Below are 71,514 nucleotides of genomic sequence, written 5' to 3' on the forward strand. Positions count from 1 at the left end.
TGATCAGCTAACTTAAGCCTTCCAGGTAGTGCTTCTCCTCTGCCTTGCAATCCCCACCTCCTTTTCTTCTGCAGCTTCTTAAGGGGTAAAGAATTCCTCCACATGGTCCAGGCATCCTCTTAAAGGCTTCAGCCACCAGCAGAGGAGCAAGTGAGTCCTCTAAGGTGAGGAGGACAGTGCCTGACACCAGTCTTAATCTTTTTATTACTTGCTCTAGCAAACTGCCCTTTCTCTTTAGGAAAAATGTGAGCAAGGTCGTGTTTCCAGGAGAGGCTTCCAGAGGTGTGAGAGTGGCTCTTGCTGCGTGAGAGTCGGAAGGCCCCAGTTCCCGCTTCTGCAGAGGCTCCAGTGCAAAGACAAGAGCTGGTGTCATTTGTTTCTCACACTTGCTTCCATGCTGGCACTGAGGTGACATACCCATTGGCTGCTCTGAGCTCCCTTCTGGTCTCGCCTTTGCTGTAGTCTTGGCACACTGCGCTCCAGGCAGCGTTTTATCGTTTTTCAGAAAGGAGCAGGGCACGATGAGGAAGGCCAGGCTCAGAGCTGGCATGATAAAGGTAGTAGCACTACACCACAGGGCTTTATTATTAAGTTTTGTTTGTAGCCAACTAATATTTATTATTTCCCGCATTGCTATTTCTTTCTCACGCTCATGAAGTTCTAGAAAGACACATGTTCAGCTCTTCCCCTTTTCTTTTGACACTCCACCCTAAGATCTACAAGGACAAAGTTGGTTCTGGGACAAGTATGACTCTGTGTATATCGGATATGTTTTTAGCCCCGAAACAGCTAAATATTTTCAGCAGATGAGAAAACTCATGTAAATAAAACACTGGTCAGAACAATGCACTAGGTTTTGAAGGACAGAGGGGTCATAATTTGCATCAACCAGGCTGGAAGAATGTGGAAATCCTCCTGTCAGCTTGTCCATTTATCGTGACCCATCTAGTAGCTTCAAAATGCCACTATAATGCATCCACAACTTTCATCTTCTTAAGTAATATTACACAATGATCAGCAAGTTGTGCTTGGTTAGGGTGAGTTTCAGAGCCTGGCTGTAACGTTATGTCAGTGCATCTGAAAATCTAGCCCATGCACAAGGCTCCAGTTGTGATTTATGTCCTCTGTGTAACTACGTTACTCACATAGATGGCAAAAGAAAGTTCCTGCTCTGAGGATGTTGCAATATAGTTTTAAAAAGTGTAATGTAAACAACAGGAGCTGAGAGAAGGGAGTGAAAATGAGAGACAATATTTGAGTGATGTGATGTCAGGGTTGATGGGAAAATGAAAGAGCTGAAAGTTATTAAACAGATTCTTCGGTCTGGTGCTTTCTCCAAGGTGAAACCCTAGCATTAGTGAATGCACATCAGCGCTGCTGGAGCCGGGATTTCCTCAGTAAGATTTCCCCAGTGGTTTCTCATTTGTCTTTTTGATATCATTGTCATTCCATGCCTTCAGTCTTTTACAGTAATTGCTTGAAAGCATGTAAAATTAATTTAAGGAAATCCAATCTGGAGGGAAGAAATAAGAAATGGCTCCAAATTAGGAAGTGCAAATGAGCAATTTCCAGTATCTGACATGCAGATGATCAACTAAGCTTGTTGACTATTCACAGTACTTTCTGTAAAACAGCTATTTTCACCTTTCTTTTTCACAGCAGTGCAATATCAAGGGAAGGAGCCTAGATTTGCACAGAAACTCCATACCACTTACTCAATAACCGACGATTACTAGAAAATTACAATTTGCCACGTAATAATGGTTATTTCCCAGCCTGCCTCAGAAAAAAATGGGTAACAATATGGCATATTCTTATGCTGTATTTCTGCTTAAGAATCTATTTAAAAGCGTTTTCTATAGCTTGTCATGGATGTAGAGTTAGTTTCTGAAAGCCTTTCTGAAAGCTTGGCTGTGCTGTTCTGTGGGACTTTCTGGCCGGGCAGCCAGCAGGTGCGGATTTGCGCTCTGAGCTCAGACAGCCAGCCTGCCCTGATGCCTCCAGGACCTGATGCAGAGGGAGTTACCACAGTAACCAAAGTTACCCATATGGAGAAATAAAAGAAAAATATGGAGCTGGTGGGCAATCGCATCCCTAGTCCCTTGGTTGGCCATGGTCTCCGGTGTTCCCTTTCTCCCTGAAATGCTCTCTCCTCTCCCTTGGCCAGAACCTGCTAAACTGCTGTTCCTTCTCTTACTGGCTTGCCTTATTGCCCTCTTCTATAATCTTCTTTGTCCACCACAAGCCTAGACTGCTCTCCCTCTCTTTTCCCCACTTCTCCAGTCCTTAATCATCCTGATCTGCTTTGCATTTCACGTGTAAAATATTTTTCCAGTAGCTCCCAGGTCTTCAAAGTAGTCTGTTTTACTCACCGCTTTGCCAAAACCCCTGGCACGCTGTGCCAGAGTTAGCAGCATACTTCCGTACTTCGTGGTTTACACCATGGCACTGTTAGAAGTTCACCTATTTTATTGATCCATTTTCATTGTCCTGTCCACAGGCTTAGCTCAAGATCAGCTTTTCTCTGAAGAGGCACTAGGTGCCATGTACTGCCTGGGGTACCTGTGGGGCCATGAAGGCTGTTTGGGTACAGCCAGACGCTGCACCTTGTTCCCTGTTGGCTCAGTTTACACATCTCCATGAAGCCGTGGCTTTTGTGGTTGAAAAAGAGGACTGTCACCCACAAATGCTTTCGTGTGAGGACTCAGTTTGTAACAGGAAGACTTCTGAAGCAAACCAAACTGCAGGTCAGTCTGAGGAAAAAAAATCTGGACTGCTTTTGGGAGCGCTTAGGAAAGGTCGACCTTTAAAATTAAAAGTCAGCTTTAATTCTTCTCAAGTGGCACAGCGATATCTGACCTTAGCCATGCCTAGCCTCAGTCACGACTAGATTCCCAACTTCCCTCTGGAGCAGGAAGAAGGAATACAAGATGTCCGAGTGGTATTTGTATGGACTAACCTTGCCTGAGAGGAAAAAGTAGCCTAGTTTTTTTTTCTGTAATCATCAAGGAAAGAGATGCTCTTCCAGAGCAGGATCCCAGGCAGTTGCCTTCTGAAAGAGATATTGTCTAGGGAGAGCCAGAGGGATTTGCCTTATGGAGCTAGAATTGGGGTTTCTGAACACATCATCCTTTGTCACTTAGTCCTTTTATCTAACTGTAACTGATTTACTGTGTCTTAGCCCATTAAATAACAAAACAATGGGAAAACCTGAAATCCCCAGGAATAGCTGCTTAGCAACATGTGAGTAAAAACTGTACACATTAATAGCTCAGCTGAGTTTCAGTCAGGTTAATATGAAATGAAGTGAAAAAATAGGTCAGAGGTGAGAAGTCAGAAGTGAAAAATGAGCTGGGCTTTCCCTTTTCGTAGTGGCGTGAACTGCTCTGTATTTGTGCTGCGTGTCCTGTGCCCGAAATTTTACATCAAGTTCCTTCTATGTGTGGAGGAAGAAACTCGTTTGTCTGTGGCAGGTTCCTTCAACTGCTGTGGATGACGCCTGGAGGTGAACATGCTCCACATTTACCGCAAGTCAGATCTCAATGAGCACTACATGCTGGAGCTCTAAAGTACAGTCACTGTCTTTTTAATCAGAAACCCTCTTCTGAGGTCAGAAGAGTAAAATTTAGCAAAGAAAACAGGAGTCACCTAAGAAATGCATTGCCTGGTTCAGCAAGGTGAATCTGTCTTCCAACAGTCACTGAACATACAGGTTCCTCCGCCCTCCTCACGGTGCGTTGAGCAGCCTTGCTGTGGTTTATCAGGTGCTGTATGCGTTAGCTACAGGCCTTACCCCTCTCCTGCTTGCTCTCATTACTCACATGATGCCTGCCTGCTTGCTTTGGGGGCTTCTGCCTCTCCCATCACTGTGGTATCTGCATACCATCATCCTCATTTAAGATCTGAGGGGATTACAAGGCAAATACAAGCAATTTGGCCTGGGCAGAGAAGTCAGTAATGAAGCATTAATCACAGTCCTCCATAAGGTCAAATAATTATTTAACATTACTTTTTAATTCTTTTATAGACAGAAGTACGAACAATGCTTTGCTACACTGCACAAGTGCATGTGCTGGATGCTTATATGACCGAAGGGAGAGCAGACAAGCAAGCAGGCATCAGTGTTAGAGGATGCCCTGCCTACAAGGTTAGCTGTGCATGAAATAAGACTTCTGGCACCAGATAAGCGAATCAGGATTTCACAGAATGTCTCTCTGCACTTTCAGGATGACCTTTATTAAATATATTCTGCATTGGAGCCTTCATTTCTGTTCTGTGTGGCATATAATCTCCTAACTTTATTCACCAAGTTATCTGCACGAGAATAACGCTAGCAATGGCATAGCCTAACAGCTCTGTCAGCTTGATGTCCTCAGACAACTGGAGCATGGTATGACTGAGGGCTGAACGTTTGCTAGGATCATACAGGTCTCTGGACTTTCTGGAGACTTTGGCAACCTATTGAGATGCAGAGCTGGGCAACTCATTTCTATTTTATGCTAGTCGTGGTGCAGCTGGAATCTCAATATATTTTTCATTTTGGAATTCAATATAGAAAGGCTTTTTGATGATGACGTAGAAAGTAGGTTAAAGATGGGCTCACATGAACTTAAAACAGCTGTTTCTTTAAAGACACCATGTTCCATATCAAAGAAAAGTTAAACAAACAAAGTGGTCAGGATGAATCCTTCCTTTCCCCATGTGTCTGCATGTGTTGAAAGAGGAAGCAGTATTCTGAGAACAGAGTCTTCCCCTCTCCTCTCATGTGACAGTACAACAATCGGTATTGCCAAAGACATGAAAGGAGATGCTTCCTCTTTTTAAATGGGGGAAGATAACCTCTCAAAATATTGGAGACAGTGTTCTTGCACACATTCTCCCTGCTTTAATCCCAAAAGACCGTATCTCCGAATAGCCGAGATTATTTTTGTTCTCTGCTGCCACTTGACTTACCAATGAACCTGTAATGAAGTGGCACAGCACATGGGACTGCCTTATCTGCGCCTTCATTATAACCTTTGAACCAGCTGATTGATTTCAGCCACATTCCATAGACAGTACCTTCCTGCTCTTCCATGAAAATCAGCCGCCAGATAGATGAAAGCAGCTCTACTAAAAGAGTGAGGAAAAGGCAAGGAAATCTCAACCCTCTTCTCTTCTGACAGCAGCCGGCCAGCCAGAACTAGCGTATGCGTTGGTCGCAAGAGCTACGCTATGAGGTTTTTGCCTTTCTGAAAGCCAAAAAGACCCCAAACCAACAACCCACCAAAAAACTCAAAAAAGAAGCTGCTACTGTGGAAGGAGGGATAGAGAATGCACAGGGAGCTGAATTTTTACAGTGGAGAGGTGTGCCAGGCACAGGTCATCGGCCTTCATTAGGATCAGTGCTCACAGAGCAGCTTTGGTGAGAGGTGAAGAAAAGCACCAATGAAACAAAATGCCTTAAAAAAAAAAACCAAAATGAAAATGCTTCCCCATTTTTTCCATACTCTACATTAAACCAGAATACTATGCAAATTAAAAAGTGCAGAAAAAACATGCGCGGATTACATGCAGCTGGGTGGTACAAAGAAATCAATGCCTGTTCTCCTTATGTTTTCTTCCTGCAACAGTTCCCAAGAAGTGAATATTTACGCATTAATTAACAAACTTCAAAATCATAGCCAAAATTTTTGCAGTTCCCACCTCAGGTTACGATTTACACACAACTTCACTCGTAGCAAGTTACTTTTACTAACAGAATTTAATTTTTCACTCTCATTTTGATGTAATACACACCAAAAAATGTGCATCACTCACACCATCAGCACACAGTGCGAAGGGCACACTTTATGCCCCAGTGTTGGTGTGGACACAACCTTCATGCGCATGAACAGGGCTGCGCAGGTGAGACTATGCGTTATGTAGCACGGGACTCGCATCAACCTGGATTTACTTTTTTTGAACTAAGAATACGTATCAGTAGATAAAATAAAATGAACCTACTTTTCACTCGCACTTTAGCTGCGAAGTTTTCCCACAGACTTCAGTGTCTCTGGATGACGTAGGCAAAATTTAATTAGCCACAGAAACCGCAGGGCAGAGGCTGAGGGGACTGAGCAATACCAGGACATTGCAGGCTATCTGGCAGCGCGCTGGTGTGTTCCCATGGTCCTTAGCGATGAAGTACGAGTCACACCTTGCAGTGCAAAACACACTGAATTTTTGTGTTTGGTTTATTCATACCAAGTCCATACCATTGTAATAACTTTACAATTTTTCATCCGTTAAAAAAATATTTGATAGAAAGATTATGCCGCTAGGGAAATCTTGATGAAATACACACAATTTCTGATTTAAAAAAAATAAGTCAGATAACATCTTTCTTTACAAAATACGATTTTCTTTTACAAACTTTATACAATATGCCGTTTTGTTTAGCTTTTGCAATAAATAGTTCATCAAAGTTAAATTAACTAGCATTTTATATATATATATATTTACTTTTTAAATTAATGTCGTAATACCATCCTAGGTATTGCTACAACTTAACAGTGAGCCACTACAAACAGTGGCAAAAATTACATATCATTTAATTCCTCATTTATAGTCAAGTTTCTTGTACTTTAAATAATATGAGTGTGTCAAAAGTCTGCGTACACATCTTCGTATATGAATTTTTACTGTCTTAAGAAGGCAGCAGTAAGATGATAAACTCTACAGCCCATTTGCTTTCCTTTTGGTCCAAGTGAAGTATGAGGAGTGCATTTAGGCCTTTTCTGAAGCTGGTACTATTCTTGAATCAGAATCTTCTTGGTCAGAGTCCTGAAGGTGCTCTGCTGTCTTGCTGGCCTCATCCCCAGTCTCATTGTCGTGATTTTCGGATTCTTCTGAAATGACAGTTATCTTGTCATAAAAAAGATGCTCTTCTTGTGGGAGTGAAGAAGAAAACTGCAAACCGCTGGGAGGCTTGCTCAAAAACTGTGGAGGAAAGAAGAAATGAGAATTAGGCTGCACCAGCCATACCATCCTGTTTGCTTACAAACATGTTTTATATTGTTTTCCACACAGCAATTGGCTTTCTCAGTCCGCAGATGTCCCAGAGTGGTGACAACACAATAACCTCTCTGCTCGCTTAACATCCTGTGCAAGGCTTGGAAGCAAGTCAGAGGTGCCTTTATTTGCAAGAAGACACCCCAGGGGTTAGTGACTTCTTCAGAATATAAACTTTGTTAAAAGAATAACATACCTTGGTTTTGTTTGGAAGCAAAAAGTAAAAATGGCGATTGACTGTAGGTGAAGGAGTTCACAGGGAGATTTGTCAAACAGCTCCGAGATGTGAATTGTTCCTGCCATCTCAGAGAGCTGTCTGCTCAGCCATCAAATAGCGATGCTTCAGATGTCAACGTAAACCATAACCATTTAGTCAAGCAAAGGGGAGGGAGGGAGATCTGCGGGGCTATGCAGTTCAGTGAGAAAGATGACTTAATTTTAGTACTGAAATATCACAACTTACTCCCACTCCCTGTTCCATTGATAAGATGGAACCAGGCTCAAGAATCAACACGGACTTTGCAGGGTGTCATGACTGTGTTTTGAATGTCAACACAAGAGCAGCACACCTCCTCAGCACGGTAGCAACGTGTCAACTGCTCATTTTGGCAGCTGAAGAGGCAGTTCATTTTATTGGTAGTGGCTGGAGGAGTACAACTGCATTTTGTTCTTGTGACCTGACCCCCTGTCTCTTTAGTGCATTTTATGTAAGAAACAAGCTGCTCTACCAGGAGTCCTGTTCGCCGTAATCACAAAAATAAATACTTAAATAATAAAAATTACTTTTAGACCTTTTTTTCTAGCAAACTGTGATTTGAAATGTTCTGTCAGTAACCTGCAATCTCAAACGTTCATGTAGTGAAACCACTGCCTTTGATAAATGGCATTTTAGGTAAGCACGACTGACCTTTGATTACTGTGATTAACCACTATAACCCACTAGCACAAAATGAAAATTCTCCCTTTCTTGTGAGAAACCTGTGAGCAAACCGAAATTTGACCACATCCTGTATTGATCAGAGCAATGCTGCCTTGCCAACAGCGGAGCTCCGGGTTCAGCAAACTACTGTCTGCTGAGCATCTGCTCAAAGCACAGGTCGGTCACTAAGTCAGCTGCAAAGCCTCTGTCTGCTGAACTCTGAGTGAGTCAAAATGACAGACCCAGAGAGACGGCAGCAAACTCAGAAGAGTTTAGGTTGCTAACTGCAGTGTACCTAACACTCTGATCAGCCTTGTTTCTTGGAGGAGGTTCTGATGCAGCCTTTTTATGTTGCCATATGGATAACAGGGTCAGGGGTATGCCCCAACAGCAACGGCTAACATTCATTGCTCTCATTTTATCTCAAATTTTCAGACTTCACTACATTCTTTACTTAAGTTAAAACTCGTTATTATGTTTGCGAAAGAACTTTTTTTCAGGAGAACAAATGGGCAATTTTAAGTCTAAAATGACAGAACAGAGACATATCTCAGTTGTTTGCTATCCAAAAAGAGGAACTGAAGGTTAACACCTGTTATTCTCTCATTTTAAAATGAAAGAAAACATCCCGTTTCTAAGCCATATAAAGCTTCATATTACAAATTATGCAGCTGCTTTAGGAATAAAAGTCTATGCTGAATTTTTAAATTGTTCAGCTTTGAAATATTTTGGACCATTCTGTGCAAATCAGTTCAAAATGACAGCATTGTAGAGTTTATTATACATCAGTGTACTTCGAAAGGAAGTCTAATTTCACTGCTTCTTACTTATGTCTATGCGGCGCCACAGAACTTGATGAAAAAAACGAGGTAACATTCATGCAAAACTTATGACCTTATAATGCCAGAAATTAAATATTAAATGAACTAACTTCCAGTACCTTTCTCACACTGAAAAGTACCTTCCTTCACCAGCTTTTTCCAAAGTCCACGACTTCATCATTTAGGCTTACTTGAATGGCTTTTTATGTTTGGCAGAAGAGTGAGTTCTACCATCCACCACGACTACATAACGACGGATAACCAGCACTGCTCCTTACAGTCTAAAACCCCCTCAGAATAGTCTGCACTTTACAGATGGCTAACAACCAGGTGCAACTCAAAGAAAGCAAAATAAAAGAAGCTTTAAAGGTTTTGAGCCTTTGAAAGCACGTGGTTCTGCTGAAAAGGCCAATTTTCATTGTGTTAGGCAGAAAACAAACCTCTTTCAAGTGTTGTGGGAAAATATATGAAGGGCAGAAAACATGTTTGGTGAGTCGATATAGATACAAAAAGCAAAAGAAACAAACAGGAACAGATATTACAACGGCCAGCATTGATCCTATAAGAACTGTCACGATTACCCACACAGGAGTTATGCCTGCAAAAGACAAGGAAAAAAAAAATTAAAGCTGTGATTATTAATTTCTGATTATATTCTTTTCAAATAATCACTTTCTCTATAGAATTTACAAAAAGTCCAAACTATGATAAAATTGTAACTGCAAACATAAGTCTTTGTTTCCAGATGCAAAATACCTCTTAGCTCTTAAATTTTTAGTCTGAATAGGCTGAGGAAGTTCTCTCAATAAAATAAGCTTACAAGCCATCATATTTTGACATTTATAGTTACACATATGGGCGATTCTACACGCAATACTAGGCAAACAATCAAAGGAAAAAAGACTAACAGAACCACCCACAAGGTGATACCATGTAAAAAGCTATTGTACACCCTTTGGTGTTTCAGGAGCGCAGGAGTTGACACGTAACACTACTAGGGCATAGGCTTCCACTTTTCTCTTAAAGAAATCTGTAAAGACAGCAGCAAAGTAAAGACAGCAGGGGACAAAAGACTGTGAAATTCTAAACTACTGAGCCTTTAAAAAAATTATGTCATGCACAGGGATTTCACAACAGGCAATGGGAATGAAGATGTATCCATACATCACTGTATACATTTTAATTTAAGCCACCCTACGCTTGCTAAGCACTCTTCTAGCCACGAACTAAGAAGCAACACCGCCACCAAAACCCACCTGCAATTCAACTGTGGTAGGAAAAGTACAGGAGGAAACATTTTAGGAGGAAAACCACACGAGAAATAGGTTAGCCCAGTAGCTCCCCCAGGCTTCCCCCAGATAGCTCCCTTGTTAACTTGTGTCCCTGCCTCTGATTTCCACCCGTTATCTGAGGGTGTTAAGTTAGCTGAAATACACATTATGCCTGTATCTAGGACCCCATCCTTTCTTTTAACTAGGGACAGAAGCCCCCTGCTAAGACGACAGGGTCAGACCACGTGGTGGTTACTGCTGGACTCCCCAGCCAGCAGCTAAGGTGGCACGGCTGGAAAGGAAAGCGCCTTTGGTACTCTACTGCCTTCAAAATGAGAAGGAAAGTATCTAAACAAAATATTTGTTCGTATTATTGACTACTAACTGCTGTGTTTCACAGGGAAAGAGAATCACGGCCTAGCCTCGTGACAGACACTGGCAGGATCACCACAGACAAAGCGGACTGCAACACAGGGTCCAATCTCAGGTACAAACAGACAGAACAGAGGCTTTCACAGGATAGTGAATACAGCTGATGGTAAAAGAAATTCAGGCACAGGGTGATGAGTGAAGAGCCTGTGCTCCTTTTAACTCTGATTTTCAGAGTGTGAGGAATGCAGAGGCCTCTGCAGTGAAGTAAAGCATCAGGCCATCGTTGCCATATTGCTTGTAGTTTTCACTTCGTTTCTAACTCCTCCACTCCAAAAGTACACACCTATCAACCACCAAACAATACTAAAGTAACAAACACATCCATTTGTGGAAGGTTTACACGTTACACCGATTTTCATTTTGAAGGCTCTGCACATTTCCCAGTTCCCTGCAGCACGTGTCCCCTTGTGATGCACCAGGTATTACCATTGTGGGTTGTCTGCTCACAAAGCTCTCCGCTCAGCTCCCCTGTTTTGTTCCACTCAGGGATAACTGCTTGCACTTGAATACAATATATCGTCCACGGCTCCAACTGAGATAATATTTCAGAGCTATGTTTAGTATCTATGCGAGTTACCTAATAACAGAGCAGAATACAAAAAAAAAAAAAAATTGAAAACCATGAGTCCAGTGAATGGACTAGCTAAGGAATTCAAATGACATTTCGTAGGACAAATCCTAGCAGTTACAGCCGCAATGTGAACAAGGCTTTTAAAGGCAGGATGAAACGCCCTGCCTGTGTCACATAACTGATAACTCTACATTGATTTCAGCTACGGTTAGAGCGTGAGACCATTCACACCACTGACTCTCTGGCTGCTTCTGGCAGCATTAATGAAGTCTTAGGTTAAAGAGGCCTACAGAGATGGGATAAATGAGATCTGCACGCAGAGAGAAACAATTGCATAACCAAACGAGATCCACTAAGAGTGCTGTCGCAGGCAAACAATTTAATCTGAGACAGAGCAATTAGGATGGATGACCTAGACAAAAAAAGTAAACACAGAGAAAGAAAAAGGCTTGTGGAAGCTATCAGGTGCCTGACAGCCAGGTGCAACTTGCTGTTTGGAGGCACAATAGGTTACATCCCTGTAACTACACAGTCCCTGCAGAGTATAGGAATCCCTACATCATGCCCCATTACACAGTAACAGAGTAACTTTCTCAGGGGTGAGAAGACTCTACAGCTGGGTTTCAACATTTTGGCCGAGCATCCACTTCAAAAAACAACCCATGAAGTCACATAGTCCATGCCTTTCGAGCCTCTGATCCCTGTGAAATTTCCCAGACTTCTGCTCTGAAGTGCCACAAGCACAGATTCTACCTGAGGTTCACGCTTTCTCTGGTAATCCACCTAAGTTTGCATCCCATATGCAGCAACATATGCAGCAACATCTTTTTCATGTTTGAAACATTCATTTCTTGCAGTCTGGGAATTGAAAACCAGCCTGTTTTTTGGGAAACGATGGTCCCTCTTTTTCTGGAATTGAGTGCCAAAGTATTTTGCAGGCTAACAAATACAAATCAGAATTATATGTAGTGAAGTCCTATTAGACGAAAATTGTACTGATGTACAAAGCACTAATTATACAGTGACTGGTATCTTCCGGTAAAGGGCTTCCTTTTTTCCTGTAATAGAACTCATGACCCTACAATTATTATAGTATTTGTGATTGTTCTCCATGCAATTTGTATAGAGCAGTCTTTTGAGCTGAGTAACACATCTGTCTGTGGAAGAGGCTGTCCATGAGAGGAAGAAAGGGAATAACAAATGATAGAAACTGAAGCGGTGAAGGTGACCACAGTTAATATAAGGCCTCGTCCATGGTGGTACTGAAAGCCCAAAGTCCCACGAAGAGCACAAATACTTGAATGACATGAGATTTGAATCCAAGTCAGCTTGTCGCCATGATCACAGATACTGCTGATGTCGCAGCTTCTAAGGTTACCCTTGCTTGTACGTGTGAAACACAGAGATGTGGTGGGGAAGACCGCATCGCAAATAAACACATCACTAAACTGAGAGAATAAACTCCCATAATGTGGCAGTTATTTTTAACTATGGAAAGGGCAAATGATATCCGTGCTACTGTTTAACTACACAGCTATCTGCCATCTGCTCTGAATAGCAGTTGTCGTGACTAGACTTCATTACACTGTAATTAGTAGAGATACATTTTCACTTCAGCACTGTTAGCTTTCAGAACTCCATCAGTATGGTATTTTACCAAAAAAAGCATGGACCAAAGTCATGGAGTCACAACACCCCAGAAGCAGAGGTTACCTCTGTATTGCTGCCTTCCTTCCAGTACAGTATTCTGTAATTCCACGAGCCGTAGTATTGCTTTAGAGGCCACTTGTCATGTTCAGCAAAAGGGCCTATGAAATCCACATGCAGGGACCCAGACTCTGACTTCACTTTTACATCAGGTGGCCCAATGACTGCTATATATTGGAATTGTGGAAGAGAAGAAAGAACGGAATTAATTCTTTGTTTGCAATTTGACATTTTTATACAACTCATGACAATTTATGTTTTAAATAATTTTATCTATTAGAAGAAAGTAATTTCCTTTCATGGGTCAGGCATAAATAAATCCTTTCCTTATACAACTGGTCTGGAAAGGGATTTATTTTTGCAGTTAAATAACAGATACTATTGCAGACTACAGTTCCCACACATCAAATTAACTCAGTTCTCTTTTGCCAGCTGTGGTGAGGAGAGGAATGACTATTTCTAGAAGTTACCACTCACTTCTCTTTCTGGGCCAAGCTGTCGCAACATCTGTCTTTTCTGAGTAGACCCTCTAGTAAAGTGTTTTAATGTTTCTTTCATTGTGATCATTTAGAAAACCTGAAACATTTGAATTATTTCTGCATGTCTTACCAATCGTGCTCCTTAGACTGAACATTATATTCTCACATTTGGTAAATGGCTTGTCCTTATGATATTTTTGTGACACTACCTACATTATTTCATGAGTATTTGGTTATCAACTACGCTGTGTCAGCAGTGAGCTCTCCATTAAAGTCTCCTGCAATCCCAGCAAACAACTCTGCCTCAGCTACCTCTGCTAAAATTCTGCCTGGTTACAGTCACGCTATAAAGTGTTTAAGAGAGAAAAAGCTCAATGTACAGGCAATTTGGCATTCCTCTAGAAATATGTACTTCTATAATTAAAAATTAAAAAACCTCTGCTTGCTGGACCGTACATTCATGTAATGGTCATGAGTATGTTGCTGGACGTAACAGAAAATAATGTGAGGAGGGCCTTGGTTACTCTGGTTTTCTTGGGCTATTCCTACAATACAGGGTGGATGTTTTAAAAAAGCAGTAGCAGAAATAATAACACAGAAAGGAATATCAGTTATTTTTATCGTGATGCCCTGCTCAGATCAGCTATGACAACATTAAAAATCCTCAGTTCCTCCTCAGAGATTTGGCCACTTGGCCAGTGCTACCAGGTAGTTTTACATCCAGATTTTCCCATTCAGGCATAAGCTGCCTGTCCAAGGCCAAGCCTGCTCTGAAGGCTGTATGCTCTTTCAAATATATGACAAACTACAACTCTGTTAATGATTTACAAGTTTGCTCTCTGCTCTGAGAATCCATACATACTCTTTGTATTACATTTTCTTTTGGCTATGATTTACACTTGCGACATTGTATTTTTTTTTTTTTCCATGCTGTTTCTGCTCTAGGCAGATTAAATTATATCAACATTACGCTTTTGGAGAGATAGCCAATAAAAACATTTTGAAAACCAAGGCTGTAAACTGTAAAATTACACGCTGCAATCCAAGGAACAGAATGATAAAATTCAAGCAAATGGAGGCAGAACAAGAAAAAAAAGGATTTAAAAAAGTTTTTCTCAAAGATCAAGTATGACAGAAGCTTCCTCCATGGTTTTGTATTAACAGCAGTGAGGAGAGAAAAGCCTGGGTTAACATTAACCATACAATCTAAACCAGTTTGATTTTTGCTTATGAGTGGCATATATGTAAGAATGTACAAAACAAAGGACGCTCATTGGCAAAAACCACTCTCCCATTCCCAAGCTCAGGTGACAGCAGCATGATTAACCTCTCTGATGTGCACTCTAATGCAAGGCAATGTCTAAATCACCTCTCACAAAACACTGTAAATCTTCACTAAGAGAACAGCAATATTGTGCAATTAAGATTTCTTGACTAAAAATTAATCTTTCTCTGTGAAATTCTTTCTTTTTTCTAATTAAAAAAATAAAAAGAAAGCTTTTTGCCTGACATAGCAACGAAGAAGAAAGTAATCGAACTTATTTAGAGATACAGAAAGTCTGAATCCTTGAAGAAAAGCTCTCCCTGGCTAAAAAAATATAAATGATCCTTATTTCAAGGGAAAAAGAAATATTTTTTGAAACCATCCTCAAAAGATGTTTCAAATACTAACGTCTAGCTACAACAGTGAAGCTATTGTGCTTTCTGACAGCAACTTCTGCCTTCAAAAAATTAAAGTGTTACAACTAAGATTTTATAGTTCAACATAATTAAATTTAAAAACGATCTGCACTCTGTAGCTCTTCTTACGGAGCCAAGTTGTAAAAGCACATTCATAGCAGACAACATTTTTTACGGAGGATTAGAAAAAGGCTTACTATCATCCATCGGCTTGAATCTGACGGTCACCCAGTCTGAATGGTCATTTTCTGCCTCCGCTCTGACCTGTAAAATGTAGTCTCCGTATGCAGACAGAGAAGAGACATTGCACTCTGTGAGCCTCAGGTTTGTGCTCACATTTTCATACGTGTTTCCAGGGAAATTGATGCTGTATGGAAGAGAAACAACATGTATACGATGTGTAAATTATAACTGGCTAAATGTCAGTTTATTTTCATTCCTCTCAATTCAACTGGAACAAGTGGAGTATCTGTTCATTAATACAGCCAGTTATGACTCATGAACAAGAAAAATTAGATCCAGCGTATAAGATACATCATTACTGGCGTGTACACACACATTAAGTATTTTATATGTGTCTATAAAGCCGTGATGAAGTTAGAGATTAAAATGATGATATGGTAAAGAGATGCCCTTTTCTTGACAGTGGTTACAAAACTTCATGCAACAGACAGTAGTCATCTGACAAGTCTGCAAACATGAGACTATGTATATATTGCTATGCACGGCTTTGCTATCTAACTTGGACTTTGTTCGGAACTGTCTTTAAGATATGCATATGAGGAAAAATCAGAGAAAAAGGGGCCTGAGAACTGACTGGGAACCATTTAATATATGATATCCTTTCTGGTTTGCATCAAAAGCCCACCTAGGAATGTAGAGATCAACGGGTAATCGCTACCAGAACCCAGAAAAATCTTTCGACTACGATGGTCCGTACCCTTCGTTTGGGGATTTCTCCCCAGCAGGCACCTGCCTGTGGGTGCCATCATCTCCGCTTTACACCCTGCCCTGTCTCAGCCAAAGGATCCAACCTCCAGCAGGACCGCGAGACCTCTGGCCCAACGCGTGGTTTCCTTGTCAAGCACGGAGGCGGGCAGGGAGCCCACCGCTGGGCTGGGGAAGCGCCTTCCTTCCTCGGTACAGCCGCGCAGACCACTTTTCCCAACAGGAAAGACCGACTCGGTCGGCGATAGCAGTGAAACCAAATCAAAGCTAAATCAACCCACCGAAACCGACAAATGGAGATCTCAGAAAACGTGTCCTAAGTTTAAGGCACTGAACGGACGAGCCACCAGCCTGCAGTTCATGGAGCATTTCCACTAAAGGCGCAGGTAAGCTGGCTGCACTGGTGGCAGAGCACAAAATGCTGCTGGAGTGAAAGACCAGGTTAAGGTCCTAATGCTCAGCAGGACTAAGTCTCTCGAACCACAGGTAACAGCTACAAATAGAGAAAAAACACGCACAGAGCTAATAACAGACAACTTTAAAATGTGTTTCTGGTTCCAAAAAAAAGTACGTACAAAGCTGCCTCGGGTCTGAAACGTGAAGAAAATGTCTCTGCCCTGTTATTTAGTTCAGAAGATAAGCTAAAAGAAAGAGTCAGCTACTGATCTTCCTACAAAAAAGGAAACAAATGACAAACACACGCAGCTGTAAAATGTGAATTACAGAACGCACAACTCCCCCAGACTTACCTCTTAGATTGGACAGTGTAACTCACGTTCCCTTTGTGAAACCTAGGGGCATCCCACTGTAAGACGCTATGAAGATTAACTGAAATTATTCTCACGTTTTGGGGTTTTGGCACTATTCCAGATACTGCGGGAGCAATCAAAAACAAACATTTCAGTCTGTGTTCCTCCAGCAACTTCTCAGTCATCCGAAACTTAGACACAGCCTTCCCTTTCTTCCTTGTCACAGACACTTTTTTAAAAACAGACCTTAATATAATTCATCTAATTCCTAACGCCTATCATCCCTTCTGAGCTTATGCAACAAAAACAAATTAGCCAGCATGATTTCCAGTAAGTACAGTCTTTATGATATCATCATTTATTATGCATGACTGACTTGTTACTGCCTATTACTGCCTTGTTACTGCCTTATACTGCCTTCACGTTTCAGGCCCATCAGGCTGCACGCACGAACTCTCACTGAGATTGTCAAACCCAAATTTTTCTAAGTAGTGCTCCTGTAGCACTACGGAAATAACGTGGGCCTGTGGATTGATTTGCTGTTTGTTTGTTGTTGTTTTTTTTTTTTTTTTTCCTGAAGAGGAACATGAACAGTCTTTCTACACAGACCTTGGTATAAGATTGAAATAATTTTTAAAAAAATCCACCATAAGCATGTTTATATCATTGCTGCATGGATTAGCATTGCCATTTAAAATGCCTTACTCATTAAGCCACCCTTCTGAAACACAGAGATAAATAAGAAGTACCTTCGAAGGCAAGACAGCTATTAAACATACCATACAGATAAACATATCATTAATTGGCACTATTCACAAGTGACAAAAACACAATTGTTTTGCTTTATTGAAACCGAATAAAAGGAACCCTAAAGTAGTATAGAGAAACAGACCATTACTATTAAGATTTAATTATTTTAAAATAATTGTTGGTATTGAAACTAAAACAGAAAAGATTTTGGCCCATTATTGCGACACAAGCGATCAGTGCAAAGAAACCCTGTTAGATCAGATCAGTGCTTAAATATCACAGGAGTGAAACTTAATGACATACATTCTAAGATAAATAACCTATTTTATGTGTCTATAGTTGATGCACGATAAATGAAATTAATGTGTCGGTTATCCACCTTTAGCAGACAACAGTTTTAAATCTAAACCCTGCTCAAACAAAAACTATTTCACCGACTCAATTCCTACAATTGAGTTACCCTCGCACCCATCAGAGGCACTTCACATCACACAAGCAGAAGTTGCTTGCTGCCCTGCACCCAGACCTCCTTGAGAGATGCCGTCCCTGGGTGTATGAGCCCTCACCGGTACCCACTGGTACCCACCTGGGGCACTGGTCGTCAGAGATCTCTGCCCGCGCACACGTGCTGCCCCTTCAAGGGCGCCTCTGACCTCCTGCTCCCACACCTTCTCCTACCTGCAAAATCCCAGGTGAGTCGAACACTAAGGACAGAATCATGGAGTCTTAGGGTTGGAACAGACCTCTACGGTAGATCATCAAGTCCAACCGTCAGCCCAACACCACCGTGCCCACTAGACCATGTCCCGAAGTGCCCACATCTACACGTTTTTTGAACACCCCCAGGGACGGTGACTCCACCACTTCCCTGGGCAGCCTGTTCCAGTGTTTGACCACTCTCAGCGAAGAAATTTTTCCTAATGTCCAATCTAAACCTCCCCTGGTGCCACTTGAGGCTGTTGCCTCTCGTCCTGTCCCTAGTTAAGGAAGATGGGTGCAGGTAAAAGACTGCAAAGACTCAGCCTGAACAACACAGCTGAAAAAAAATCTGGCTAGTATGAGGCATCTGATGTCTCCTCTCCCGCACGATGTGGTCCTCGCTACGAAGGGCCCTCCCTAGGGCGCTGCCCGCGCTTTGGGCAGCTCCCTCCGAAGGTTTGAGGTAGGCTTCTAAATTCCCAGCAGAAAGCACAGGTGCCTTTGAAGGCTCGCTTCCCTGACAGCGCTTTCCACATGAAAAGCCTCCAGGGAAGGTTTTTTATTCAGGGCTGTGGACCCAAAGAGATGAGAAAATCCTTCCGTGGCTCTGTGCCTTGTCAAGGCCAGGTTTGTGCGCAGCGCGCCCCGCGGCCTCAGGGCCGGCCTGCCGCGGGGAACGTAAGGCCCGGGACACCTGCGGCGGCGGTGGGTGCTCCCGGCGCTCCTGCCGTGCCGGGGGCACCACGGGCTCCCCCGGGGAAGGTTGTGCCGGGCGCTGCTGGCACCGCTCCACCCGCGCTGCCCGGCAGAGCGCCGTTTCCCTCCCACACGCGGGTTTCACCAACGGGACAAAGTTCCCGTTTCTCGGCACGCATACAGCCCTCCGGCAGAAAAAAAAAGCCCCTGGGCGGCGGGAGCTGGGCCCCCGCCAGCGGAGCAGCCCGCCGCGCCTCCAGCCCAGGCCCCCTGCGGCTCCCCACACCCGGCCGGCTGCTCGCTCGCTCTCGGTGCCGCTCGGCTCGTCCCGACACCGGCGCCCCCCCCCCCCCCCCCCCCCCCCCCTTCCCCTTCCCCGCCAGCTCCTTGCGGCTCCCGGCACCGACGGCCACCGGGCTCTCGGGACAGCGCGGCCCCGGAGAACGAAGCCGGCCGCCCCTAGCGACTCTTGTTCCCGCCGCCACCCCCCGGCGAGGCGGCGATCGGGACGACGATCCCTCCTCGCCCGGGCGTGCCGGGCCGCCCCCCCGCCCCAGACTCACCGCAGAGCAGGAGGCAGCTGCAGAGGGAGCCCCGGAGGGCGGCGGCCATGGCAGCTCCCGGTGCGGGCCTCCCTCAGCGGCGGAGGTGCCGGCGTCGCTGCGCCATGGCACCGGGCGCTGCCCTCGCAGGCGGGGGAGCGGGGCCGCCCCGAAACCCTTCCGCCTTCCCGCGGCGGGGCGGGGCGGTGTGCGGCCACCACACCCCGACTTTTCGAAAGCCTCCTCCGTTCGCCGCGGCTGGCTTCCCGCTCCCAGGCAAAGTCCACCAGCACCCACTGGTTTGGAAAGCTGTTCCTGGGTGCTGCGCTTTAAAATACACTTAGCGGTGCCTGGCTGCTCGGGTACTCGTCGTCATCCCTAAAGAGCATCTTCAGCGGGGAAGCCAGGAGGTGGTAGGTCAGCCTGAAGTGCCTAAATAAGTAACCCATAAACAGACACCAGACGATGCATAGTGTCAAACCTGATCCTGAGCAAAATTCCCACTGCAGGCAACAGGAACATGACCCGAGGAAAGGCTCATCTTCTAAATTCAGGATCTGGGCTACACCAAAGGTGCCAACACCATTACTTCTACCAGAACATTCAGCATCGCTGATGAAAACCAGCAACCACTCAGGGGAAGGGGGGAGCAGTTTTATTATTCACAAAGTGAAAAACGATTCTTTCTCAAGCCATTACTGTTGCCAGCTGAAAATACCTGTTCTTTGTGTGGCTTTAACACATTTGTTTCTGGCTCAGTTGTCACCTCTTCTTATTAAATGAGGCTACAAGGCACATTTGGCCTTCCCTGGGATGGGCTCAGTCCCCCTGCCTTTGCTTACGTGCAAGCAACTCCCCTGGCTTCTATCGCTGTGGAGAGGTGCGCACCAACGACACGGCACACACAGGGTAACAGTGTCAGGGGGAGTGGAATTTTCATCCACTAATTCTACAGATGCGTAAACCTACAAATAATTGGCTTGTTACGATCCAAGCTGTCCGGTACTTACACCTACTCAGTTCTTAACAGTCGTGCAGCAGCAGAATATATTCCAGCACCTTAGAAATGACTCTCAGCTATCCTGGCCAAAAGAATGACTGCCGCTCACGGCAGCCAGAAACTGCTTGCGGGCAGAAAAGTAGTACCTTAGCAGGTTACACAGCGTGAATAAAGTTGGGTTTTTTTCAGCTATGTAATACCTAAAAGCCTTCCCCTAAGGAGTAAATTCTTAGCAGGCTAACTCATGTGGCTTTCCAAAGGTATGTAGGAGCCACCGTAAAAATTCACAGGGACATGAGAAATTTTCTTTTTATGAAGCACAAAGTTAAAGTATAACTGTACAATGCAGTAACTTTTAATGTCATAAAAAAGATTTTTAAAAAGTCTAGTATTCAATAATTGCACAAAATTATATAAAAACTATAAAAAGGTGTGTTTAATGCCTTGATTCACAGTAAGGAGAAGTATTCTTATCTCTGCCCCCACTATTTCACTTGATCAGCTTTCTCTGCACAATTGTAGAAATCAGTTCACTGACTTGAATACAGCAATCCATTCAGCAAAACAGGTTTCAGAATAATCCATCAACAGAGCTAAAAAAGAAAATATTAAAAAGTGGTTTGGTTGAGAGACCAGGCACTCACAACTTCCTGTACTACAAACTAAGTTCTCGTTTGAGTAACAGAAAATATTACCTTTTAGCTGTTACAGAATAATAATTCAAACTGCAAAATGAAATAGCTACTTTTCCTGCTGTATCTGAACAGTCATTTTTGTTTCGCTGTGTATAATCCAACCTGAACCAAACCTGGAGAGATCAGAGAAATATTTGTTAAAAATGAGTGTGACATATTTTCAGCATTCAGGCATATACTCACAGAATGTTAAAAAAAAGAAAAAGACAAGTTCTGTATATGTTGAGTCCAGAAATAAAAGTTGGACAATACTGATTGATGCGTTATAAAATATTAGTGGTTCTCATTTATTCATCTTCTTATGTATTCAGTATTTTGGTCCATATCTGAACCTGAGTCACTTTCATCAGAAGAATGAGAGGAATTTTCCCATTCACAGGAGCCATTATGACAGCGTGGCTTCTGCACACTTTCTGTGTCATCCAGGAGTTTTCCTTCAAAAGCACGAGAGCATTGCCAGTCAACCACGTCTTCTTGGGAAGAAAGAAGAGCTTCAGAACTATTCATGTTCTCTTCAGAGGTTCCCAGCAGCACAGTTTTTAAGTTAATGGTAAAGCAAGTACTGTTCCTTCGCCTAGAAGAATAGCCACAATCTACCTCAGAGAAAGGATTAAGTAATCCGCTACTTGTGTCTTTGTCGTCTTCTATGTCCACCTCACGCTCTTCAAAATCTTCTGGGTCAGTGTCTGGATTTTCACTTGCCTGGCTGCTGCTGTCGTCACACGTACTGTTTGTAGAGTACTGCACAAATACATTCGAAGCATCAGAGGAATGAGGTACTCTACTTATGATATCACGCCTTGTATAGTCATGATTACTTATGGCATCGCTGTCACTGTCATCGCTGTCATCTTCATCACTGACACCACCACTGGATTCATTTGCCTTTTTTCTAACCTCTTTGTAAATGATCTCTACAGAGGCTATTTCTTCAGATTCAAGCCTCCAAGGTGAGTAGGATAACGTCCTGATGAATAACTGAAAGAGAAAGTGAATTAAAAACCAGCCAAATTTGCACACATGCACAGAAAAATATAACCCCAGTCACGAAGTTGTCCAACAAATTATTTATTTGGTGTCACATTTTTGGCCTTTTCTGCAGAGTTCTGGGCATCTAGGACTGTTCCCTCTTCTCCATGCCTGTAAACAGGACAGCCTTCACTACAAATCAAGGCACACAGCACTGGACAGGCTCAAAGAAACGACACTAGTGCCAAGCAGTGCCAGGTACAAAATGTTTTAATTCTAACCTATGAGGCAACTTTCTTAGACTAAAAGCTCATTTTAGAAATGCATCTTAAACCTGAGGTGAGTCTTGCAACTCTCTATTAGCTTTCGGTTCTAGAATCTCTCAAAAGGCCTTTAAACTCCAGCAACCAGGGACCTGGCTAAACTATCCTCCAGTCTTCAGGGAATGCTCTGATTTTTGGTGTAATGAATGGAAAAATATTATAGAGGGAATTGGTTCTGTTCTTACGACAGGTGCACAATGCTGCAGGGTGAAATAACAGAGGCAAAATGTGCCAGAAACTGCTTTGCTAAGGAGCAACGGACACATGCAGCTCCTGAATGTTTTCATAGCATCCTTCCTGGTGCGGAACAGGACTTCTCCTTACGCACTTCACCGAAGAACTGGAGCAGGTTTTTTGATTTGGAGTTATGGCCCTGACTCAGATAGCAGAATAAATTTGTCTGCTGCAGGAAGGATTTACATATAAGGTAATTTTCAAAGGGCAAGGGGTTAATTGTCCTACGCTAGGTGCTCTGCTGCAGGACCTAACCTGCTTTTGTGTACCGTAGAGAGTTCATTTAAAGCTACTTTGGCAGGGGAGGTCTCCCCTTCACTACTGCTTGCTCCCTCTAACTCCACAGAATCATAGAACAGCCCAGGCTGGAAGAAACTTCGAAAGACCATCTGGTCCAACCTCTTGTGGGAGAGGAAGCCTGGATGAGATTATCTAGCTTCCTGTCCAGTCACGTATTGAAAACCTCCAGTGATGGGGACTCTACTGTATCCTTGGGGAGGTCGTTCCAGTGATTGATAGTTCCCACTGCAAAAAAAGACGAAACCTCCCATGGTGCAACTTGTACCCACTGCCCCTTGTCTTGAGAGCTTCTGTCCTGTTTGTAGCTACTTTTTAAGTACGGAAATACTGTAACGAGGTACCCTCTGAGCCTTCTCTCCTCCAGGCAGAAAAGTCCTAACTCCCTTCAGTCTTTCCTTACAGGGCAGGTTCTCCAGCCTTTTGCTCATCTTCGTGGCCCTCATCTGGACCCTCTCCAGCTTGTTCGCATCTTTCTTGCGCTGTGAGGACTAGAACTGGACACAATAGTGCAGGTGCTGCCTGACAAGTGCTGAGTAGGGTGGGATGATCACATCTCTATCTCTGTTAGTAACTTGTCACAGAAGTAGCAAGAAATGGTTTTGAAAAAGACTGAATATTTGTTCCACAGAACAGAGACGATTTAGCAGCCTATAGACTGTCTTTGGCACAGGTAAACTGCAAATTAAAACATTATATGCGCTTACATAACTTGTACCTAATGCACAGGATTAGAAATTTCAGATGGTAAACCTCTTCCTCCCAACCAGGAAGGTTACATATGAGAATTAATACATACCAAGATATGTGGAAGTGATTTATTTTGAAGAATACAACCTCCTGCATGCAAACACTTCAGAGCACCAGCTAAAATCAGTGAAAGACATACAGCACCTGTGATTGCAACTGTATGATAATCTGTAAGTGAAAAAAACCAAACAAATAAACAAAAAAATGAGGTTTCCAATGACTACAATTCATATTTCACATTCAGAACAGCTGTTTAGAATCACAGACTAATTTTGGTTAAAAGGGACCTCTGGAGGTCATCTGGTCCAAAGTCAAAACAAGACCAAATCTCAAATTTGATTCAGGAATTAAAAAAGAAATTACACCATCTTTGATAACTATGCATGCAGTTAGTGGGGATTTGTATGGCTCATGGTATTAACAATAGATTTGTAACCCCGAAGTGGATAGGCTTTTATATTTCACTTAAAAATCCCCACAACGTTTATCAGTCAGAAGGTACTTTCTCTCCTATTATTTTTAGGATTAACTGACTTGCAGATCTTCCTATGTAAAAAGAAAACACTTGCACGTAATCAAGTCAGACAATCCGTTCCTGCACCACAGCACAGTTACCTTGTTGAGCTACAGCTACAGAGTCTGCAGCTATACATTTCCAGGCTGACGGGATGGAATGTTTGTTCAGAGATGCAGTGACCATAACAGACACACAGTAATTTCTATTTGGATACAATTCGTCAATGACGATACTAAAAATTTCTTCAGTGGTTTTCTCACGTGGTCCCTGCCATGAAAGACAATGTTTTAAAATTTAGCTACTTGCCTAAAAAGAGATCCCCAGCCACTGATAAAACAGTATGGCTATTTCAGAAAAATACAGTAACATCTGAAACCGCAAAAACTGACAAAGTAACTCAGCAGTTTACCTAGACAACAGCTTCAGCTCTAGTTCTAGCTGATGTCAACATGCCTACCTTATGCCTGTTTGTGAAACACCATATTATCAAACATAAATTGCCTTCTGTCGGCTGGTCACTTACATATAAAATATCCATTGCAGGGAAGTTGTGGTCCTTCTTCTGTGACTCACAGCAGAATGAACTAGACAGATTAAATTCCCAAAGGTACCTGTCTGATCTGCTGTTCAAAACTTTCAATACAGGCAGTCCATATTTTAGTTAGGCAACTAATCCCCTGCTTTGCCAGCCCAGGTATCAATGTCTCTCTTGATGTTTATCCTAAAGTCTGGAAAACTGCCAGTTTTCACTTCACTGTTTTTGGTCACAGTCAGACTGAATCATTTGTTTCCTCCTTTTCTGTAGTAAATACTTACATACTCAGAGACTCTGGCCGCTAACTGTGCTTTGCTTGCTTACAGTAAGTGGTCCCATATTATTCCAGCATTTCCTTACAGGTCATGTGTCAACATCCCCCACAGTCCTCACTGTTCCTTTTTGGATCCTGCTCAACTGATCCATGCCTTTTCTGACCCAGACTGGTCCAGGGTAGGTAGGCTTTACAAGTACAGAGTTCATAAAAATACGGGGTTTTTTTATCTATCAGCAACACGTGAATCACGTTTAGCTTGTAATATTATAGAATGCTGTCATCCTTTCTGGCAAAACTGCTGCCTGTGTAGCTGTTACCACTCTACTTATTACACAGACAATTATTCCTAAGTGTTATGCCTCACATAACATAATATGGTCCTTATGGAATTATGTCCTATTATTTTCAGATTATTTCTCCACTTTGTGAGGATCATTTTAAGTTCCAATCATGCCTATCTACCTCTCTACTTCAGCAAAAAAAGAAATAGTACAAGACCCAGCACAGGTTGTTTCAGAAACTAACTGGATACATATTTCCAGTTTGACAGAAAACTACCGAACTGCTTTCTGAACGTATTTTCCTACCAGCTGTGCATACACCTGCTAGTAGTTTCTGCTAAAGTGTCTTTTCCTTGTCTTCCCAGAGATTCACTTGAGCCAGTGCCCTGCGCTTTATTTCAAGTAAGGATACAGGACAACTTGTATTCCTAAGTCTGCTACTCTGCAGTAAAAGGAAGCTAAGATTATGTTGACCAGTCTCTTTGTTTTTAAGTATCTTCTGTTCACGTATTTGCTTCTTTCAATCTGCTAACCATCAGAGCCATTTTATCCTTTCTATATTTCTCCCCTAAAGCACAAATAAAACAAAAATTTCTTTACCTTATGCTCACCATCAAGTGTTTTCAGTGTTACACCATAATCAAGCTCACTATATATATCAATTAAAGACAGTAGCTTTTCATTTTCTCTGAAGTGAGAGGTTGGCAGCTTTATGGTGACATTTATGCAGTTTTGACAGGAACTGATATTAACTTCTGGTGGTCCCAAGAATGCTATTGAAAAAAAAAGAAAGAGGAAAACAAAAAGATGGAAAAAATACACTCTATGTATTCAGTACCAATTCTGTTTCAGTGATGGATATATAGCTGACTAATAATAATAATGAATATTTAGAGTTTGCATTTCACTTTTGTCTTTTCCAGAAGCATGTGCATTTTGATCAAGGTGGGGACTGGTTTGCCAACCTCTGTAAAATTCAAAAGCGCAATATACATTTGCTAACTACTTCTGTTCCTGAAATAGGGTAGAAAAATACAAATAAAGGCTAATACTTAGAACAAATGTGACCTTTCATCTGCTCTCAAACAGGAAAGCATGTCCTAATCAAACGCACACTTACTTCTTTCTCAACTTTTGTTTTATGTTACAAATAAACATTAGCTTAAGTCTGGTTACAGTCAAATGTGGTTGTTGTCCTGGCTCTCTGCTACAAAGCCTTTCTGTCTTTGCTCAAATCCATCTGTCAACAAGACTGAGACTCCACCATAGGTATTTGAAGGTAGGTATCAACTACATCTAGCAGGGAAATTAACTCTTTCCTATCCGGGCACTGCAAAACAAGAAAAGACTACAGGGTTCATCTAAGTCTTGTGCCCTGGAAAACACAACTTCACTCAATTGCTTATCATTTGAACCACAGAACTACTAGCAAAACATCTGATTTCAATTTACAAGTTGCCAGTGATGGACAATCAGTCAAAGCACCTGACAGTTCGTTCCAGTGGTCAATTCAAAACATGCCCCTTGTTCCTAGCTAGAATTTATCTAGCTTCAGCTTCCCGTCAGGGCACGCCGCTATGCTTTGTTTGAAAGACTGAAGCAGCCTGCCATCATATTAACTAGTGGTCAAAGCACCTTCTCTTTATTAAACTAACTGCTGAAAGACTGAAGGCCTCCACCTCAGACAGATGTTCTCAAATTCCTTCAGTTATCCTTATGACTGTTCTTCCCATTCCCTCCAATTTTTCCTCATTTCTGAGACTATAAGTAGGCATGGCAGCGGCTACTTCTGTGCCAAGTCAGCGGTAACATGACCTATTTCTACTCCATAGTCCTCCAATTGTTCCTCCATCTCCACCTCTGTTACTTCAGAACTGAACACTAAGCAGAACAAAGGGTGAAGCCACCTCTGGCATTAGATGTCACAGCTAATAAGCATCTTCTTTGAGCAAGGAAAGGGAAAACAGCAGGCTGATGAACAAACAACTAAATCCCCTACACCTAGTGCAGACATGGTATTTCTTTAACTCTTAACATTGACTACTTGAAGACATTAGAACAATGTTGGTTTTTAAAGTTAGAGATTTTTACTTCGTGCTTGCCAATACTCAACATGACACTATTTCCTCTATTTATATTTTGTTTCAAAACCAGAGCCTCATCCATTTATCAGAACTACTACCCACTAATTTTAGAAAGCTATCTATATATTCTATGTCTTGTAACTGGTAGGTGATAGATAATATACAAATTCATGTTCTCTTAGATAAAGGAATAAGCTACTGACCAAGTTAGTTTGGAGTATCTTACTGTAAGGCTAGCAGAATACCATTTACACATCAGCTACAAATAAAAACCAATAAAAATGAGCAAATGCAGACAGAGAACTTACTGTCAGTAAGGGGCACAAAACGAAGTATAGAAGAATTCAATACTTCAGTTCCTATGAAGCTCTGAACCAATGCAGAATACTCTGTTGAAATGTCCTTAAAATCATCTGTCAGATTACAGGAGAGTCGTGTAATATCTGAACATTGCTCAGCAGTCTTCCAGTTCCTGTAAATCAAAACAAATTAAAAAAAAGATCAAAACAATCTATCTGGATTCTCTGATACAAGAAAGCATTGCAGGGGTGGAGAGGGAAAGCATTTCTGAGTGGAAAAACAGTTACAAACAAACAAGAAAACCACTTGCCTGTGGTCAGTGTACAGCACACGATAGTATGTTGGCACAGTTGGATCGCTTGCCTGCCAGGACAAAATGTGCTGAAAATTGTAAGATTCCATTTGTAGGTTGCGAGGTGGCCCTCCCAGAAATCTTTCTAGAAAGCAAAAAAAACCCAAAACAAACAACCCACCAATATGAATGGCAAACAAACGTGAGATTGCAACAATTCTAGTAAATAAATCCACTTAGAACAGCCCAATATTTGCCCCCCAATAAAGCAACCATAGAACAGAGTTCAGCACAACAGACACAACGATGCAAAGGACTGTCCTCCTGGATCATATTTCTATTTTTAATTCACAAAGCATGAAGTTTAAAAATGACACTTAGAGAGTATGCAAGGTTTTTGAACTGTGTTAGGAAAAGCATTTGAAAGACAATAAAAACTCTTACCAGGCAAGCCGCAACAAGCTGCAGACAGAACGCCGATGCACACTGGAAAATGACACTATGTATTAATGCATTTGCAGGTCTACAACATCTGATTATTAGCTTACTATTGCCAATATTAATCTGCAACAATTAGGGACGATACTCAGTATTCCCTCAGTGGAGCTTTTTCTTTCTTTCACATCATCTTCCTACTATTTTCCTCTACTCTTCCCTCCTTCCCTGGAGTATGGGATGTCCCCTTCTAACCTCTGTCATTAATTTGAGGCTCTTAAGAGCTAGTTCTTTGATAACTACGCTGTGGTTCAGGCTTATGCTGATCCCTGCCAGACAAGGTTCAAGACTCAGTGTGAATAAACATACTTAAGACAGTCTTATCAAATATTGTCTTAGAGGATTCTGGCTATATTTCAGGTAGCTCACTCTGTCTGTTAAAGATCATTTTAAGTCATGACAAGAATTTTAAAACTGCTCTGGGAAAAGATACTACGAGTGCTTGAAGAACATTACTGAATCATCTTCACAGATGTCCTTCTTTGCTAAACAGGTGTCACGGTTTAAGCCCACCCAGACGGCAGCTAAACACCATGCACTCGCTTGCTCACTCACTCCTACCCCCCCACCCCCCCCTCCCGAGTTGGGATGGGGAGGAGAAAAATACAGCAAAAGGCTTGAGGGTGGAGACAAGGACAGGGAGGGCTCACTCACCAATTATGGTCACAAGCAAAAGACAGACTTGACTTGGGGGAAAAAAAAAAATCAATTTAATTTAAACACTATCAAATCACAGTAGGACAATGAGAAAAAACCAATCGCACCTTAAAAACACCTTCCCCACCTCCCCCTCCCTTCTTCCTGGGCTCAGCTCTGCTCCTGATTTCTCTACGTCATCCCCCACAGCAGCACAAGGCGCAGCTAACATTGTTTCTGCTGCTCCTTCCTCCTCAGGGGTAGTCTTCCCCTGCTCCAACGTGGGGTTCCTCCCACGGGAGACAGTCCTCCATGACTTCTCCAACGTGAGTCCTTCCCACGGGCTGCAGCTCTTCACGAACTGCTCCAGCGCGGGTCCCTTCCGCAAGGTGCAGTCCTTCAGGAACAGACTGCTCCAGCGTGGGCTTCCCTCCAAGTCACAGCCTCCTTTGGGTGCAGTCACCTGCTCTAGCATGGGGTCCTCCATGGGCTGTGGGTGGGCATCTGCTCCGCTGTTAACCTCCACGGGCTGCAGGGGGTCAGTCTATGGTCTCACCATAGGCTGCAGGGGAATCTCTGCTCCGGCGCACCTCCTCCTCCTCCTTCTTCACTGACCTTGGTGTCCACGTAGGATTTTCTCTCACATCCCACTCTTCTCTTCCACTCCCAAACAAAGACTCGTCCAACAGGTTTTTCTCCTCCTAAGTATGTTATCGCAGAGGTGCTGACTGGCTTGGCCTGGGCCAGAGGTGAGTCCGACTTAGAGCCGCAGGAGCTTCGGGAAGCCTCTTACAGGAGCCACCCCTGTAGTCCCTCCTCCGCTACCAAAACCCCACCAGACACAAACCCACGATGATGTGGGGAGTCCTCAAGGCTGTAGTTCAACAACTTTGGTATATTACTCACTGTCTTCAGTCAGCTAACTCCTGTAATTCCCTATTTCAGGCTCTGTTTCGTAACTCTCTCTCTATTTTGTGTCCTGTTTCTGTAACACTTCCCTGGGGGAGTTTAACTCTACAGCAGGCTATTCTCTGCCTGCAAAAGAAAACAAAAAAACACCAACAGATGCTGCAACACTTCTGCTGTCACAGGGCGCGATTAAGGCCACATTGTGCCTGTCAGCCAGGCCTACTGTCCAAGCAATCTCTCTAACCCAGCCTTCTTGCACTTCCTGACATTCCAGAGGTCCCCACATGTTCTTGTATAACCTCCATACAAGACTGTTTGTTCATCCAGATTCTCACTGTATCCAGAATTCTTTTCCCTGACTAACCCAGTCTTGCATCACTCATATCTCTTCAGCATGGTGCTTCAAGACACTCTTGAAATTACTGTTCTGACCCTTCTATTTTTTTTCCTCAAGATCGTTTAGCTCCCTTCTGCTTTCTGAGTGCAAATACAAGCATCCTGTCCTCATTTTAAATACATTTTGTGGCCTATCCTCCTACCGATCAGATGCTGTCTCCCATACTCAGTTGGCCAAAGAAGTTTCTAGTTTAATTCCAGACATGCATATTTTTTCTCATCCTTTAGACAAACTCCATGGAAGTATCTGCAAAATTACATCATTATTTTCCCTAAAACTCTTCTCCATGACCTCTCGTTTGTCTTGACACCTAAACCTTCTACCCAAAAATACAACAATACCCCAAACACCACTGGTCTGCTACTTCTGTTGAACTGTGCTGATCAACACTACCTTAACACACTCTTTTATTCTCCTCATCTCACTCAGAATGGTAACTTCCGTAGCATGAGGAATGTCTCTGACTTTGCATTTGTACAGCAACTAACACAGTAGCACTGTGGTCCACAACTCAGGTTCTCAGGTACCACACTCTGACAATACTATAACAGATCTCCTTGACATGTCAACAAGATGCACCACAGTAAGAATGGCAGTGAAAAGAAATCTGAGACATACCTCAAAAAATTAAAACAATCTTTATGAAGATCTACAAATAATGGATAGGACAGGACTATCACAGAATAGTTGAGGTTAGAAAGGACCTCCGAATGTCATCTGATTTGACCCCCAACTATGTGAAACATGGTACCAGAATACATATTCCTGGTAAAGCAGAGGGGATTCAGAATAGTAGTGGGTCAGTGGGAACTGTCCTGTCCCAGACACACTGGGAGAATTTCCTAATGGATTAAATACAGTTATTTTATGATCCTTGCCTACTTTTGGAGAGTACTAGAAGAGGAAAGGAAAAATTCCTACTCAATTAAAGAGCTATCTGCACAGAATCTTTATGGCTGCAGAGATGTGACTTAAAAATTTCTCTTTAATTATCAGAAGGCTCACACAAATACACTTGGGCACCTAAGATTGTTGAAATCCTTTGGGATGGATGCTTAGACAAGTATCTCTTGTAAATCTGGCTCTTTGGACATCTGTCTCACAAATATTAAACTATGCTCCCAGTATCCCTTCCGAAATCAGATGCAAAAAGATTAAGCAGCTCACTTGAGTTGCACATGCAGCAAATTTTTATTTCCACAAGACTGAAAACTCATCTCTCTCAAGCTTCATTTTGCCATTCAAACCACAGACATCCTCCCTCTTGTACATCTTCCTTTTGCACTTGTTCTTCTGTGTTACTACTGAGTAACAAACATCCCCTTAGACAAGTGCAGTTAAAAGTAGACCAATTGGTTTCTTGTCATATAGTAACAGATCACCTACCTGGAAAAAACATCCAGTGGGTATGAATAACAAAGCAATACTTTAAAAGCTACTACTCTGTACCTGAACCCAAACTTAGATTTGTAATAATTTGTGGCAGGAATCCTCTCACAGGCTGAGAGCCCTTAGCACCTTAAGGCTATTCCTATTATAGAGAAGATAGTGTCGCCAGCGCACAGACTCTAGCAATGACATGCTTCCTTGGAGCAAGCCCTTCGGATTAGGAGACGCAAACGCTCTTTTGCCATTGTTTCCTGTGTCAGACACCTCACCTGCGTCAGCTGTTCTGCTGATGTCTTTCCTGTTAACATAAATGTTTTTCTATTCTGTCCATATTTGTTATTTTTAAATGCCTCTCCCCTATCAAAATCAAATTCCGTTCATCTAGAGTTCAAACTGCCTCAGAACTCTGTTTCAACATACATGTTTTGCAAAGATAGCTGGAGAGTTGAAAAATTTTGTTGGTTACACTCTTACAAAAGGGACACAGACAAGAAAAAAAAAAACTTACACCAAATAACTGGGAAAATTAACACCAGAGAAATAAAGATGGTCTGTAAACTGAATGGGGAATCTTCTTCACCATCTTATCCTTTTTCCAGAATTAAATGATCCTATCAAAACAGTTTCTCACTACAACTACAGCTCAGCCAACAAACTGTGTTTGTTGTGCCTGTGAATCCAGAAACTAACGAGTCCTGAAAAAATTAGAATAAGAAATGAAAAACAACACATCTGACTAAGAGTTTGCTGGTCATTTAGAGAGGCAGAATACAGTATGCTGTTTAAAAGCATTTCTTTCTTATAGGGAAAAGCATGGTTTATGTATAGAACGGATGATAATAGACTAGATTCTTGATTCTGTGAATTATTCTATGGAAAGCTGTATAATAAGATGATGGAATCTCACTTCAGTAACTCAGAAAGATCATTAGTGAAAAATTAGCAGTACTACTCCTCTTATAATACAAAGGTACAGGCTACTTACCAAGTTGATAAAAATGCATTGGTCCATCCATCAGTGTTTCCATAGTGATTAAGAAATATAACCTACTGACCGTAAAATAAACATTTTGCTTCTTTACCTGCAAATACATTCAAAACAATCACATTCAGCAAATCATCTTACTAAGTTACTTGCAAGCAAAACGAGGTCTACATACAAAGAATTATTTTAACCTCTTCAATGTTCGGGGGGAGGCAGTGGTACCAAAATCGTTACTGCTAAGGGGGGGTGGGGAGGGGACAAGGTTCCTCAGCTTAAACAGGCAATTTCATGACAATAGCATTCTCCTTTTTTCACATGGAAAGAGCTCTTACTGTTTCAAATATGGAAAGCATTGTATTATTATTTGTATTAATTTTGCATGAAGATAGCATCTGAAAATTCTATGCCACTCACTCCAACTTATTAAATATAGGGAAAATAAACATTGTTTGGCTTTATTTGAAATCTTACAAGAACTCATTACTGTTGTAAAAAATGTTTCCAGAAAGCAGGTAGGTCAAGAGGGAGGTTAAAAATTTTTTTAAATAAAATTACTAATTATAAGGCAGTTAGGAAATTTATGGTATAATTTTTAATACATAAGATCTATTAATATATTCCCTCTCCTCGATGTTATTGTTTTACTCTATGTATTACCCTCATAGCACTAATATTCACAGGATCTGGTTTTGAATTACAGGCAAAGTACTGAGGAACAACTGTGAATCTACAGACGGCTGGGCAAGGGTATAACTAGTTCCATAGAATTGTCTCCTCAGGTTTAATACAAATAAATTGGGTTTTAATTTAAAAGCATTTTTAAACACAACCTGAATTATTTTTTCTGCAAAACAAAAACAGCTTAAAATTTAAAATCGTGACAAAGCATACTATGGTCAAACTTAACACAGTATGTTAAAACCAGATGAATTAAAAATCCCTTATCTGAGACGTCAATCTTCCTCCGCTCAAAGTTTTAGCGTAACTATGGGAAGCCACTGGGTAAGTGTTGAAAACCTGTATCTGTGCAACTGACAATCATAATTCCATGGACAAAAAGAATGTTTTCATTTCAGTTTGGTTCATTTTATTAACTCATTCAAGCACGAGGAATATTTAGGAGGTATCAAATACCAGTCTTCCTCTTTTCAAACAAAATTAAAACTGATGGATAAGAAGATTTACTAGTTACAAAATCTTTACGTTTACCACTGCTATCAGCAAACTAGAAAGCAATTAAGCCACATATCTATCAAGTCCATTTAGTTTTGGCACTAGTGAATGTGACAGAAGATAAAATAATTTGACTTTCTTATTCAGATCAAGCTTACAGATTAAACAAGCAGGAAAAAAAAAAAAAAATCTTTCTACTTCAACAAGGTTACCAGTTTTGTTCCGAAGTCACACAGAAACCTAATGCCAAACAAAGTTACTTTCACAGCCACTTTAAATAACAGTTACACCTGCGGGATCTGATTTTTCACGCTGTTCAAAAGTTTCTCTTGAGGGGAAAAGTCTGAGGATTCTGAATTCACTTAGCAAAATATTTCCTTTATGTCTCAATCCTTGCAGTTAATCACAAAACATGTTCACAGCACTCCATATATAGCATTATGCAATAGGTGTGTTTGCATACCTTTGATCCTTGCTGTACATGCTGTCATGAACAACAGCTATCCCACTCTTGGAATCTGAAGTGACTCGTATATGGCTCTGTATGCTGAACAATGCATGTATCTTACATGATGCATATCCAAAGTTAAGTTGTGTGTTTAGCACCTTAGCATACGTAAGAAAAATATGACAAAACAGGTTTATCTCAGAGTTTGCATAGTTGTCTAAAACTGGATGTCCTCTGCAGATCTATCAATGGCAGCAAAATTTCAGGGTAAATTCCAGGAGAAAGCCATTTCTGCCAGAACTCTCGTTAGCTTTTGTTACTCTTCCTCTTCAGAGCTTCAATCCCTGGAGAGAAATGATGGAAATACTAGTGAGTCCATATCCCACCCACCTCATCACCCTGGGCTCACAGTAACTCCCTTGGGAGCTGCCTGAAGCCCCCAGCTATCAAAACTCAGCTTCCCACTTCCACATCCTCTTCAGTAGCATCTCATTTGTAACTGGAGTTCAGGCTAGGCTGTTTTGTATTTGCTTCCAATGAGAAAGAAAAGCAGGCTTCAAAGTTTTGAAAGTCATTGGGTTGTATTTCAGAAAAGCACCACATCAGTAAAGCAGAAAACACACCCTATTCTTTGAAACAAGCAGATGGTATATTTATTTATAGAAATCTACTTATTGAGATACGAGAGACAGACAGACACCACAGGAGATGTTTCAGGCAGAGAAGTCAGCAGAAGAATGTTCTAAAACCACAAGTAACATAACATACGGATCAACTTTACTACTGAAACCACGGGAACTAGGGAATTGCGCTGCGGGTTATAACGTTACACCCACCCTCCATTCCTGGCTTCGCTAGGAACTCTGGATAAGTTGCTTCTAAGGCTATGGAAATCATTTAACGTCAATAACCCAAGGCCATTAACCAGAAACCCGCTTTCCACACACTACCACCAGTGAGCCGGACGTGGCCCTCCAGGAGCCAGCGTGGGACATGCGGCACCAACACCTACCAAGCGACCCCTCGGCCGCCCTGGGCCGCTCCAGCACGGCGGGGCGGGCAACGGAACAGCCCTTGCGACAAGCAGCTCCGTCAGAGCCCACCGTGTGGCATTTCTCCTCCCTAATTTTCTGAGCTACACAATGACCCGTTTCAATACCAGCTGCAACGCCCCTCACGCACTACCGCTAAGGTCAGGTTTGGCATTCAGTGACACCGCCGGAGAAACAATCCCAAACACCCGCTGTTTTTATGGGCGATTCGGCTGGTGCTACGTCAAAACATGCCTGCGGGGACACGGATTTCGTCCAACCGCGGCCTCCACAACGCGCCCGGCGAAGCGCTAACAGAAACCAAAGGCCTTTCCATGCGATCCCGGCAGCCCAGCGCCGCTCGGGAAGCCAGGCCTGGCGCCCCCAGGTACCTCCCCCGGCTGAGGGCGAGGGGGGAGCCCCAGGCCCCGCTCTAATGGAACAGCCCCGACGCCCACACCACAGCCGCGCACCCCCGCCCCCGCCCCGCAGGCGGCGACCCGCTAAAGGAAAAGAGCGGGGAGGGAATGCCGCCGCCTTCCCAGCCGTACCTCGCAGCAGGCGGCATCCCTGCGGGCTCTGCATGGCTCCCCCATGGCTCGCCTGTCAGGCGGAAAGAGAGGCGGCGGCCCCCGGCGCCGAGCGGGAAATGGCGGAGGGGCCGCTGCGGCGCAGGGGGCGCGGCTGGCCCCGCCCCCGCCGCCCGGCCCGCTGAGGGGTGGGGCAGCGCGACCGGGGAGGGGGCAATGGCCGTCAGCGCCTTGGGGCTCCGGCCGCGGGGCGCCGCTTCGTCCGGAGCGGTGTCTGCGCCTCGCCGGTGGCCGGAGGCTCCCCCTGGTGAAGCACAACTTCCCTCCCCGCTCTCGCGGGAAGGGATTTCTGCCCTTGTTTCGGTTTCTTTTGCTTGCTTCGCCCCCCCCCCCCCGCCTCCCCGTTCTTTGATGCTTGTTGTGGTGAAGGAAGTCTCTGTGGAGAGCTGCGAAAGCGCTTGCTAATCACCTTTCTTGTTTGTGGTTTCCTCTTCCCTAGTGTCGAGGGAGCGTGGTGCTGCTGGTAAGTGTTTTGTAAATGCTTGCCTTCATGGGCACCCAAAAGGACGAGGTGTCATCTGTCCCAAGTATTCTCTGGTAGTGGAAACAACAGTAATCACAGACTCATAGAATCACAGAATGGTTTGGGTTGGAAGGGACCTCAAAGACCATCTCGTTCCAACCTCCCTGCCATGGGCAGGGACACCTGCCACCAGACCAGGTTGCTCAAAGCCCCATCCAGCCTGGCCTTGAACACTGCCAGGGAGGGGGCAGCCACAGCTTCTCTGGGCAACCTGTGATAATAACTGTAGCCTGTATCATGTCATGTAAGGGATCTTCATGAGAAGATCTTGGTATCTACCTGAAGTGAGTGAGGTGTGAGAAATCAGGTCTGATTCGTGGTTGTGTTCCGCTGCACCTGAGGCCTCACTGACTACACCTCCTTGTCTGTTGGCCTCTGTTTCTTCACTGATGGAGACGTGTGTAATCTTGGGAGTTGTTTGGCGGTTGGGCGTAAGGTTATGCTGCATCTCCTTGAGCTATATAAGGTAAAGCAAACCTGAGATTTCCAATCACCATCTTTTAGGCTTCTACAAACTTTCTGGTTGTATATATATATATTGCTTTAGCCCATGAATAGCTCGAAAGTAGTGAAGACAGTTTTTCTCCATTTTGCTTCATGAAGAGATAACCATGGATCTGAGATGCAAACTGAAAAAGCCCCAGTTCTGACTAGAAACTCCAAACAGATTAAATTCACTGTATGTCTTTGCATGAGTTTATCTCATGAGTGAGTATTATATGTGCCACCATTATTTATGTTTCTTGATTCCAGCTTGAAATGGCCCAACCCCAGCCGGCAACTGAGCCCCACCCAGCTGTTCACTCACTCCCCTCCTTGGTGAGATGGAGAAGAGAATCAGAAGAGCAAAAGTGAGAGAATTTGTGCGCTGAGATAAAGACAATTTAATAGGTAAATCAAAAGCCATGCACACAAGCAAAGCAAAACAAGGGATTCATTCACCACTTCCCATCAGCAGGCAGATGTTCAGCCATCTCCAGGACAGCAGGGCTCCATCACAAGTGAGAAGCAGAAAAGGCCTTGACTCTGTGCAAGCACTGCTCAGCAATAGCTGAACATCCCTGCGTTACCCAACAACATTGTTTCCAGCACAAATTAAAACCAGAGCTCTATACTAGCTACGGTGAAGAAAATTAAGTTAATCCCACTCAAAACCAGCACATTGTCCACCTCTTATTCCATACCATTTACGTCATGTTCAGGTACCACGCTATCCAATACAACCTCATTCACCACCACCCTGCTTCCCATCCTTTGATGTAATACACAGATATCATTTACAGGGACCACCCCTGTAAAATGTCTGTGAAATGTCCACAACTGTCCTTTGAGTTCACTTAGTCCATGACTTTCGGCTCCATCTCTTATGGTGGTCACTCAGGACAGGAGAGGTGGTGTATTGCTTGATTATTGGGCACCAAAGCCAGCTCAGCTTGCATCCCTTCTGCACTTGCGCTGCTTCTTGTAAGGCATCTCCTCCATTGGTTCAGGTTGTTCCTGATACAGTAATTCCTATAACATGCAACTCAAATTCCGGGTTACAACAATTAGAGGTATTTCCATTACGATCTGCACCCCCATAAGGTTTAGCACGGCAATGAACTCCTCCCTTAGCTCCTGCTCTGGCTTGGACTTATCCACAGGCTGCAGTCATAGAATCATAGAATAGTTTGGGTTGGAAGGGACCTTTAAAGGCCGTCTAGTCCAATGCCCCTCCAGTGAGCAGGGACATCTTCAACTAGATGAGGTTGCTCAGAACCCTGTCCAACCTGACCTTGAATGTTTCTGGGGATGGGGCTTCTACCACCTCTCTGGGCAGCCTGTTCCAGTGTCCCACCACTCTCATCGTAAAAAATTTCTTCCTTATGTCTACTCTGAATCTACCCTCCTTTAGTTTAAAACTCTTACTCCTTGTCCTATCACTATGTGCCCTGTTGAAAACTCTGTCCCCATCTTTCTTGTAAGCCCCCTTTAGGTCTTTAAAGGCCACAATAAGGTCTCCTCAGAGCCTTCTCTTCTCTAGGCTGAACAACCCCAACTGTCTCACAGTCTGTCCTCATAGAAGAAGTGTTCCGTCCCTCTGATTATGTTTATGGCCCTCCTCTGGACTCACTCCGACAGGTCCATGTCTTTCCTGTACTGAGGACTCCAGAGCTGGATGCAATGCTCCAGGTGGGGTCTCACCAGAGTGGAGTAGAGGGGCAGAATCACCTCCCTCAACTTTCTGGTCATGCTTCTTTTGTTGCAGCCTGGGATATGGTTGGCTTTCTGGGTTGCAAGAGCACATTGTTGGCTCATGCCCAGCTTTTCATACACCAGTACACCATCTTAGGGTTGTGCCTGCTCCAAGTGGAGCCTTGTTTATGAGCCACAGTCTCTTCAGGGGTATACCTGCTGCTGCATAGACTTTTCCACCGACACAGTCATTTTGAGGTACACCTGGTCCAGCATGGCCTTATCCATGGGCCACAATGCCTTTGGAGATAGACCTGCTCTGGTGTGGCCCTACCCACAGCCACAGTCCATTCAGAAGTAAACCTGCTCCAACATGGCCTTACCCATGGCTGCAGTCCTTCCAGGGGAGTACCTGCTCTGTTGTGGGCTTATCCATGGCCACACACCTTGAAGTGCTCCAGCATGACCTCACGGACAGCCACGGATGCTTCCAGGTGTACCTGCAGCAATGTGGACTTATCCACAGTCACAGATGCTTTGAGAGGTACCTGCTCTGATCTGGACTTATTCACAGCCACAGACGCTTCGGGGTGTCCTGCTCCTGTATGTACTTATCCACAGGTGACAGTCCATTCAACTCGAGTTCACGCTGGAGTTCCAGCCTGTCCTGTACAGCAGCACAGGTACAGCAGTGATGCCCTTGCCATCTGCCAGCCCAGGCGTTATCAAAATGTTCCCAGGCGCAGCAGAGTACGGTGATAAGCCGCACAGCAGTACAGCCAGTAGCAAAAGCCACTAGGGACCACTAGGCTCTAATATACAGTGAGGCGAGCAAGCCCTGTGGCCAGCACAGGAGCCTGCCAACCAACGGCTAAACAGCAATAACAGCTACAAACTCGATCCAGCACATTCCAATTAAACCCGTCACCATCTTGAACCATTTGAGCCTCACGTTGGGCACCAAAAAGGACTATCATGGTTTAACCCCAGCTAGTAACTGAGCACTGCAGAGCCGCTTGCTTGCTCCCCACCTCGGTGGGATGGGGGAGAGAATCGGAAGGGGAAAAATAAGAGAACTCACGGGCTGAGATAAAGACAGTTTGACAGGTAAAGCAAAAGCCACACATGCAAGGAAAACATAACAAGGAATGCATTCACGACTTCCCATCGGCAGGCAGGTGTTCAGCCGTCCCCAGGACAGCAGGGCTCCGTCACACGTATTGGTTACTTGGGAAGATGAACACCATCACTCCGAACGTCCTCCGCTTCCTTCTTCTTCCCCCAGCTTTATACACTGAGCGTGATGTCATATGGTATGGAATATCCCTTTGGTCAGTTGGGGTCAGCTGTCCCAGCTGTGTCCCCTCCCAGCTTCTTGTTCCTCAGAGCCCACTCGCTGGTGGGGTGGGGTGAGAAGCAGAAAAGGCCTTGGCGCTGTGTAAGCACTGCTCAGCAGTAGCTGAACATCCCTGTGTTACCAATCAACACTGTTTCCAGCACAAATCCAAAACAGAGCCCCGTACTAGCTACTGTGAAGAAAATTAACTATATCCCATCCAAACCCAATGCACAGTTTCAAACTAACTTTTCAAAGGGCAGAATGGTTATCTGGCAGCAGAGTCTGGAATGTAAATCAGAAGGACAACTGAAATTTTAATGATATTCTGCCTTGATCTCTTCTGCCACCGTAGTACTGTGGCTTTTGGTATGCCTACATATACTTTATACATCTAACACTGCTTTCCCATGACTCAATCAGCTTCTGCCTATACAAACATAAAGGTCTGCTAAACTGTAATTTTTATTTTGTTGCTGTCGTTTCACTTGCTCCAGCAAACCTTTTTTTTCTTAAGGCTGTTTTACCTGTGAGCCTTTCTCATTTTTGTTGACTGCTTTTTCAGCATTATCTTTAGTGAAACCTCTTTCTAATTCCCTGCCATCTTTGCAGAAGTTCCCTCAAGCTCTGTTCTTCTTTCCTGCTTATCAGATTAATTTACTGGCTCTCATGGTCTCTCAGTACTTTGTGCTGAAGATGATGAAATTTAGCTCCGCTTTTTTTCTCCTTACATTTCCTTCTCCATTTTTCTGATCATTCCTTACCTCTCCACTTCTTTAAACTATAAATACAGCAAAAAGTGAGATCTTTAGCTTTCTCGCCAGCCTTCCTCACTGTCTCCAGTGATAATGCTGTCACTTGGTCATCCAGTGAATCTTCTGTCTGCCCTAGGTACAGGAGGGATGAAGCAACCTTCAAGTCACTGGCTCCAGTGTAGGGGGGAGAGAGAGTGCTGAGGGGAAAAAAGCTTAAGTGAGCAGTGGTAGGAGGTGAGAGAGTTCAGCAGCTTTGGCTCATGCAGGAATCAGCTGCTTTGTCTTTGACTCTTCAGATGCAGAGATTCCTTCACCTGCTTGCCTACCTACCTATCTTGTGATGAGGAAGCCAGCAAAAAGGAGACCGTCTTATGGGAGATTGTTATTTGCCAGTATTTGTAGGGGTAAAGGGAGAAGAATTTTGCTGGGATGAGTAAGGACACCATCCTCCAGCCTGAGTGATTGGCACAAAAGCCAGAAAAACCTTGAAAAATTTTTCCAAGGAAACTGTTCAGAAAAGGTGTAGCCGAAGTTCCAGTGGATCAGGTTCCCTTTTCATGGGTCCCCAGCTAGTGGCTACAGGAAACTGCTCACATCCATGTGGTGGCTGCTGAGTAAGCTTGTTTGTAAACCTCCTACAATAAAATTGTAGCTTGCCGTATCAGTTGTGTGCTGGTATCTGTGTTATCCTTTACCCGTGCTCAAAGCCAGCTTCACAATCTCTGGTATCACTGAATATTTTAACTTTAGGGTATGTCTTTTTTTGCCTTTGCTTTTTCCTTTCCATGGCTGCTGGCTTATTCTATTTGCTCAGACTAACAGAGAGTACCCAGAGCTGAATTGTTCCCTTGGCTGGCAGCATATCCTTGAGCTGCAAGGTTGCTGAATTACCTGAAGAGCACTTGATCCTTTTTGTAAGTTAAAATCCCTCTCACTTACATGTGGTACCTGTTAATGTTTGGCTTTCTTCCTCCATGCAAAATGTTTTTCTTTCTAACTAGCATCAGGGACTTTATTACATTGTTTCTTATTCCTAGAATTATGCCTTTCCTGCATTTGTTTGTTTTTTAAATAAGGAAACTCTTTGCTTCTTTGGGCTAATTTTTCATAGTATTGTACTTGTTGCTTCTATTTAAATAGGGTTTTACTTCCATGAGCTTCAGAGCCCTTTGCAGGGGAGAGGAAAATATTATTTCCTAGGTGAGATGACTAAGGCAGAGATGTAGGAAGGTCTATTGTCAAAGGTACTTGATCTGTCCGGCCCCTGGTGATATTAGAGTGAATTACAGGGTTTTGTAACTAGGATTAAAGTCAGAAATAACTTGTCCAAGGTTATCCTGCATATTGGTGGCAAAGGAGAGCTACAACTCAGTTTTCACAAATTTTTGGTCATAGCTGTTACCAATATAAATGCAAATTGCCTCCCATAATGATCTGTCTGTGACTTAGAGGTGAATGTATCCTTAGGTGCTGAAGTATTACTTCCACTCCTAGCTGTGGAGCACTCAGCAAAGTACTCTCGCTCAGGTACTGACCCAATGCAGATGGGGAGGACGGTAGGACTACAAGCAAGGAATAGTGAAGATCTGGCTAGTGCAAAGTATAAAGCCCCTTTATTTTTCATCCCAGCTTGCATTTCCAAGAAAGAAAAATTGTGTTGAAGTCACAGGGATGCTCAGCTATACCAGGAATAAGATTCTGTAGTGAAAACTGCAGTAGTTCTTTGAGCTTTTTTGTTTGTTTTTGTTTTTAACAAAAAGGTCTTAATTTGATTTTAAGCCTCCATCTTAATTTGAAAACTTGCCTGTAGAATTTTGAAGTGAAGCGGGGAGCCTGGCTTTGGGCTCTGCCATAGTAAACACTGACATTATTCTTCAAAAAAAAGTTGGGAAGAAATTGTACAGACTAAATACACTGTTAGTGCAGTCAATTATTTTCTAAATTCTGTTAATGTGTGTGCTTGTATGTATGTGCACATGTGTGTATTTATACATAAATATATATTTGTGTGCATGTAGCTGGTTGATTAGGTGCTCTCTGAGAGATCATCTGATACATTACTTGCACAGGGTCAACGCTGCATGAAGAGCAGCTTGTTGCATGTGAAACATGCTATGTAAAGCTGGTAGTGGGAAGGAAGGAAGGTATTTTGAGGAAGTAACTGAGATGCTGAATTTCCTATTCAATGAAGGTATCTGGCCTTTATTTCTCAGTTTCTCTTGTTGCAGTATGAAGTTACATAAAATGATCTGGTTGTTAAAGGAGCAGGAAGTTTTAAAACTAGATTCAAAACTAATATAAGGCAAAACTGACATAGAAGAAGTCACTGCCATCCATTTGTGGTGTTCTGGGCAGAGAGAGGTGGTTGATCTTTCATTAGGGCAATGGCAGAAACATTTCCTTCTGTGTTTTAGTACTTTATGTCTGAATTTGGAGCAGGAAAGTTAACACACAGTGCCTGGATTAAAAGTCAGATTTTAACACTAGTGAAGTAAGGACTCTCTCTTTTCAGTTGTCACTTTGCTATTCAGTTTTTGAATGCAGGGTCGTCTGGAAGGAATGCATCCTGGGCTGCATCAAAAGCAGTGTGGCTAGCAGGTCAAGGGAGGTGATTCTGTCCCTCTGCTCTGCTCTGGTGAGACCCCACCTGGAATGCTGTGTTCAGCTCCGGAATGGGACAACCCTGCACAGCCAACTCTGCGAGTCCAACTCTGTGCAGGGACAACTCTCATCGGGGACAACTCTCCATGGGTCAGCAGATTCAGCTGGCCCTCCCTGCTGCATGGCGCGCTGCACTGGTCCTCCCTGGTGTGTGACACCACACTGGTCCTCTCCGCTGCATGGCGAGGTCCGCCATGCTCTTGAACATTGGTGGGGGGTCTGTGTGGTGCTGTGGGGAACCCGGAGCACCTGGCAGTGAGTGGTCTCTCATGGGAGGCGGAGGGGAGACCACCTGCAAGCTTTTTCCTGCTGTGCCTGCAGCATGCTTTTCATTAGGGGGAGGAGGAGGCACAGAGGCAGAGGGGTGAGCAGCGGGGAAGGTGGGAGGGGAAGCAGTGGAGGGACCAGCTCTGAGGAAGACCAGCGCAGTGCCATGCACTGCCAACCTGCAGGCAGTTGTCCCCACATAGAGTTGTCCCTGCATAGAGTTGTCCCCATGCAGAGTTTTCTAGACCCATTCAGCTCTGGGGCCCCCAGCACAAGATGGACATGGACCTACTTGAGCGAGTCCAGAGAAGGGCCATGAAGATGACCAGGGGGCTGGAGCACCTCCCCTGTGAGGACAGGCTGAGAGAGTTGGGGTGGTTCAGCCTGGAGAAGAGAAGGCTCCAGGGAGACCTTATAGCGGCCTTCCAGTGCTTAAAGGGGGCCTGCAGGAAAGGTGGGGAGGGACTCTTAATCAGGGAGTGTGGTGATAGGACGAGGGGTAATGATTTTAAACTAAAGGAGGGTAGATTCAGATTAGATATAAGAAAGAAATTTTTTACAACAAGGGCGGTGAGGCCCTGGAAGAGGTTGCCCAGAGAAGCTGTGGCTGCCCACTCCCTGGCAGTGTTCAAGGCCAGGCTGGACGGGGCTTTGAGCAACCTGGTCTGGTGGGAGGTGTCCCTGCCCATGGCAGGGGGGTTGGAATGAGATGGTCTTTAAGGTCCCTCCCAATCCAAACCGTTCTGTGATTCTGTGGCTGAAAGTCTCATCAGTCTAAACCAACACAAGGTCAGACCATCACTGTCTGTGCAGGCCAAAGCTTATGAGGATTGTTCAGAGGTCCAAAGTGTTCTAAGCATATTACAACAAGACAGCCTGGGACATGACAAAAAGATCATTCTGTTCCTCTCCGGAGCTACTGTGGTATCTAGACAAGCGAAAGAATTGCCAGCTGTGGGCAGGTCTGTGGGTGCAACTGCTGCTGTAGAACTGGAGGAGGAAACACAGCAGCTAAACACACATGGCAGTCCCTATGCCATGCTGCACAGAATGATAGTTCCCAACCTTTTTGGAATAACAGACCATTGTCACACCTCCTCCTTGTGGCGGCTCAGCCTAAGTGTGCTCAATAGTTTTTACTATTAAAGATGATCATGTGTGTATGCCATACCCTAGGACAGGTAGTAGCATGAAGGTAATTCAAATGATCATTTCAAAACAGCTCAACAAGCTGGTATTTATCCTGAAGTTATGCTCTGGTACATCTGGGCTTTTCCCTGTTATGCAGGAAATTCCCAGTGTGCACATTGGTTTTGTTTGGCTTGACCTAATGTCTGCTGATAGCTGCTTCTGCTTGCACACTCTGAAACATCCTGTTTTCTGCCATTTATATACCATGTTGACCCTTTTTACTGTATGATTGTTATGGGGATTTCAGGTTGCAAAGTAATTGCTGTAGTAGTTGGCTACTGATAGCCAACTCACACTTTGTTGGTAAAACTGGCCCACTGCAAAGAAAGAGAGAATAAAGACAAATGTAGAAGACAGGACTGAGGTGCTCTTATTTTCTTTGTGAATTCATGGGGCCCTCGTTTCATCTCACACACCCGGTTGAGATATTCTCAACTTTTCCATGTCCTGTGTTATTTCGTTTCTTCTCCTTATATCCTATTACCTTCTCACCACTGATACCTCTAGTAAGGGCCAATCCTCTATACAGGCAGGGTTTCACTGAGTGTAAAAATGCTGGGAATTAACTGAAACTCGTATAAAGCGCTGTGAGCCTGTCTTCCAATTGCTATGATTTCAATGTAAGTACTGGTGCACCTACCTGATCTAGTGATAGTGTTAGGGAGAACAATGTTACACAGTTTCGAGGTGTAAGCATCTTTATATACCTTTCCCTGATTATTTACTTCTCACACATCTATTTCTATTAAATCTTATTTCTGGTTTTGCTATCTTCATTTGGTTCTGAGCTCAATTGTGTGGACTGTTCTGAAACTTCAGTGGATCCAAAACTAGGAAAGGCTGCCCCTTCCCCCTTATATTTTTTAACCTGTGTACAGCCCTATATTTTTTTTTTCTATGTTCATGTTTTGCAATCTAGGATCAGAAACAAATGAAAAATGTGCAAGATTTTGAGAAGTAATTTTAAAGTCTTTCCTGACTAAAGAAATTGGAATATGATCTTTTCTGGCCTGAAGGTGATGCTGTTTCTCCAGGAAAAAGTATTGGAAAAGACATTGGAGTACTTCGGAAGTCTTGTAGAAAGTACTTGCATTAAAATTAGATGTACATCTATTTATGCTCTTCAACTTTGTGTTAATAAGATTCATCAACACTTTGGAAGACTGAGACCTCTGTTAGAAGAACTCAGATGTAGTTTATTCAACTTTCCAGAGTATCATGGACCAGCACACTAAAAGTAGGAGCCATTAAATATTTTTATTATTATTCATACATACGTTTAATCTGTCTTCTTGTGTCGGTCATATGCTTTGACATGCTTTCAGATTTGTTGGTGGGAGAGAGGTGTGGTTTCTGTGCAAGGCCCCACAAAAAATGCTTATGCTTATTTGTTTTGAAAGATTTCACTGTGCAAAGCTGAGAGACAGAGTAGGTTTCTGGTATTAAATCAGCACCTTGCAAATGACTCATTTCAGTCAGTTTTTACCACCTCTGTGTTTTGACTCAAATAGTAATATACATGCAGATTTCTGAATTTTGCCCCAACTTCCTTGTCCCTTTGTAGGCTTAGCAAACTGGTGAGATTCTTCTTCGTTTAACTAAGAATCTTTTGTTTCTTTAAAGATTGCTTAAAATCCAGTTCCAGTCTTAGATGTCTCTAGGATGTGGCCTGTCACTTTCAGGTGTCACCTGTGTTACCCCTGTGTCTCACCTCACAGGCCAATTAGTCCTGATGGGGAAGAGAACTTGCATCATCCTCAACTTGGGTGGGTGGGGAAAGGTGTCACCTACTGCCTTTGGTGGCGGGGCCTGAGATGCCATACGTTTCTGGTGGGGTGCCAAGCACAACCCTTGGTTATTTCTGGAGTATGAGGGAATGTAGGACTCTAGGATAGGTTAGGCAGTGGATGCAGGATGTTTTTCTTCCACATAGGCATACGTTGGGTCTGCATTGTTCAGGATGTTCAGAAACCACCTGGTAAAGGGAGCAGGCAGGCAAAGTTTCCTGCTAGTGTGAAATTATGCAGGGTAGACATGTTTTGCAATACTTCCCAGCTGTCACTGGGCTACTGGATAGATTAAAGTGGCAGATGACATTAAATGTTAAGGTGTGACTAGATGCTTAACCCGCTTTTACATTATTCCTGAAGTTTGTGCTGCTGGCTGCTGCATGAGACAGGACACAGGTATAATTGAATTTTAGGTATGATGAAGTCTGACTGAGCTTATGTACTGATGGCTGCAGAATTAGCAGGACAGACTCTTGACTGCAGGACACCCAAGCCAGGTGTACGTAGGGATAACAGGATTTTCTGAACATGGTCTGTTTCAGTGCCTGTGAAGTCACAGAGATTCCCTGTGGAGTTTCAGGTGCTGTGAAGGCTCCAAACTCCACATGAACCTAACAGGCATAATAGCTCCAGGAATATAGCTGAGTTCCTACATACAACTGCCATGAAGAAGAAATAAAATCTACAGGTATGCCAAGACACGTGAAACTCAATATTACATAGACCTGGTGGCATTTCAACTGCACAGGGAAAGATTCTGTTTCTTGTTTGCAGAAAATGGATTGTCTGTCAGATCTTTTCCTTGCCTAAGCCTCTACACCTGGGTTGTGGAGGTCCTTGCTGTATAGGTTCTGATTCTTCTGTCTTACATGCTTTGCACTGTGTCCTGCCTGTGTTGTATTGTGAGCCATGTAGGTAATGTGCTGTCTCTGGTCAATGATAGCTGTCAGGCTTTATAGGCTGTGCATATAAAAGGTGAGTACTGCTGATTTCTGATCTTTGGCCAGGATTTTGGGACACATCTGTAACAGCAATGACAAATATTACCTTTTCAACACTGTTTATCCTAGAGAACCTGCTAACTTTTCTCTTAACACTGCTGCCTTAAGTAACCTTGATCATTTTCTCAGGGGACACGCAGATGTGAGACTGAATCCTTGCTTATCATGATCTGCAAAATTTAATTTGTTCTCTACATGGTTTATTACGTAGAGAATCACAACTGGAAACATGATGTTGTAATTCCCTCCTTGGACTAGGGAGATGTAGAAGAGGAATAGTGACTCCCTGCTGTCTAGTAAATACTTTTCATCCTGAAATCTGTCCCATACTCTTTGCCTGGAAGAAAAGAACTAAAGATGGGAAGCATTTTCTTAGTTTTATAGCGGCTTTTATGTGCTCTCTAAAATATGGTTTGTGTTTGAAAATGGAGGTCTGAATAAGCCTTTTGTTTCTGGTTGGATAATCAGTATTGGCAGCTTACCACTTGTTAAGCAGTCTTAACAAAAGTTTAGTTGAATTTCTGTGCAACTTTATATGACAGATAGGAAAAGAGTGCTAGAGTACTTACCCATGGTCCTGCTCTTTAGCTGTCACAGTGCAATGTTCTTAGGAAAAAGGGAGAACTTTAAAATATAAATCATACCTGCTTTGAAATGTTGGCTGAAGATCTAGTGAGGGATTAAAAAGAAAGTTTTAAACAAGTACAGTGGAGTATAGTTCATTCAGTATTTCCCAGTTCTAGGATAGCTATAGGGGTTGCTATGCACGAGGACCATATATATATATATACACTTCTCAGATGGGTGGGCAGGAAACAGTGCTTATTGTTGCCTTATAATTGCACAGTGGAAGTCCATGATGATGCTTCTAGATGGGACACTTATTTTGGTTGAGAAGATGTGGCCACTTCCCAGTGTAAAATTAATCTTTCAGGAAGTACCACACCTCCTTTCCTAAAGATGGTGGTCTCTGAAGTGTAAACATTGGAAAAAATTCGGAGTTGCCACATTTTCCTTTGTGTAATGACAAAGAACTTTTTCACCTGTTACTGTGTATTTTTACAACTTACTCTAAGTGCATTGTATGGTATAAATCCAAATCTATTTTTACTACTTATTTGCATGGAGATATTTTTTGTACAAACAAGTTAATATATTAACTTTTTTCCATTTAACTACACCTCTGTGCTTTAGACATGGTTGTTTGCAAGCCAGATGCATTAACTTTTTTCCATTTAACTACATCTCTGTGCTTTAGACATGGTTGTTTGCAAGCCAGATGCACAGATCAGTACTTTAGATCTCTCCTTTTTTAATGGTTGAAGCTTTAATTTAAAATCATGTTAGTGTTTTCTTACTTGATTGAATAGAGCATGCCCTTTTCCATCCTATTAATTAAATACTTCCTCCTGCTTGTGAGGTAGTTAAACTACAATCAGAAAAGTCTTAAGTAAAAAAACCCCAAACAAACCAAAATCAGGACATTTACTGAATATTTTCTTATGTTTAAAATGTCTACTATAATGAGTACTTCCAGTAACTAAACACAATACTTTATCATCACATAACATCACTGACTGTAATGAAAACAACCATGGGAACCTTCATACAAAGCCCAGAGAAATATCCATTTCTAGGCATGGACTAGGCCATGGATGAAATTGTTGTACAGTCTAAATATAAAATACACGTGAAAAAATTCTGGTTTAATACTTATTAATTGGAACATAGATTAAAGAGAACTAATTTGCCTGGCTAATGTCACTAACAACTTGTCCTCTTTATTAAAATGATTCTGGTAGCCTTTGACGCCTTGGTTTATCCCATAAGTGAGTTGGGATCTGATATGGTATCGCACTCACAGTGAATTTGGTACCTGGTCCATAGTTATCACTGCCTGTAGTACAATAACTAAAACAATATGGGTACGACTTGTTAAGCCAAATTCTGCATGAACTCATGTCACCTCAGTGAAGTCAATTAACCTAGTAGGGTTTGCAGTAGGGTGGTACAGAATCTGGTCTTTGGTGATTTATATTTATTAAAAATGAGCACTGAGCTGGAAGACTATCAAATGCTTTCTGGGGCTGCTAAACACTCAGAAATGGTTTGATGTTATTCAGAATACTCAGGTTTGGAAGAACTTTAATCAACCTATCACTGATTAGCGCCTGGTAGGAGTAGAGAGCTGCAGAAACTGCACAATCCTGGAGCATATGATAACATATTATTCCCAGTGTGGGACCATTAGTTTCACAGTTTTCTCAGGTAAATATAAACATAGAAACACGTAATAAGTCTTACTGAAAGCAGAGCGTGCCTCAGCTGGGATTTCACTGTCTGCAGGTTTTAAATTCAGTGGTGTCCCCAAAGGTTAATCAATATTGATGGCAATTATTCTTAGTCCACACACCAAATGAAATGAAGACTTGTATTTTTCCTGTTTTGCTTTGTCTTTTTACTAAGACTTTACATAGAAATACCAAAATAATAAAAAGATTGTGCTGGAGCTGCAGCGAGCTGAGAGTAGATTTATTTTGTATCAGGTGTTGTTCAGTAACAGTCTCCATTGCCTTAGTCCTTTGGGAGAAGGACGACGTGCAGCAGCTTTCTTCGGTGCAAAAGAATGAAAAATCCCAACAACCTTGATTTGAGGGACATGTGAAGACTGTACCTCAAGGGGTTTTATTTCTGTTTTCCCTTTTGTAAACTTCAGCTTCTGGAAGGCTTAGATCCCTGGGAAGTGTTTCTCAATGTTTGACAGGCACAGGTATCTAGCATGAAATGCACACAAACCACAGTATCATTGCTAAATAGAGGTGATGAAACTTAGTGTTACTGTAGCCCTGCAAGCATTTACATACATCCTTGGTCTTACTTGCACAAATTGTCTCAGTGAAATAAATGAGATTATTAAACCCTTACGTGAGCATATATGAGTAAAGGGCCTTAAAATGGTAGAGAAAGAGTGTAAAATATTCCATTGCCCAGCAGTGGGATTTTCAGCCTACAAAAGCTGTCAGGATCTGGACATTTTGTTTGCAAATGACCAGCCTACGTGTTAGTCTGGTGCAAAGATTTCTGCTGTTCTCCTTTGTTTTCGACTACTTCTTTTAAGTTTTGTACCAGGTAAGATTTTTTTTTTTTGCCTCACAGGAGTATTTGAGTAGATGGGAAAAGAGCAAGTGAATGGTGTTAGAAATTACCTGGCTAGTGAAGGGGTGCAGGCCCCATGTGCAAAGTGTCCTGTGGTGGACCTGGGAAGCAGGCTTCGCAAATGTGGGCAGAGATTTCTCTTTCTGTGTGTATCTTGTTCTTGAAACCGTAACTCCTGCGGTCTCAAACATTGAGCCTCACTATTTCAATGTTTTCCCTCCCTTGATGCTTTCCTTCTTCTAAGTAATCACTTAATGGCATGTCAGAGCCTAAGAAAAGCATTGATAATATTGTAATAACGTAATTTGCAGCTCAGCTGGCAGTAACCAACTGCAGACTATGTTTCTACATGGGATGATGATTTTTATCTTGCTGTGAGGACGCACTTCTATTAGCTCTGTAACGGGAAGCCCAGAAAAGAACAGAGTTAAAATAGGAGTTTGGGTAAAAGTGTGGAGGGGAGGTGGAAGGACTGAACCTGGAAAGTCCCGGGGAAAGAGCGTAGTTAATGTGACAACCCAGTGGTTTGTCTCTCTTGCTGATCCAGTGCAACCTCAGTTTACTGAACACCAGTGAACCTAAAATACTGAGCAGTCAAATTAAAATTGTGTTCTGAGATGTGCTTGAGTGTGTTGACACTCTTGAAAAACTGCAGGGTTTCCTAAATGTCAGGGCTGAAGGGGAGAACTGGAGAGGGAGGAGCTCCCCTCCGGCCCTGCCTTCTCCAGAGGCTTTTGCAGGAGGGCAGTGGGTCTGATGTTTTTTTTGTTGCAGCTCATTAGTCCTTTATTTCATAAAAGTTTGAGGTCTTTGCCAACACTTTTAAGACCTGTAGCCTCCCATGCTTGTGTAGAGCAACAAAACTACCACCTTAGCAAGACTGAGTGTGTTTCCCTTCCCCTCATATGTGGGTTTTTTTTTTTTCCTAGTATGAACACTTCCTTGACTATGGTAGGTAACGTTTTGCCCCAGCAAGAACACAGAGCTGTCTGGCCACTAGGCGCACAGTGGCTGCAACAATATGGAGAGTTACCTAGAAATTTTCTTTTTCTTTTTTTTTTTTTTTTGGCTGATTACAGGACAAATGGCTTACATTGTGTGAAAGATGGCATTGTTTAGTCTGATTAGATTACGATTAGATCAGATCTTTATTTTGTGGAAATAATGCATAGTTTTGCCAGAAGATGGCAATTGGAAACACTTCTTGTAAAACTCCATTCCTTAATTTTACAATTTGGAACACCTTATAATAAAGGGATTGAGTTTGTAGTGGGGATGTGTTGTTAATTATCATTAGACCTCTGTTTTTGATTAATGCTGCTAATTAGTTTCTGTCCTTGACTTTTTCCAATTAAGGAGTAGATGCCTTGGTGCTAAACACCTGGGCATATGATCTAATTAGATGAAAGAAACATGTACTCTCTTTGTAGGTAATTATTTTAACTTTCAGTAGTTGCTTTGTACTAAACAGAGGTAGTTCGGTCTCATTGATTGATGGCACAGGAAACATGAAGATACCAGTGAGCAGTCAGTGGGCGTGAGCTGTTTCCTGCTAGTAATTTTCTTCGTTTACACGTGTGAGAAATGATCGATCTTCTGCTTCTGGCAGAGAGTGCTTAGGAACGAGGAAGCAAACCAGATTAAAACATGAGAGAAGGAAATATAAGACTGTACAGCCCAGCTCCTTAAATCATCTTAGGGGCAAAAATCTTTCATTGCTTTCAGAAGAAGTAGCCATCTGAATACATTTAAGGGCCTGATTAAGTCTACTGATGTATGTATTTGAAAACTCCCTTCTCATTGTGCAACGGGCTCCCAGGACACCTCAGGGAAAGAAGAAGGACCAGCTTCAGGAAAACAGCCTGCTGTCCCTCAGCTGCACCTCTCCCTGGCTTCTTTCCTGAAGGAGCTGCCCAAATCCAGCTGAACATGACAGTAACATCTGCCTGGGAGATCTGACAAAAGTCAATGCTGTATTGGATGGATCTGGCTGTCACAAGCCCCTACATGGGTCTGTGCTCCCTCACTCTCTTGTGGGATGGCTTATGTGCAGTTTCTGTCACTCTCTAACTTGCTGCCAGGATTTAAGGTGCTGTCCTTAATCTCCAGATTCTTGCTGTGGTTGGCTATAGTTCTGGCTGTCAGGGGGACAAGGCAACCTCTTTATTGGTGGGCTTTACTGAGAACCAAAACCAGATATCAACCTCCATCTGTTGATCCCTAGTTTTGAACCCTAGAAGATTTTCAAAACAGACTTTTGAACGAGCTGTTTGTCTCTCTTGTTAGCTTTGTAAGAGGCATTTTGAAAATCCTAGCTGAGACTGAACATGTGCAATGCAGGTAGTGTATAAAGCAGGTGCATCCCACAAACTGCATCTCCAAATAAGCATCCCACCCCACTTTGTATAATCAAATAAGGCAAAGTTTCAGGCTCAAAGAGCTTATGATCTAAATTGAAAAAATTGGGACCACCGTATCTGGAGTATGGGTTATCCATATTCTGGTCTTTAACAAAGAAAAAAAAAAAAAAGAAAGGAAAAGAAAAGGAAAAAGTTGTAATTGAGTTTTGTGAGTGTTGGTGAGGACAGGGAGGGGACTTACAGATGTCAGTAAGGGACAGATGGAGGTAGGGAGAGAGGACTGTAGCACAAGGAGACAGGAAGAAATTGAGGACTCTAAAGAGTATTAATACTGGCATGTGACATTTCAGTGACTGAAGGTCTGACTGGTGTGTGGGAGGGAAGGCAGAGGATTTTAGTATTATTGTGGTGAGATTTTTTGGTATGTGAATTCTAAAGCAGCAGAAACAGGATAGGCAGTGATGTTAAGACAAGAGAAGCACCCGAAGCAGCGTCTTATCACTCAAAGCCATGACATCCTTCGCATCTTTGTCTCAAGAGTAAGCTGCTTCTTAAGCTGTGTCAGCCTTGCAAGGCTGAGGAATTAAATTGCTCTTTTTTTCATTTGCCCAGATTAAAATAAAATAAAATTATGTGTGCGTACATACATACACATATACACATATGTATACGTATACATATGTGTATTCATACACATCTCCTGTCCCTGTAGATACAAGAACTGAAAGAATTCATGGGAAACTTTATTAAGTGCTCTTAGGAATGTAGTCCTTTGCCAGAACATTACCTACAGACCCATGTCACAGGGATGATGGTTGGTCAATTTTTGTACTGGCATTATTTTTTGTGGTGGTGAGTTGTGGTCACCATTGTTCATTCTGTTTTTTGCAGCGTTGAAGTGATTGCCTGGTGGGGTCAACATTACAATTCTTTTTGAACTAGCTTTCATTTGTCTTTTGTATGGGGAAGATCTCAGAGGGCAATCAGATACCAGTGGAAGTCAGTGAGAGCCAGATAGGAGTGAGGTACCTGTTAATCTCAACCATGTTTGAAAATCTCCTGTTCTTTTCTTTGCTTCTCTTCTGAAATATGGAATGGAGGGCTATGTAAGCATCACTGACGATGCTTTGTTGTTTCGTTATGAAGTAAACGGTACCTAGTGCTTCACAAAGACAGTAACAGTAACTCTATGGCCTGCTACTTGCCAAGAAAACAGCATCCAACCACAGTGCACACAGATGATAGCTGCAGACTAACAGCAGTGCTCCTGTGCAGCTTGCCACAGACACCTACTCAGAAGATATGTCTCCTGTGTGTAGACAGGCTGCAGTTAACTGTCAATTCTCAAGATATAGGCAGTTGTCTAGAGAATAAAAAAAATCCCTAGTATTTCTGAATTCTAAAAAGGAAAAGACGCAAGTATTCTGTTAAGTTTTTTTTGGATTAATGGCTCGGGAGAAGCAGATGTATATTGAATCTTTGCTAGACTGAAGGTAGATAGGAAGCTCGCAGGACCTGCTGGTGCATTTAGACCTTTAGCAAGACAACCCTTAATTGTGATCTTTCTTTATACAATCCATTGAGCTACTGGGAATGTCTGTAAAGTTTCAACACGTAGGGAGCTGCCGAGGACCACTATGCAATTACATGTTGATTTACGTATAGTATTTATTCAAAAGCAACAGGTTTTGAACCAGTTGGAATTATAAAGCATTCCTATTCTGCTAAATACAGTTTATTTAATTGAGAGCAGTTGAAAGATTGCAGAAACATATATTCCTAGCTGATTTGGCAATATAAATTTGAATGGCCAAAGCGGCAATTTCTTCAGAGCACTTTGAATTCCTTCTACAGAAGCTACTATAAAAGTGCAAAGTATTGTCATGCTAATAATGTATTGTAGTGGAATGTCATGTTTCTGCATATAAAATCAGAAAACTGTAATTTTCCTTGTTTGCATAAACAACTCTACACTTCTAAATAATGGATGGAAATCCAGAGAGGATTAAAATAAATGAAGGAACAGATCGTTTTCAAAGGCTAAAGCTTTGCAGCTCCTGGAGTTAAAAAAGAATGAACTAACCACATTTCTTAAACTTTATTTTAGAGAAACCTTAGCATCTATTTGCTTTGAAAATAAATTTTACCCTAATCTATATTTATACTTGCAAACGTGGTGCCATGTACCACAAAGCAGTGAGTTCTGATAATCCCTTTGTAAAGTTGTCCAAATTATCCTTGTGTTACAATTGATGAAAACCTGAAGTTGTAAAAGGGTTCCCAGAAGTTTCATAGACAGCTAAGGTGGTTATTTGCTATTTGTGTGGTAATGATAAGCCCAGTATCGTGTCCTTGGACTTGGGAGACCTTGGGTCTGTTCCTTTCTCTTAACTTGCTTGCTGATCTGTACTTACATGTGCCTCAATTTCTTCTCTTCTATCATTATGAAAATAATGATACTGACTTTCAAAAAGAAGGTTTCTGTCTTTAAGTGTGTTTGATCCCAGTTATGGTTTGTAGATAATTTTTACAGCTATTCTATCAGGTGAGGTCTGCTGTAAAAAGTAAAATTTGTTAGAAATAAATGAACATCGCTAGAACTTCTTTTGGATAAAAATATTTCTCAGTGTCTGTGTGGGAGTTACCCTGTCTCATAAATATGTATTTGTAATCGAGGCATTCCTTTTATCATCTACTTATTTTTAATCCTCTCCACATCCATAACGTAAGTGGTTCACATAAGTGTGGCCTCTTGTGTTGCTCAAAACAAAGAAACTTTATCTCATATTATTTAGTAATTTTTTGATCACTGAAAATGTTAGTACATATTGTGATAGAGTAGTTTCAAAACAATGCACATCATGTTTTTTGAGAAAACGGATGTGATATAGTATTTTTACTTGTAATATTTCATAGGATTCAAGAGGAAAAGCTCTTTTTTGGGGGGAGAAAATATTAGTTTCACTAGTTTCATTTTGTTTTCATGGCTTTTTCTGTTATGAGATTATATTCCTTCCTTGGAGGAAGATATACTTTAATTCAGAAGATAAGGGAAGAAATAATTTTTATCATATTATTTCTTGTTGTGCTGTAACTACCTGAAAAAATCATGCCCAGAGTCTGTGTTTTCTTCAAAAAGATCATTGACTTTAACTTGGAAGTGTGTTAAAATATGGTTACTCTTTAGAAATAACCCTTATCAGTTCTTTTAGTGTTTTTTACATTGATAAATCTAAAAGCTCTTTGTTAGCTTTAATCCACTGAATTTATCAGAGGGATTTGACGCAATTGATCTCACATGCTTAATGATAAATCCCCCATATTTGGGATTTAACAGTGGGTCCTCCAGCAGTTCTTTCCTCGAGCATTAATTTCAAGCTTTTGGCTTGATGAGTTTAGTTTAACAGTGGCCTGTAATAGGGACAGTGTTCAGGACAATCCATGTGCATGATGCTTTAAATCAAATAAGTGTATATATTTAATATTCAGATTTATCTGTTCTGAGGGTATGTTTCTCCTTGGTTTTTCCTTTTCAGCAACTCTTTCCAGTGGGAAATACTTAAATTGCTGGTGCAAACCATGGCTAAAATCCTTAAGTCCTCTTACAGTAATCCCCATGTAGCCTTTGCTAAATTCTGCCTCCAGTTTGCTGGTGTCCAGGTTTCTAATGTTAGCCTTCCTTGGATCAAGGTAGAAGATGGGAAATGAACATACTCATGTAATTTTTTCAAGTGAAATGACCGGTTATTAAGGTACTTATTAGATGTTTAGAGTTATGCTCTCATGTCAAAATGAAATACTGTTTTCCTTCTCTGTGCTACAAATATCTTGAAACAATTTTTTTTTTCCTCAAAGATCAACACATTTTGACTTTCAGGCTATTTGTTCACTAAATACATTTCTCTGCGGCACTGAAAATAGACAGGTGATGTTGAGTTTTGTTCCTAGCCAGCTCTGAGGTGGAATGAAAGCCTTTCATGTATGGGTGTGATATAGGTCACTCATGAAAAAATTCCAGTATCTTTAATCCAAAACAGATTTTCAGTGGGTTGTCTCTAGGAGCATGGAAGAATTTAGCCATCATTAAATGAAGTGGAAGCTTCTTCTTTCTCCAACAGGTAGGAACACAGAGGAACACCCAGGAAATGAATCACCAAGAGTGGCTTCCAAAGAGGCAACAACCTGACTGTGCAGGGAGCACCTGTCCTGACTCCTCGTGGAGGGAAAGGAATGTCTAGACTCATGGAAAGAAAGGGAGAACTCGCGCACTCCAAATCATGCTATATAAATTGAACATGCCTATTTGCTCAGTTGGAATGTTGCAAATGCCACTACTATGATGTATATGGGCTGGTTTGTACAGGGTCAGAAGAAATGTCCCTTGAGACCCCCAGCCTGTCTCCAGGTACTCGCCCCAGGCACACATGAAGTCTCCTACAAGCTTTTACAAACACCTGCAATGTAGAGAAGCAGGAAAAAACGAAAGGTGTTGTTGGCTGTGCTCACAGTCCTTGTGTGTGATGATGAAGCAGGGCTACGCTGGTGAATTAGAGAGAACTGATGATCACACAGGTGGGAAAATTGTTGATCTCCCAGGCTAACTCAACAAGAGTGATGTGATCTGCCTCAGGTTTGGTGTTCAACCTTGGGGTCTGGGAAAGTAGCAGAACAAATGGCTGTCCTACTGTCTGTTTGGTTAGTTAGTGCTGACAGCCTCAGCTGGCACTAGGGACTGTGAGAAAGTCTGTGAATACACACAAGAGGCAAGATCCTGGGGTTCTTTTTCTAGGCTGTGTAAAATGGGTACCCTGATTATTCATTCAAACCCAGAGACCACTGGCTAGCGGCAAGGACTTAGGGGAAAAAAAACTGAAGACAGGTAAGGGCCTACTGAGCCTCACAGAGACTTACTGAGCCATTCTATTTTAAACTTGCGGTCTGACAAAAGGGGGAGCTGAATGAAAGTATTGGTTGCTATTTCAATAATTTTGTGTTCCGACAAACTGTGACTGAGCTTTATCTACCCTCCTACCCTGTGAAGCCCTTTGGGAGTTTGTAGGTTTATATATTGTCTGGTAACGATGCTGAAGGAAGAAGGTAACGTCAGTTAGCCCAGTTCTTCCTAAAGCATGGAGTGAGTAGACAAAACACTGCTGCTTCATTACTAGGGGCAGTAATGAAGTACTGGGATTTGCAGTGGGTGTAAAATTTGCTAGTGTTTTGAAGATATCTTCTCTACATGCCTAGGATATACAGGTTTCTCATGTGCTGTTTCCTGTGGTTTTGAAAAGTCCTTCCAAACTTTCCAGGTTTGCTGTTGTGCAAGGTCTCTCTTGATGGCCACTCCCAGTGCTTAGATTGCAGGTCTTGAATTTGTTGCACAAGCAGTGTAGGAGTAGTAGCCCTGGGGGCTTCTCTTTGCTACCGGGCATGGGACTGCTGCTGTTCCTGCACATGTTCTTTGGTCGTTTGCAGCTCATTGTTCTAGCTGGATTATATCTCCTCCAGTACTTCTCCTGATCAGGAATTCTTCAGCTGCAGATAGACTTTCACCTTTGTCCGATCAACTAAAGCCAACCAACTACCCGATCAATGACTGACAATGACATAAAAAGTATATTCAGTAAAGTTGTTTGGGTTACCAACCATGGAAATGTTAGCACACAGCACTCTCATTACCATACACAACAGAATTAAATGTAGATTTCCAAGGAGGGGTAAGCAGAAGTTTGTGCACAAATCCCCATGAACAATGCTGTGGGATTTGTGCAGCCCTCTGAAACTGTCCCCCTTAGTGTATGTGAGAGCATTAACTCCTTGTGGATGAATGTGTTATTGACTCTGAGCAAACAGCTCTTTTTAAAGACTCTACAAAGTGTTATTGGCAAATAATACACAGTAAATAGACAAAGAATTACACTGTGACAGTTAGAACAAAAGACAGAAAGAGAGGGGTACAGATAATGAATCATTAATGATCAGGAGTTGTGTGCTGCTTTTTAAGAGTTGCCTGAGGGAGGTAAGTGGGAGGCCTAAAACTCCTCCATGTGGTATGGACATCAGGCTGGCTGTGGGGAACACTAAAAGAAAGTTTCTTTTTCATCTAAATGTGGCTCCCTCCTGATATTGCCAGACCCAAAGCAGTCTGTCTAAAGGCTCTAACCATAGTCTTCTGCTATGAGCTTATTTGAAATGCAAGGCCAGTAATAGAGATCTGAGGAAAACAAAGGGTCTCAGAAACAATATATTCTCCATTCATGATGTTTTCTTCATGTTGGCTGACTGCAACCTACCAGAATGTGTTTGGCCTAGACCAGGCTTGACTTGCTTAGATTGGGAGGAAGACTACCTTTACATTGCCCTGTTGTCTGCTCATCATGTAAAAGAGAGCTCTGCTCAGCTTCATTTAACAAAGGAGGGAATATTCTTTATCCCTTAAATGATATGAAAAATTAGAAGCTAATTAACTTTTACTCGGCATATTAGAGATTTCCTGATTTGCCTTAACAGAAACCCCCCGACATTCAAAGGAAGTTGACACTTTCTTAAATACGAAGATTAGCTCAAACCCCAATAGTCTGATTTCTGTAGGAAAAAAATATTCTTCAGCTAACTGGCTACCCATTTATGACTATGCAAGTGACTATAACTGAGCCATCCATAAGGAAGAAATTACCTTATTCGTACGTTGTGGAAATTAATCCAACAGTCACAGAAACTGGTGTACCTGCTCTTAGTTTTACTTTGGCTGTGTGGATGCAAGCTTTTCATACCGCTAAGCAGAGTCTATAGGAAAAGATGTACTCTGACAATTACTGTGCTAGGAACAACAGTTTCCCGCTGCTTTTAAAGGTTCCACGTCAAAAGAGAACGTGGCCCCTCAAATGTAATCGGATGTGGTGTAGAGAAATAGCCTCCACCAACACAAACATACAGCACCAGCAGGACAGCAAGACAGGGTAGAGATGGAGAATTGTACCTGGATTATCTCTAACTGAAATTATAGATAGCCCTGTGCTGCATGGTCAGTGACTCACTGGCTGAATATACAGAATAATCCCCGTCTCATCTGCGTTTTTATGACAGTTTTAAAATATTTCTTAAAAAAAATGGAGATTGAATAAGGGAAAAGTGGGATCCTCAGTCTCCGTATGTGTTTGAGTATACAGAGCTAGATAGATATATATATATACAGAAATATATAAAAGATCAGATTGTCTTGTTTGTGAACCAATGAGGGCCCCTCATCTTTAATCTACAGTTGCTCATGGGCTGTAGTTCCCAATAGCAGATTCAACAAAACCCCATGTAACTTGCAACAGGTCCCATACATAGATTTCATTATTTACAATTTCACCACATACATAGCTTTAAAATTTTAAATCTAGCCAGTCTGAGTTGTGTGCAGAAAAAGAGTATGTGCAGTCATTTAAAAGGCAAAAATACACTGGTTTCCTAGTCTAGGAATTCAGATTGGTAAGGGATGTTTTTGAGACTCTCCTCAAAATGATTTTTTTTTTTTTTAAGCTGAGAAACAGGTTAAGGACAAGAGTGAGGAAGTGAATGTGTGAGTTTGAAAGCCAGCAGATGCACAGTCTGCAATGGAGGCACTGTCTCAGCCATGTCTGATAACCAGCAACATTCACTGTTATGAAAGGGGCACATGGGGACCCACTAATTGTTCTTGAGCCTGGCGGGAAGAGCTGCTGAGGAAGAACCATGTACGAGCTGGGAAATTAAGAGAAAATTGTTAATTGGTCAAGTGAGGAGGCTTCCTCTAGCATCACAAATGCAATCCCTTTGTGCGCCTTCCTTTTACCCCTCCCCACCTGCCTTTTTGAGTGCTTCCAAATTAACTTTGCAACTCTTTAACTTCAGATAAAACTGAGAAATTAGATGGCACAAGGCATTGCAGGTGACCTCTTTCGAGCAGCCGGAGAGGGGGCATTTTCCTGGCAGGCTTTCAGGTTCGGCATCGCAGCGTGCCGCTTCCCCTCCCTGTCCTGAAAGGGAAACGTCCTTGGCCTTTTGGGTTGCCGCCTCTCCTCCCGAGTGCCAGCCCCAGGCTGCGGTGTCAGCAGCGCGATACGGAGGAGCAGCAGGGAGAGCAAAGAACAAGTGACATCTTTGACTCACCGGCTGCCCCTGCACTGCTGTGCTGAGTCCAGGGCTTTTCCTGGCTCGGTGCTTCTTCGCTGGCTGGGCTACTGCCCTGCGCTGCTCCAGCGAGGCCTCTGCGATGTGCCGCGGCCTGAGGCTGTTAAGTTGTCTTGTTGGTTAATTAAGGCTGGCTGCCTAGGAAGGCCCATCTGTTCCCAGGTAAATTGTGTTCCTATTTTATCCCTTTGGCAGGCGTACAAAAAGCTCCCATCATTTCTTCCAAAAGATGGACGGGTAGTCTCGCGTGCCAGGGTTTGCATTCCTTCTCTGCTTTCCTGGAGGCACAACAGCCAACATGGAGTCACACTGAGACTGCCATGTGTTGGTATAAAAGACAGGGTAACACCCTCCCCTATGGCTGCATGCTGAACGCTTGCTAAACATCCGCTCCTCTTGCTCTGCTTCTGGCAGCCCCTGTGTCCTTTGCTTTCTCTGAGCCCCCTCTGGCTGCAGCTATATGGGCACCTCCTTATTATAACCTGGGTCTGTCATCTGCTATAGGTCTCGTTGAGTGCTCCAGAGAGGGACATGGTGAGGGAAATGTTTCCCTGATGTCCAAGTGTGATAGTGAGCTCGGCATGTCACACATATTTGGACACGGATCACCGTTGCCACAAGAACTACAGGTTTGTCTCTGCAGCATCTGTCCTGGCGCACAAAGAACTGCTTTTCCCTCCATTTCAAGGGCCAGGGACTGACGCACTATAAGGGCAGATAAACAACTCGCCCCAAAACCTATGGCATGTGATCCCAGTCTTCCCAAAGCCTAGAAAATGCCTGGGTTCCCAGCCACAATCATGCCATTCTGCTTACATGATGGGGACATTGGAGGAGATCGTAACCATTGCAGAGAGCTGAGCAAATGTCAGCTGCACTTAAAGAGAGCCTTGGCAAGGCCACAGTGAGTCCATGTTTCCCCTCTAAACCCCTTCCTCCCCTCCCAGCTGTGACTGCTGTTAGCAGCACTTACCAGTGAAGAAGAGGGACTTAATGGGGGAACAGTTTGGAGACTCAGTGATACCAAATAATGACTTCAATGCAACAAGTCCTTATTTTAAAATTGACTTTATGATACGTACCCAGACATTTGGGCTTGTCCCAGCAGTGATTAAACAAAAATAATGAGGTGGAGCTAAGAAAAGCATATAGAAATTGGATAGGAGTATGGGGACTGACTGCTCTTCTCTCCTCCAGTGCAAGGTGGGAGCACCGGGAAGGGGATGGATGCAGCATGGTTACTCTGTGCTAGGGGAACATGACCACTCCAGGAGATGGAGAGGTAAAATAAGAGAAGTTTTAATGTTTTGAAAGCAGTGAGCTTTATTTCATCCCTTGTCTTGCCTGGGACTTGTCAGCCTACCACTGGCAACATGGCTCCTGGCCAGAATGCTTAAGAATATACTGGAACAGGAAAGGAGCTTTTATTGGTTTTCATTTTTTTAAAACTGATTTTCATTCTGAGTAAAAGGTATGATAATATGTGAGGGCACTACTGTTGGTCCCCATATTGAGCTGGAGATGAGAAGTTCCCCACAGAAACCAAGTACATCAAAGAAGCAAATTTGGAAGAACTTTACTAACACTCCTAAGCAGGGAGTGCTGTAAACAGAGGAAAATGCAACACAAATATTGCATGGAAGGAAAAATACATAGTATTGCACTTACACAGCTAACAGAAAGAAAACATCTCAGTTCTGAAATTTGAAGTAGCATTGAGAAGGGCCCTGAACAGGACAGGTCTTGTTGCATCTGCACTTAAAAACATTAGCTCAAATTAAGTGTCAGAGTAACTCTGTCTCCACGCAGAGCTCTTCCCACAAAGCGAACACAAAGGTGCATTTCTGCAGTCACAGTGATCAAAGTGTTTCTGGTGAAACAAGCTCCATCTAGCCTGGGCTTGATTTTTGTGGTTAAGTGTGAGGGGTTACACAGGTCTTACACAGGTCCTAAGGCTTCTGACTTCCCTTGGCTGTGCTTCCTGTGGCATCAGCTATGTTAGGTTTTAAAGCATGACTTACAAACCACAAACTGTTTGTTTCTACAAAACATCCAGCAGCTTTCTAGAAGTGCTGTAGATGCAGGGCAACCAGCTGTGGTTTTATTTGCGTGTATCCTCTGCTTGCTATTCAGAGAAGAAGCCATTGCTTTGGCCTTGTCTTGTCTGGCATCTTGTGCAGCATGGTGCTGGTCCATGCCTGTGCTTGGAGGTGCTGCTTAGGTCCTGATAAAAGCTCTGTGATGGGGAGCCCCTTAGGCATGGGATAAATCTGCCCAAAGTAGGTTCGTTGCCACAGTGGGAGAGTGCAAGGATCAGAGCGTGGAGGTTACTGCCCTGGCCCCAGGGCTGTCCTTGTCTTGGTGGGGTGTGAGCAGTAACCAGCCCCATCTGTCAGGACAGCCATGAAGCCACTGCTTTGAACCTGCCATTACCTGCTGTTACAGCCTCATTTCTCTGTCCTGCCACCTACCTCAGGAGTGGTTGGGGGCACAGCGGGGAGAAAGAATCCGATTCTGTCTTTCCCCAAAATACCCTTTTGCATCCACCTACAATACAAGCTGCTCCTGAAGGTGAGTGTGAGAACTGGCTCCTTGTGTGCCCAGGCAGCTGGATCCTTCCCTTTTCTCTGTGAAAATAATAGCAATAATAATCCCACTAGGAGCGATCTGAACTGGCACATTATAATGGGCTGGATGATAAGGTCAACCCATCACACACATTTTACGTTGCAGTGAGGACCAGCTAACTGTTTGCACACTGAGGATGAGGAAGGTCATTGGGGTGGCCTGCAGTACCTTGATAAGCCACCAAAAGAAGGGCACAACTCACCATGTGCTGTATTTCCTATAGAAAGGCACAACTATTGCTTCTCCTGGGCCATGTGTTTCTGGTCGATGGTGTCATAACTCAATGGAAGTAACATGAGAGCTTATGGCAGTGGGGAAAGATGAAATCTGCTGAGAACAACAGATCAACAAGTTAATGCAGTTGTGTAATACAAAATTGCATAAACCTCAGGCCCTGATATACTGTCCTCCTGAGGTGCTGGGCTGTACAGGTTCTCACTGTCAGCTTTGTGGTCTTGCTGTGTGACTAGGTGGTTTACGCTCAGAAAGGAAAGTTCAAGTCGTATGTTGCTGAGGCAGTCTGGGATGTAGCTGGAATTGTCCTGTACTCTTTGTAAGACATGTTTTGCTTTTGCGAGCTACATACACAGTCTTGGCATCTTCAACTTTCTCCTGGAGAGCCAGTTGTGAGCTTAGGTTTTGCAGTTTCCTAGTCCTTTCCCTGCCACGAAAGACAAAATGCTCTAATTGAAACATCCCCCATCTGATACACAGCATGTCAAAGAGTAATGAGCAAAACAGCTATTAAACTGAGACAGGGGGCTAATAAAGCAAAACATTACTAGTCTAGTTAGGAAAAGATTTGAGTCTGAAATGTATTTGCACAAAATAGAACCATTTTTTAAAAATTTATTTAATTTTTTTTTTTAAAGAAAGGAGACTCTGGGGGAGCACAGCTTTAGGGCTAGTGTTGCTGACTATTTTCTACAATTGGTTTCCTTCTTCCTGTGAATAGGTTGAAAATGAAAGACAGCAATTCTGTTGGAGGTGTGCAGATCACACTGGCAACAATCAGCACATGTTTTGAATGAATAAAATAAGGACATTCTTGCCAAGTAGTTTCACAAATGCTCAAATACAGTCAAACAAAGACTTAATCTGGGCTCAAAGACACGTATCTCAGCAGATGTGTGTAAACGAAATCAAATCCCCTGGGAACAGTACTTAGGAGTTATTCTTAGGCGTTGGAAGGACAAGGATGGTCCATCTGTGAATTTATTACAGGAGATGAGAAACATCATATGAAAGTCATTGCTGGACTGGAGGACAGCATGGTTGATTTTGCAGGAAGTTTAGAGGTCATTCCTAAAATCTCTGTTTAATTAAAGCAGAATCCCTCAGAATCAGAATAGAATATAACATGTGAAGACTCTCATTTACTGAGGTGTGGCAGGTTAGTAGGAAGACAGGTAATTTTGCTACTGGATTCTGTGGGGTCAGGATTTTGCGGAGTGATCGGAGTGACACAGAAGCCTTTACTGACTCTTTTGACATTTCCTCACTTGTCAGAATAAATCTCTTGAACTGGCAGGAGCAAAAATGTTTTAGGAATTTATGATTTAAAATAGCATGCAGTGATTCTGGTGCAAAGATACGTTCTGCAGCAGTTTATTACAGTTACACACCATTAAGCAAGCCAAACTGAAACACTGAGTTCTTAAAAAGCATAATATAGCCCTTCAGCATAAACCTCTAGAAGAATATATCTCCCTGAGGCCTCAGTTCCTCTCTCCTCATAGCTGAGCTTACTGAAATAGATGCGCTCTGCCACATGCAGAATTCAAAGTTGTAGGACTGATTCAGTGAGAAGCGGATACTGAAGCTGAGAGGCCCTTATGCTTTCCTGGTAGCTCCAACATGAATGATGCAGTGGACTGCAGCTGAGTCAGCATGGCCCAGATAAAGCATAATGTCCTTCAAAGAGGAATGCCCCGATCCACAAAAAGTCTTACAGACCAAATTTGACACTTTAATTTTAACCTGCATGCTCAGCTGTTGGAAGTGCAAATCCAAAGACATTGGACCACTCCTATGGAAATTTATCTTGTACTGCAAACAGTTCTTCCCTTCAGCCTGCATGCGAACAAGCTTTGCTCTCCAAAGAAAGTCTCTGTGACAGTACCTTGTTGTGGATAGTGTGGCAGCTTGTTTTTGGAAAAGAGAGAATAAAAGATGTTGGATTTCAGTCTTGCTATGGGAAACTGCATCTTTGAACAGGTTTTTTTGTTGTTTGGTTGGAACAATCCTTGTGCTCTGCAATGGTCTGAGCAGTGAACGGTGCAGACCTCTTACATGGGTGATTTTTTAATTTTTCCATTGAAGGTGTTGGATACGAAAACAAAATAAGAAAATATCTGGAACAGCAGGCTGTATCAGTTAAAAATCCTCATAGGCCTGAAGCTTTTTTAGAAACATCTGAAAAGAAATAGTTTGAAATTGTGTTTCCTGCTGTATCTACCAACTGTGGGTACTCAGGAGAATGAGGGAACTATGAAATGCTTTACATATGTCAGAGGATCTCTGCACAGCATGTAAATGTGAATTGTAACATAATTTTAATCTGACTGCAATGAGAAAGTGAAAAAAGGTTTAGTTGCTACAATGGCAGGGTGTTGCATTTGGAGTCTAAATCAGTGATAAGAGTCCAGGTAGAGATTTGGTCAGAGAAATGAGTACAGAAGATCCATCCCAAACAAACCAGGCAGACAACCATTGCCACCCACAGGGAGTGGCAAGTGAATTACAGTTTGCTACAAAGAGGTCAAGAAGGCTGGAGTGAAACTCAGAGTGTGCGAATGGTTTGAATAAAAAATGTCTAAAAGGGAGCAATATGGGGTCAGATGGCATCCAGTTTGTGAAAGTCAGACCCACAGGAAGCTTTGCATGTTGCAAAAACACGCTGCAAACAGCTGCAGGAACTCCAGCAAGACAATCCCAACTGCCTGCATGGGGCTGGAAGCTCAGCCAAGCACGTATGAGATGAGCAACAGCTCTGAAAGCACAGGTGGATTGTCCACCGCAAGCATGAATGACGTGACTACTGAGGATGAATGAGCTACTGGTCTGAGAGCAAACAGGGTCATGACTCATGTAGAGTTGGACTTTGGTGTGCAGGCACTTACCAGCGTGAGTGAGTGAAGTTTTGGCTTGTGCTGGTGAGATTGTCCTTGCAAAGGTGCATAAAATGACTGTGAAGAGCCGTCACACCATGTAAGCCTTAATAGTGCTCACTCTGAACATAAGATCCGTTCCCTTGTTAGGTGGAAAAGGAGTACGAAAACCTATTTACATATTAATAGTTACCTACAAATTACTGGGATATTTTTTGAGAGACCCATTCATCTACGTATCTCCTTTTAGGAAATGTCTTCATGGACTATTTCACATTATTCAGTTTCCATTCTCAAAATGTATACTGGGTAATTTCATGTTTCTTCACTCTTTATTGCTAAAGAGCAGTGATTTCCTGAAATTAAAACTTTGGCATGCATTCATTCAGCCTGATGCTTTTTTGTTATATGTGGAATATGAATCTGGAAAAAAGCAGTTGTGGATGTTAAAAACAGAAACGTGGTGAGAGGGAAGCAGGCTCTGCCAGCGTGCCATGTTTAAGATCTGATCCTCGGAAGCGTTCAGCATTTTCCACTCCTGCTGTCCTTGCATCTGTAGGATGTGAAGCTCCAGCTGGATCTCTGCTAGTTTCTGTGCTACAGCTACCATTTCTGTCCTTGCTGTGAATAGTTTTCTTCTTCCCCAACAAAACATTTGAGCAGACAGAACTGCTTTCCCCATTCTTTTTCTTCACTGGAATTTAAGGTGCAGGAAAGGTTGAAGGTGACCTTCCATGTTTGAAATCAGTGCTGAATTCAATTGCCAAAGTTTATCCTTCCCTCGCCATCTGGAAGCCATAGCATCACTGCAAAACGTGGATTGGTGTTAGGAAAATACTGGCAACCTTTACAGTAATGTCTGACTTCTCCTTCCAATGCATACTGCTGCTTAGCTTTTGTACAATTATGAGCAGATGACTTCAAGAGTTTGTATTTTTAAAGTTTTAAATATTTTTAAATACTTGTAGCCATATTCTTGAGGGATTAATGTGCCATCTTACACCACTTGTGGATTTAGCCTCGGGGGAACTTCTGAATGACACTTCATAATAATCATGCAAAGAACAGAATCAAAACCTTCATCAAAACTTTCAGTTGTGTTTAATTATAGAATCATAGAATCACAGAATCATTTAGGTTGGAAAAGACCCTTAAGATCATTGAGTCCAACTGTAAACCTAACACTGACACATCCACCACTAAACCATGTCCCTTATAACAAAGCCTAGATACCTTTTTCTCTCAGAAGGTGTTTGTTAATGGTGAAAGTGAGGCAAGGTCTTCAATCAATCTGTTAATATATCTAGCTTGCTTTCTTCATCACCAGGTCTCTGCAATTCTCTATTTTCATTAGCACAACTGAGGCGAGAGACCAGTCTGTGCCACCTGAAGACTTGGATGCCAGTTGCTCCCACAGGCTCCCAAACTTACAGTCTTAGATGATCAGGGTGCCACCTAACCTTGGCGCTGCCTAAATGTCTGCTTAGAAGTGTGCCTAGCACTGCTCTGATCCGGACAATGCTGTCCCCAAATCTCTGTGCTCAATCCAACACGTTGAGCTGAGACTCATGAATCCGTCTTTCACTACTGGTCTTGCTTCCCAGCCATAGTTCACTTGGCTTCCTCAGAGCATAGCTACTATTTTCCTTTCAAATGCTGTTTGTCTAGTAGCCAGCAATTTGGTTTAACTTCCACTTGTGCCCAGAGGAATTCGAACCTGGGTCATCCACCACCATGAAGAACGCCCACAGGACTATACTGTAAGGCCTTCCAAGACTGGGGCTAGACATGTGAAAGGAAAAGTGGGCATTAACGTATTTTGTTAAGGAGAAGGCTGGCAATAGTTTAAATGTATGTTCTGGTAGAAACAAATACCTGAATCTCTGTTTCATGTTGTAACAAGTGCTCAATGCATGAACATCATGAATACAGCCCTCTCAAAATGCTAGGAATCCAGTAACTTGGGGTCCCAGGTGAATAGCATCTACTGCACCTTCTAAAAGACCGGACTTAGGCATTCTGGGGAGGGAAATAAATAGGGCAAGCAATTTAAAGATTAAGTAGAGCAGGGAGTCATCCTAGTTTCTCCTGTCCCAAATGCTGTAACTACACTGAGAAAACACCCTTCCCTCCCCCTGACAACGTGTAAGCGTGTGTGTTGTGCAGGGCAGGCTGTCATCTGCCATGCTGAGTGCAGGGAAGACTGTGCAGGACGTGGCAGCGTCCGGTGGCTCAAGCTTGCACTTGGCAGCTAGAAAAGGTGTGTCCCCACCCCTTTCCCCTGCAAAGGGAATTATCTCGGCGTGTCCTGGGTTGGGAGGGAGTGTCTTGGGTAAGGGACCATCACTGCTGTCCTTGGCTTTATCTGTAGGCAGGTTGTAATTCAGGCAGCTCCAACTCTGGAAGGTGGAGTTGTCCTCCGTCCGGACTGACAGTGAGTACCACCCAACATGAGAGAGGCAAGGCTAATGTCCCAGATCTTCCCTTAGGATGTCCTACTCACTGACTTCAGAGCTGTGAACAGGATTTCTAGTGACAAGTCTTTCTGTAACATGTTTAAAACTGTTTAGGTGCTTGACTGCTGTTTGCACTCTTATTGACAACCTACGTGATTGCATCTTCAGTGTAGGAGTGGCAGCATTTACCTTAAATTTCTGTTATGCTGGTGAATTACCAAGGGTCAAACTTCCTTTTCTTTGCATACTTTGCCTAGCTATGGATAATGGGAATTTAGCACAGTGTCCCTTAATCGTTCTTAGACTGCTGTCCTCATTAATCTAGCAGGAGAAAGAAGCAAAAATTAGCAACATACTTAATTCTGCCTGCTCTTCACTAATTTTTCAGCATCAGAATAATTTTTAAACTGAGAAGTGGTAGAAAAGGAGTAGGAGAACCTAAGACTGTGGGAGTAGTTACTTTATAACTAAAGAAGTATTTTTCTTTCAAAAAAGTCTTCTCAGATCACTGTCAAACAAAGATTCTCCAAATTGTCCACAGTATTTTACTCAGGGAGACACTCGTGAACAGGACAGAATTTTTGCTGTCATGCATAAAAGAAGGCTTGCTATGTTTTGTGCTTTTTCTTTGTTTCCATTTAGCTAAAATCAGTAATCAAGATTAATGAAACTTTTCTCAAAGGCAGAGGCTCAGGAGTCAGCGCTTCCTGCAGCCACACTGCAGGGACCAAGTTATATGCAGTGCAGCACTGTTTTTCTCACAGGAGGGCTGCACCAGTTGCACATTGACCAATGCTCTTGACCAAGCCCAGGAGCACTCAGAGCACACTGAGCAGGGCAGTGCCTGGACCTTCCTCTTGAGAGGCTCACCCTGTGCCTTTAGGTCTAGCACTCTCTTATACAGTGCCAGTTTTTGAAACTCTCATTGTTGAAGACAAAATTATTTTACGTGGAAGGGATTCCTGCCTGTGGTCCCAGAACCATGTTTAAGGGATGAACAGGAAGGGATGTGTCGTGGCAGCAATCAGCACGGAGGTTGATGAAGTGCGATCACTTCATTTTCTCGGTAGATGGAAAGATACCTGGGCCTGCTCCTTGTGACAGGGAAACCGCAGGATCGGGCCCTTTCCCTTCGTCTTCAAAAGAGGTGGGGAGGAGCCGTTTACCATGCTCCTGCTAAAGACTTACTGCCCTGCCATATCGGGGATTTCTGTGTCATCTCATGAATACGCCTGCTAGTCGGCACGCTGGCCTGAAGAAAGTTCGCTATTTGCACGATGTGCAGAATGCCATCTGATTTAAGGCAACATGGTTGCAGAGCAGCACAGATTATTTATTCTTAATAAAAAGAGGTTTTAAGGTGAGCCTCTTCAGCAGCTCTCCCAGAGCCTCACTCCTTTTCCCTGCTAGATAGTTTTTAGCTTGACTTCCCCTGTGCAAAGAGGCTGCTGGCTACGATGCTTCGCCGGCTTCACTCTCCAGCTCGCGGGGCCGACAGACCTTTTCCCAGCCTTCCCGAAGCACTGGGCGTCCTGCGGCGCCGCGACTGGCGCACGTCGACATCTGAAGCCCTGCGCCGGAGCACGGGGCTGCGGCTGGCTGCTGCCCGGCCAGAAGGCTGCGAGGGGCCGAGCGTAAACAGAGGCAGCTGGTCACACAGCATGGTGTGGCGGGCCCACGAAACGTGGCAGATGCAGCTTCAGCTGTTATTGGGTACAGAGCATCAGCCTCCAAGCCTGGGTCACATGAAGGACCCGCTTTCACTGTGACAGTATGGTGTCAAACTGCCATTCTTCTTCTGAAGTCTGCCACATCTCCAGAGCAGCAAAGCCCCAGCCTCTGGTTCACAGGCCAGGGGACAAAAAGATCACGTATATCAAGGATTATGCATTTACACTAAGCTCTGCAGTTACGGGAGAGTTCTGCTTTTGGAGTTTAAGACTTCACTCAAAGCTCTTTTAAAAAAGAAAAGGTAATTCCACTACTGAGTTAGTGCATACAGAGTGGGGCTTATTATTGCTGGTATGAGCTCCATGATACAAAAA

The 71,514-nt window shown here is 42.9% G+C and overlaps 2 protein-coding genes across 4 annotated transcripts; both read right to left on the reverse strand.

The window, feature by feature from the left end:
* Positions 1-6,468: 6,468 nt before the first annotated feature.
* On the reverse strand, positions 6,469-19,366 carry IL10RB (interleukin 10 receptor subunit beta). Its single transcript, XM_086461637.1, has 7 exons — positions 19,318-19,366; positions 16,610-16,733; positions 15,110-15,279; positions 12,760-12,920; positions 10,902-11,052; positions 9,213-9,370; positions 6,469-6,960 (listed from the first exon to the last, which is right to left on the reverse strand). The coding sequence occupies exons 1-7, from the start codon at positions 19,364-19,366 to the stop codon at positions 6,748-6,750; spliced, it is 1,026 nt and encodes a 341-aa protein (XP_086317763.1). The 3' UTR covers positions 6,469-6,747.
* A 568-nt stretch (positions 19,367-19,934) lies between these two features.
* On the reverse strand, positions 19,935-34,510 carry IFNAR2 (interferon alpha and beta receptor subunit 2). Of its 3 annotated transcripts, XR_015184022.1 has the most exons (10): positions 34,298-34,510; positions 32,662-32,758; positions 28,295-28,336; positions 27,869-27,995; positions 27,567-27,730; positions 25,775-25,947; positions 24,180-24,348; positions 23,614-23,732; positions 20,992-21,969; positions 19,935-20,889 (listed from the first exon to the last, which is right to left on the reverse strand). XR_015184022.1 is itself a non-coding variant. In XM_009950629.2 (9 exons), exons 2-9 carry the CDS (start codon positions 32,702-32,704, stop codon positions 21,283-21,285), a joined length of 1,524 nt encoding a protein of 507 aa, XP_009948931.1. In that variant the 5' UTR covers positions 32,705-32,758; positions 34,298-34,510; the 3' UTR covers positions 19,935-21,282. The 3 variants fall into 3 exon arrangements, 2 of the variants coding, with proteins under 2 accessions (XP_009948931.1, XP_086333892.1); XM_009950629.2 differs by having other exon boundaries at positions 19,935-21,969; XM_086477766.1 differs by lacking the exon at positions 28,295-28,336 and having other exon boundaries at positions 19,935-21,969.
* Between the last annotated feature and the right edge of the window lie 37,004 nt (positions 34,511-71,514).

This window comes from Leptosomus discolor, chromosome 1 (genome assembly GCF_034619465.1).
Source record: "Leptosomus discolor isolate bLepDis1 chromosome 1, bLepDis1.hap2, whole genome shotgun sequence".
Classification (NCBI taxonomy): Eukaryota; Metazoa; Chordata; class Aves; order Leptosomiformes; family Leptosomidae; genus Leptosomus; species Leptosomus discolor.

Excerpts from the sequence above, each read along its gene's own strand:
- IL10RB (XM_086461637.1), bottom strand. The coding sequence starts at position 19,366 with ATGGCCGCCGCCCTCCGGGGCTCCCTCTGCAGCTGCCTCCTGCTCTGC. Across the intron at positions 15,280-16,609 it reads TACACTGTCCAATCTAAGAG|CATCAATTTCCCTGGAAACA; the intron begins GTAAGTCTGGGG and ends TCTTCCATACAG. Across the intron at positions 12,921-15,109 it reads ATTCAAGCCGATGGATGATA|CAGTCATTGGGCCACCTGAT; the intron begins GTAAGCCTTTTT and ends TCCAATATATAG.
- IFNAR2 (XM_009950629.2), bottom strand. The coding sequence starts at position 32,704 with ATGGAAACACTGATGGATGGACCAATGCATTTTTATCAACTTG. Across the intron at positions 28,337-32,661 it reads AATGCATTTTTATCAACTTG|TGTGCATCGGCGTTCTGTCT; the intron begins GTAAGTAGCCTG and ends GTCATTTTCCAG. Across the intron at positions 25,948-27,566 it reads TTTTGTGCCCCTTACTGACA|CATTCTTGGGACCACCAGAA; the intron begins GTAAGTTCTCTG and ends TTTTTTCAATAG.